Here is a 72,089-nt window from a genome sequence, read left to right on the forward strand (position 1 = left end):
GGTGCGAGGACCGGATCCTCCAAATGAGCTCAATATATGATTGAAGATTTTGGGAAATACCCTAGTGCGAGGACTAGGTTGTAAAGATGAGCTAAATTTGGAAAGTAAAATACGAGAAATTCTGAATTCAATGGACCATCACATCCTAACTGCATGGCGGTCTATTTTCAGGATTTATCTCCTTATCCTGAACTAGGAAGGAAGGAAATAAATACCTCGTTATCAGGAGGCATCAAGTTTATCCCTTAACCTGATGGATTTTCAATGCGAGGATTGGATTCAAAAGGAAGTCCTGTTCGGAACTCAGAACTTCGACTGAAAATAATAGATGAAAAACCCGAGCTGGAACTCGAATTTCCAAATGAAATGAAAGATTTCCAATGCGAGGATTGGATTCAAAAGGAAGTCCTGGTCGGAACTCAGAACTTCGACTGAAAATAATAGAAGAAAAACCCGAGCTGGAACTCGGATTTCCAAAGGAATGAAGGATTTCCAATGCGAGGATTGGATTCAAAAGAAAGTCCTGGTCGGAACTCAGAACTTCGAACGAAATAATAAAGGGAGAAGCCCGAGTGAAAACTCGGGTTTTTGACAAGAGATTGAGTTTTGGAAATTTGCCAGTGTGAGGACCGGACCTGGGATTGAGAATGACCATTTAGGGGACTGAATGATCTGATTGCCCCCTTATCTTGATTGGAGAGGAAATAAAATCTAAAAGAACAAATGAGAAGAGATAGAAATTGATGGGAGATTTGACGAAAGAGCAGAATCAAGGAGATTTTATGGGAATCATCTTTGTAAAAGAATTCTCACAGGTAGCATTGTCGCTCCTATGAGGGGTTTCAGGATTATCCCTTATCCTGAATGGGAAAGGAATAAAATTTAGGCAAAAAGTTGATGAAAAAGCTTTAATAAAGAATTAGAAGAATTAAAACTTAATTAAGAAATAAAACTGATAAAATTGAATGAAGAAAAAGATTTAGCTTTAAAAAGAAAAAGACATTCAGGACTATCCCTTATCCTGAAGAAAGAAGGACCTCATAGGATGAGGTTTCAGGTTTATCCCTTAACCTAAAGGGGGGATAAATAAAGAAGAAAAAAGAAATACCTCAAGGGAAAAGAGGCATCAGAAAGGGTAATTTTTGAAATAAGAATCAAGAAGAAAAATGGATGAATAATTAATATAAATAAAAAATTGATAAGACTGATAACGATGGATAAACAAAAGGTTGATAAAAATCGAGAAAAAGAGTTTGATCCGTCCTGCATGTGGGATTTTTAAAATGAGAGAAGAAGATGAGAAAATCATTTTTTTGGAAAGAAGGATTAACCACGAGAGCTAATCTTTGAAAGGGGATCATTCATGAGAGATCATCATGAGGGTTAATTTTTTTTGAAGCAATGATTTGAAAATCAATTTGTAGAAAATATGATCAACACGAGGGTTGATACTTGATTGTAATGATTTGAAATCAATTTTTAGAAAATATGATCAACACAAGGGATTGATCTTTGAAATGAAATCAAATTTTTGGAAAATGAGATCAACACAAGGGATTGATCCTTGAATGAAATGATTTGAAGTTTTTTGGAAAATGAGACCAACACAAGGGATTGATCTTTGAATGAAATGATTTGAAGTCAATTTTTTTGGAAAATATGATCAACACCAGGGATTGATCTTTGAATGTAATGATTTGAAAACCAAATTTTTAGAAAATATGATCAACACAAGGGTTGATCTTTTGAAACGTAATATTTTGAAAACCAAATTTTTAGAAAATATGATCAACATAAAGATCAATCTTTGAAATAAAATAATTCGAAATCAATATGATCAACACAAGGGTTGATCTTTGAAATGCAATGATTCAAAATCAATTTGTAGAAAAATATGATTAACACAAGGGTTGATCTTTGAAAAAGGTTGTAAAAATATTTGAACTAAGATTTTCATGGTTTTTGAAAGACCCTCATAGGTAATATCATTTCTCTCATGAATGATGTCAGGATTGTCCCGAATTTTTGAAAAAGAAATTTAATGCCCCAATATAGCGAAAAAGAAGAAAGTATTGAATATCAAAGATATAAAGAAAATCGACATTTCATTGATAAGCAAAAGTTGATAAAAAAACTGAATATTTACAAGTATTTTAACTAAAAAGAGCCACAAAGACTGGGCTGACTTGCCCCTACAAAGCGACTGACAGAAAGGGATGAAAGCGAAAAACTCTTGGTATTCTCAATTCTCTGATTTGTCTGGAAAAGGTCCAGTTGAAACTGCAGGCTGCTCTTCTCCTTCCTCTGGCACTAGGAGCTCTTTATCAATGTAGTATTGCTCAAGGTTTTGGAGGATGAAGCAGCGCTCTGTGTCATGCCCCCTTGCTTGATGAAACTTGCAGAAGCAATCTTTCCATTTTCCCATGATGACAGGAGGATCAATCTTTCTTGGGAGTTTGATCATGCCTTTTTCGAGCAAGTATTTGAGAACTTCTTTGATCGGCTGACCTAGAAGGGTAAACTGACGATCATGACCCCAACCTTCATTCTTTGCTTTCTTCGGCTTGTTTGACCTCTGCCGAGTGCTGACCTCTACCTGGTAGCTGAACTGATCTTGCATGTTTAGGAGATCTGGACGCCTTTCTTCTTCGATTTTGATAAAGAGATTCTTATCAAGGCAGTCTTGAACTATATTCTTGAAGATGAAGCAATGCTTAGTGTTATGCCCTATTGCTCGGTGGTACCCACAGAATTGGTCTATATATTTTCCCATGATTGTGGAAGGGCTGGCAGCTTTTGGGAGCCTGAGTAATCCACTGGACAACATGTATTCGAGGATTTTGTCAAGCGGTTCATCTAAAGGAGTGAAATCTCGATCCTTGCTCCAATCCTTGCGCTTTGGCTCTTCTTGCTTCTTGCCTTTTTGCTGAGGACTGCATTGAAGAGGTCTATCGCGATTTTCACAATATTTCCCAATCTGGCTTTTATGCTCTCTCAAGTCGCTGCCCTGGTTGCCTTGATTGCTGCCCCTATTGACTTTGGAATTTCCTGCACTGATATTGCCGTGTTTATTCATGGGGAAGGTGACGAGCGCCTTTCCTTCTGTGGGAGCTTTTCCGCAACTGGCTTCAGCTTGCTCGGATAATATCTCCAGCATCATCTTTTTGAATAACTGATATATTGCAGGATATATCTCACTCTTGCTGTCTTGAACTCCCTTTCTGACAGATTTTTGAGAATCCATTCCTTACTCTCTCTGCTTGTAACTGGGATGTTAGAGCAGCGTGATCTCTGAGTTTTGCCCGACTCAACTGATAGTGTTGATGCTCTCTGTGGATTATAAATGGGTCTTTTAGAAAAGATCTAGGAAGAAATTTTAATAAAGGAGGAAATTATAATCTGAAAATGAAAACATCCCATTACGAGGGATCGGGTTGTCACCAAAATTTGCGACAAACACACTGTTTTTCTGAAAAAGGATAGACACGTAAAAATATGAATAAAGATAAATTTTGAAAAGGACATATCCTGACAAAAGATGTTTTATTGTAAATGGATAGAATATAGAAAAGGAAAATTTTAAAGAATTGCAGGCAGGATAAAAAAGAATTTAGAAGAAATTAAGAGAAGAAAAGGGAAATACACCTGGGTTTTAAAAGAGGAAATTTTAAATAATATATACCCAGGGTTTTGGAAAATATAGGGGATATAAAATATCATACAATCATTGATATACAAACAAGGATGCACAAACAGCAATCCCTAGAGGCTGACTCTAAATGCAATATTTTAAAATGGCTTGTAGGACCTTAATCCTAACTCTAGGGTTCAAAAATCATCTGATTCCAATCAAGATACGCCGATATACTCAAGCTGAAGCTCGAAGTACGTGGCATAGAAATATTCCTCCGGTTCTAAGGTAATGGTTTCCCAACATCCTTGAGCACCTACCGATATACCTCGGACTATGGCCCTTAGGTACGTGGTAGGGGGGCACTAACCCAAATAAGTGGTCCAGTTGTGGGGCTCTCTCCCGAACTATGGTTTAGTGAGACAACCCAGCAACGTGAAGACCGGAACAATATAGGTGGGTATGTTTTCAAAAATATGTTCGACATGCAAGAAATCAGATGGCTCTAATGCAAGTCCTAAAGAGATAGATTAAAATGAAGAGAAGCATACACTTGCATTCATTGTTTTGCATTCAATTCCTAGAATTGAGGAGAGTTGTATTTCAGACCTAAGTCTAATGTGAGCATGGAATAATCTCCTCAATATGGTCCTACCAAACCATACTTAAATCCTATATGCAATGATGTCAGCTTAGGACAAAATCTAGGCTTCCTAAGGTTTGCATGAAGCTGACATTTGAAGAATAAAGACTTAGATAATGTCAAAGCAAAAGAAAAGGCATAGATTCGACCGGACGAAGACGAATCCCATCGCGGTCGCCAAAACTGTGATCATCGCAAAAAAAATTCTCTCATAATGTTCTCTCTCTTCCTTCTCTTTTCCTTTCCAATCTCTTATTTTCCTCCTTTTTTGAAGGGAGAAAAGATAAAAGAACGGAAAGAAAGAGAGAAGAGAAAAGAAAGAAGAGAAGAGAAGAGGGACTCTTTTGCGGGTCTCACTTGACCTTAATTTTAAAAATATTTGAAATAACTCGCCTCCGTTTTTGAAATATTTGCGGGAAAACTGGGAGACGGGATCCGCTCGTCGGTACGAGGTTCGACTGTTCCTGGCGCATTTACCAGGGGTAATCGAACCAATTGTCAAATTAATGCCTTTTGCTTTGCTAAGAAATTATCTAAGTATTTATCCTAAGTCTAAAATGCACAATGAATCATGCTTGTGCAAATGCAAAGATGTATGCGCTTTTTGAAAATGTTTTGAAGAAATTTCCAAGTGAAATTGATAAAGTGAAGAAATGATTCCTAACTTAGAACTTTAAGATTAAAGTTCTAAGTTTTTAGAATAATCAAGAGCTTGGGAAGATAAATCTGGAATTTGGAAATTAATTTTGAAGTTTTGAGATAAAAAGAGAAGGAAAAAGTCACAAATAGACTTTTAAATTTAAGAGTTTGAACTTGGATGAATATTTGGAATGGAATTGAATTCCAATTTTGAAGTTTTTGAATTTAGAAGGAAATGTGGGAAATCTAAAGGAATTGAGAGATGGGATTGGCAAAAGTTGGAATTTTCAAGATGAAATCCGAATCCAAGATCCGGATTCTGAACAGAGTTTGAGTTTTGAATTTAAGATGAGAACTTGATTTGAAATCTGGAATGAAATGGAATTGGTTTTGAAATTTAAAGTGGGATTTGGATTTGGAATTTTGAATGGAATTGGATTCAAGATTTGGAATCCAAGATGGTATTTGGATCTGAGATCCAAGATAGGGTTGGACTCTGGATCCTAAATGGAATTGGATCTGAAGTCTGAGATCCAAAGTAGAATTGGATTCTGGATCCTAGAATGGATTTTGGATCTGAATCTGAGATCCAAGGTAAAAGTCTGGATTTTGGATCTTAAATGGAATTGGATCTAAAGTCTGAGATCCAAAGTAGAATGGGGTTCTGGCTCCTAAATGGAATTTGGATCTGCAATCTGAGATCCAAAGTAGAATTGGTTTTGGATCCTAAGGTGGATTTGGATCTGAAGTCTGAGATCCAATGTAGAATTGGACTCTGGATCCTAAAGAGGAATTGGATCTGAAGTCTAAGATCCGATGTAGAATTGGGTTCTGGATCCTAAGAATTGGAATCGGGACCCGAATCTGAGATCTAATGGTAAAATGAGGATCTGGATCCTAAATGAAATTTGGATCTGTGATTGGAGATCCAAAGTGGAATAAGGATTTGGATCCTAGATGGAATTTTGGATCTGTGATGGGAGATCCAAAATGGAATAGAGTTTATACTTGAAAATCTGGATCCAAGGTGAGACTAGGATTTGTTTTTGGATTTGGGTTTTGAGAAGTCCAAATAGAACCTTTAAAATGGATCTGGATTTTAGAAACCCAATTTTAAACTTGAGGTTCAAATCAAAACCTTGATTGAAGATAAGGGGATGAACTTAGTTTTGAAATTAGAAGATAACTTCAAAGTTAAATTGAACTTTGAAATTGAGTTTTTGAATTGAACTTGGAATTTTTGATTTGAGAATTGGAAAATGAATTTCAAAGCCAAATTTGGACTTTGAATTTGGAGCTTGATCTTGGAATTAATAAATATAAAGATTGAATTTTGAAATTTCAAAGTCACATGGGACCTTGATCTTTGGAATTTAAATCTTTGAAATAAGATAGAAGAATGAATTAAACTATGGAATGAAGAAAGATATTTGGGATCACTTGGAATTTTGAAAAGGAAATTTTGAAAATATGATTTAATTCTATCCTATATGATGAATGAATTTGAATAATTTTGAAATTTGGAATTTGAAAAGCTATTTCATTCTTTAAATGAATCAAAATAAGATTGATAATATAATACATCCTTGACTATGGTCATTGAATGTATTATATGATAATCTATATTTAAATTCAAAAGAAGAATAAAATACATTTTAGTGCTTTTATAGAATTTTAAAATGAAATTAACCCTCAATATACCCTGACAATGGCCATTGGTATACATTTTGAGTTAATTTTAAGTTAAATTCTGATAAAAGAAGAAAATATTTAAAGAAAATATGATGAATTTTGAAAGTGGATCCAGTGTTATTTTGTAAAAGATAAGAATTCTAAGTTTTGTTTACGCCCCGACTATGGCTGTTGATGTAAATCGTCAACTTAGAATTAACTTACCTCTTACGAAATGGTGCACGTGCCATTCGTGTTTCACCATTGTGGAGATTTTGAGAAATCAAGGAAAAAAAATGTATGAAATAAGCAATTCATGATATTTTACAATGCTCATTCATTCTACCTAAAGCAGGAAATGTAAATTCTTATTCCAACCTAACTATTACAATTCATGAAATCAATTTTACAACTTCAAATAGTGGCTTTATCTATATTTCTTGCAAAACAACTTGGTTAGTATGAGAATGAAAGCAAGTTATACATATCATATGAATAATAATGGTAGAAAGGCTCAATATATAAAGATGTTTGTGATGGAAAGAAGAAAGATGACATATATGCTAATATGCCCACATATATATGTATTGTTTGTGAAAAACCCTTGCAGCTAAAACACTTAAGACTTCCTAAATCTGGAATTGTAGCATCCCTAAAGAAAAATTCTGTGGATAAGATCAAGAAAAGAATTCTCCAGCATACTTCTCATTAGTGTGAGGAATGATCTCAACTACACCATTGCAACAAAAAGGGGTAGTAGGTGTAAAGATACTGTAGCAGCTGAAAAAGGGGACCTGAAAACATGAAGTGCTGGTGGTTGGCTGATCTGGGTTCACTGATGCTGGTAGTAATCGGCTGGAGTGTATTTTGAGACTGCAAGCAGTTGGGTAATGGGATGGAGATTATGTTATGACAGAAAAGTGACATCAAGGTAAGCACATATAACACAGTGAAAACCAAAAAAAAAAAAGAAGATAGACATATCAACAATGTCTAGGTAGGTAGGTGCAGGGGATAGGTGCGTGGAAGGGATGAAGGAGATACATCCTACTCACTGACACATGTATGTTGAAATCAACTTAATAAACAAGGATGAATGAATATATTATGCAGTATCTGAACCTTAATCAAAACAAGCAAACGTCTTACACCCAGTTATGATAACTTAATGACCACTCAATCCCTGCAAAAAGGACTATCCAGATTGTATGATATAACAGCTATGTTCTGAATCGATGCACAACATCTCGCCCCACGATAATCCCAAACACAAGACAGTAATGAAATCTGGTTGATGAAATCATGTGGGACTGAATGGTTTCTGGCCATTCTATATCAACAAGGTTTTACTCCTGTGAATAGGTTCTAAAAGCAGACTCCACCCCACGCATAGGGTGTCACATTATTTCAGCAGCAGAGGATCAGAGATTCGGTGATGATGGGTGGTAGGCTACAATTATCTTTAGAATCGTCAGCCATAGACCATGATACAACGTGGAATATTTGGCTTTGATTTTCTTAACATCAAAAGGCGCATGTTTCTTCAAAAGCTACCAAATGACCAAATACTAATTTCTTTAAAGTACCAATGCTACTTGATGAGTGTTGATCCATAAGGGTCCATCCCCGGATCTTGCCAGAGAGAATTTCCATGATAGTTTTATCTAATTTATCATCGGCTTCCTCTGAAATGAAAGATTTCAATGCTAGCGGATGATAGAACCTCCACAACAACATAAAACTTGTCTGATCTGAAGCTATAGTACCTGTCAATTCCCTGTGTGTGCACTGAAGGTTCCTTCACTCATGCTACAGAAGGTAATTCTGGTAGCCAGAAACTTCAAGGTTTTCGCAAGTGGCAGAGATTCAAATAAAAAAAATAATATATGGGGATGATAAGGACACAAATGATGTGTATAACTGCTAGATAAGACAGGTAAAATATCTTCTAAATTACTAAACAAAATAAGATAGAAAAAAAAATTCTGCTAAGCAAGATACAGAATACTTATCATCAACATGGACTAAATCATATTTAGAGACAGCATATTTATGAACCTACAAGCATATGATGGAAGGAAGGTATCTATGCTATTATTAGTTGAGTGCTACCACATGAAGCTAGTGACCTAAGAGGCAAGGTAGAGGGACTCCACGATCATTGAGAGTGCCTTCACCATGAATCAAGTTTTTCCTTCATGGAACTTAAATCAACTGTGCCCATTTATCTTGATAGCTAGGTAGAATTGTTCTCACAACACGTTGGATTGATTATTCATATCTGTTCTTGCAGTGAACTGATCACTAATTCATGATAGGGTTGTTTACCTGTTGACTTTTAGCACAGACAATTGAGGCAAGGCTTTGATGGGCATAGATGCTTGTAAGCAAAATACAATATACCTTACAAGACACAAAAGATGGTTAGCAAAGTGAGTAATAACAGGTGGATCATTACAGAGTAAAAGCCGATCTGATATGGGATCAGATCAGATCAGATGTTTTATTTAGAACTCATTGTACCTTAAAGAAATTATTCACAGGGGGAGCACAGGGCTGAAATTCATAACGGAAAATTGGGGAGATTTTAAGGCAATCCAGATATATCGAATCTCAAAGTAAAATCAAAAGAGGAGGACATAGATACTGATTCTAAGCATATGAACACATGATATTATATTAGAGAGTAATAACAAATGAACCTAATCTATAATACCTGCAATGATGCCGTGATAAACTATTACTAACCACAGGTAATGCAGAGTAAAATATCATAGATAATCTCATGCTTGATGTAAAGGATATTAAAATAATAAAAGCAACGATGCTAGATTGAGAAAAGAAAATTCGCAGAAAAAGGGGATCAAGATCAGAAGTATTCTGTGCTATATAACCGAACTTAAACAAGAAACTAAACAAGAAAGTAATACAAAACAAAACTATTGTAACCTCAAATGCTATAAGCATAGGGGTGGCGTTGATATTGCAGTGTGCATTATCGAGGCTACATCGAGTAGGTCGATTGATACAACGTTGCTTTTGATGAAGAACAGAGGGAAATGCAACAACAACAAAAAAAAGGAAAAATCCAAGAAGGATTTAAGAAAATATGACAACGGATAATACAAGAGGAAAGGGTGAGTGGTTCACCTGATTACTCGTGTTGCAGGGTGAAATCGAGATCCCTCCAATTGTCCCAGAGAGGCACCAGAGAAGAGAAAAAGGGTATAGAAGTTGAGATTTTCTTCCTTTACGGTAGTGGTCTCCTGAGTATTACTTTCAGATGATCGATCCCAAGGGTAATCGATGAACGTTTGCAGATGATGGACTTCAGAGAGAAATGGATGGTGTCGATAATGGATTTTAGAGAAAAAAAGAAAATACTGGATATCAGAGACTGGGGTGAAGACGATAGGTGTTAAAGGAGAGTTGCTACGTGAAAGTTGATGGAGGAAAGAAAAAATGGATCTCCTCCCCTTTCTGGCTGGCCCTTCTTTATAGGGAAAAGGAGAAAACTCGAGGGACCACCCTTCCATTGTAGATCAATGGTGGGAGCCAGAGGCCAGCGATCGGAGGGTGGAGGGCTCAATAGAGGCTTCCAGAATGGGGTTGGTTGAAGATTGAGGGCGGAGGGGAGAGGAGTTCGTTCAGGATGGACGATGATGAGAAGAGAGGAAGGAAGCGCTGGAGCAGGTTGTTGTAGCTTTTCTCCTTTTCCAAAAAGAAGACTCCTTTAAAAATTTTTTTGTAAAAATGGTTGGGGAATGAGTTTTTCGGCAAAATGGCTCCAGAAGGCTTAAAATCCTTTGTCTTTCTTGTAACTTTTCCCAATTTTTTGGTTTTTCATGTTATTTTTCTATTTTTTTGTATTTTTAAGTAAAAGTCCTAAGATTTGAGAAAATAAAAGATTAAAACTAATTTTTTGTGTTTTTGCAAAAATATTTACAAAAGAGACTTTTTCTGAGAAATTAAAAGCTATTTTGAGAAAATTTCCTCAGAAATGGGTTTTTGATCCGGATTTTGAGGAAATATGGATTTAAAGTACTGGATTCGGATCCAGAGTTGATTTTGAATATATCAATATGGAATTCAATCAAGAAAATTTGAAGAATGACTGAATTTTAGCTTTGATTTTCTCAGAAGATGGAGTCAGGGGCAAAAAGGGTCATTTTTGGATTTTTTTGGAAAATTTGGGGTGTTCACAGATGCCCCTCTTTGCTACTAAGCCGGTTTGAAAGCTGAGCTTAGTGGCAAAGATAACACTCCAAATTTTGAAAATGCCCCAGTCAGCAGGTCTGAACTGGGTGTGGAAGAATTATTTTGAAAGTATGATTTTTCAGGCTTTGAAACATGATCCTGAATGGTTTTGGGGAAGACGAAATCCTCGAAAACGATATGATTGAGTAAAAAGTGAGGAAATCGTAATGGGACTTTTGGGTGGAAATTCCGAAATGGTGGGAAATGAGAATTTTGATCAGGTCTCATGGGTGAGACAAGATACTCTTATTGGAATGATTCAGGTTTAGCCCTTAACCTGGATGGGACAAAGATATATCAAAATGAATTTGAAATGAGGAAAGGAATACATGAGAATCTTGATGGGACATTTTTGGAGAATGCCTCGTGAGACGAAGTTCAAGTAGGAATCCTATCCTGGATGGATATATAAAGCATGGATTCCTTGATGGGAAGAGCCATAATGAGACTGGGAGAAATCATCTCGTTAAAACGAGGAACTTTGTAGGAACAAGACTCAGGTTTAACCCAAACCTGCAAGGAAGATACCTCGCGAAGCGAGGTTCCGAGTCAACTCTTAACCTGGACAGGAAATCTACCATATGGGTTTCTCAAACGGAGAAACCATAATGGGACCTTCGGAACTTGGACGAACAAAATCCGAAAGGGATTTTGCGAAAGGAGAAATATAGGGTTCTTAAAGTTGGAAAAAAGAATGATTTTGGGTGTCTCATTTGCTGAGACTGAAATAGCTTTTTGAAATCAAATGGCCTCTCGCAGAAAATTCAGGTTTTGACCCTTAACCTGAGTTGGAACACCATACGGAATCCTTGACTGAAGAAACCGTGATGGGACAGGAAGAGATACTTCAACTGGATGAGGCAACTCTTCTGGAAGATATAAACAACGCTAGGTTGCATCAGAATAGATATCAAATGTTTATTTCACTTTTGGAATAGCTAGAAAATTTTGCCAATAAGATAAAAATTATAGCTGATTCAAATGCTTGAAAATGTGCACGTATGTGCAAAAGATATTTCCTCTTTTACCTGGGGTATTTCCTCCAATGAGGTTAACTCCTTAGTTCTAAGAGTCAAATTCAAAATTTTAGCACTGATGACCTTCTTCAAGGAAGCTATCAATTTCCCTGATATGAGAATAGAAGAAATATTCTCAATTTCATAATAGCAAGTAATGAAAAGATATTGATAAAAGAATTTTGCATGAGAAAAGATGACTTTTGGCAACTTCGGCAGTTTGATATCTGGGTGTTTTCCCATGATGATCTTTTTGCACTCTTTTTGAGTCATTGGGCTTTCTCGGGTTTTTCTCATCATCCTTCATTTGGATGTCCTGACTTTTTCCTCTTTTCAGGGAAGGGTACGTCACAAACTCCTTCATCTCGGAGATGCTCCGACCCTTTTTTCTCTCAAGGATTATATATGATATTGGCTCAAAAGGTCTTTAGATGATAGCTGGAATCAAATATCTTTTAGGGTTTGTCGGTTGACCCATCACATCTGCCTTCATCTTGACAGTGATCCGAACTTTTCCCTGGAAGGATCCGTCACAAACTCCGTCATCTTGGAGATGTTTCAAATCTTCTTTGGCCCCGGGGGTCTACTCGCTTAATTCGCCTTCATCTTGACGACAATTGAGAGATCCCTTTTGTGGATATTTGATTGCAGCTTAGGAAATAAGAAGATATGGATTAAGTTGATTCTTTTTATAGCTCGAGATATTTCCACTGCCTGATTGCCAGAAAGTCATTTTAAAACACGCGCCATAGCCAGGATCAATATCAATTCGCTTCTGGCTTTTCAACATCATTGAAGATTTCTTTCATGGATCATATCGAGGACATTTCTTTCATCCTTTTGGTTGATCAACAGGAAAAAGATTTGAATTTTACCTCTTTTTCGCAAAGAGTTTCACCCCTTTTGGAAGGAAATACTGGAGGTAATCTAAAAAAAAAATTCTTTTTGTACAGTAAGAATATTTAGAATCAACAAAATGTTTTTAGCAAATTGGCAAAGTTTTCACGAATTCTTTGTGAAATAATCACTCAATATAGATTTTGACGAGACCTTGAGTTGCAGTCTTTGATTTTGGAAATACATGACCAGCAAAAGCTGGGACCTTTGAAATACATGACCAGCGAAAGCTGGGACCTTTGAAATACATGACCAGCGAAAGCTGGGACCTTTGGAAATACATGACCAGCGAAAGCTGGAACCTTTTGAAATACATGACCAGCAGAAGCTGGAGCCTTCTTGAAATGCATGACCAGCGAAAGCTGGAACTTTTGAAACATATGACAAATGGGTTTTTGAAATCTTTTGAAATGTAATTGGGAGATTATAACCCGAGGGTTGAAAAAAATGATGAAATTTTGAAAGACGTTGTACCCAGAGGTTTGGAGAATTGATAGAATTGAGAGATTTAGATATATGAAGATTTTGGAATTGATAGGTTTTGAGAGATTGAAACTACGGGTTTTGTAATGAGAGAATGGAGAAATCGCACCCTGAAGGTTTGATCTATGGAAATAGGTTGATTTGGGAGCTTGACAGTTTGAGCTGGGATTTTTTTGAAATATATGACCAAAAGCTGAGTGCTTTTTGGGAATGCATGACCAGCAAAGCTGGAACGTTTGAAATGCGTGACCAGCGAAAAGCTGGAACGTTTGGAATACATGACCAACGAGTGTTGGATCTTTTCTTGGAAATACCTGATCAGCGAAAGCTGGAACGTTTGAAATACATGACCAGCGAAATGTTGGGACGTTTGGAATACATGCCCAACGAGTGTTGGATCTTTTGAAATACCTGACCAGAAAAGCTGGGACGTTTGAAATACCTGACAAGCGAGAGGCTGGAACGTTTGAAATATATAACCAACGAGTGTTGGATCTGACCAGCAAAAAGCTGGAACGTTTGAAATACCTGACCAGCAAGAAGCTGGAACGTTTGAAATACATGCCCAACGAGTGTTGGACCTTTTGAAATACCTGACCAGCAGAAGCTGGGACATTTGAAATACCTGACCAGCGAGAGGCTGGAACATTTGAAATATATAACTAACGAGTGTTGGGATCTGACCAGCAAAAAGCTGGAACGTTTGAAATACCTGACCAGCAAGAAGCTGGAACGTTTGAAATACATGCCCAACAGCTGTTGGATCTTTTGAAATACCTGACCAGCAGAAGCTGGCACATTTGAGATACCTGACCAGCGAGAGGCTGGAACGTTTGAAATATATAACCAACGAGTGTTGGATCTGACCAGCAAAAAGCTGGAACGTTTGAAATACCTGACCAGCAAGAAGCTGGAACGTTTGAAATACATGCCCAACGGGTGTTGGATCTTTTGAAATACCTGACCAGCGAAAGCTGGGATGTTTGAAATACCTGACCAGCGAGAAGCTGGAACGTTTGAAATACATGACCATGGAGTGTTGGATATTTTGGAAATACCTGACCAGCAAAAGCTGGAACGTTTGAAATACCTGACCAGCAAGAAGCTGGAACGTTTGAGATACATGTCCAACGAGTGTTGGATCTTTTGAAATACCTGACCAGCAAAAGCTGGGACGTTTGAAATACCTGACCAGCGAGAAGCTGAAACGTTTGAAATATATGACCAACAAGTTGTTGGATCTTTTCGGAAATACCTGACCAGTAAAACTGGGACGTTTGAAATACCTGACCAGTAAAAACTGGGACGTTTGAGATGCATCAGCTTTTGGGAGATTTTAAATCAGAACTTGAATTTTGGTAGAAGAAAGGATTTTGATCAAAAGATTGAATGTAGAAAGTTATTGGTGCGAGGACCGGATCCTCCAAATGAGCTCAATATATGATTGAAGATTTTGGGAAATACCCTAGTGCGAGGACTAGGTTGTAAAGATGAGCTAAATTTGGAAAGTAAAATACGAGAAATTCTGAATTCAATGGACCATCACATCCTAACTGCATGGCGGTCTATTTTCAGGATTTATCTCCTTATCCTGAACTAGGAAGGAAGGAAATAAATACCTCGTTATCAGGAGGCATCAGGTTTATCCCTTAACCTGATGGATTTTCAATGCGAGGATTGGATTCAAAAGGAAGTCCTGTTCGGAACTCAGAACTTCGACTGAAAATAATAGATGAAAAACCCGAGCTGGAACTCGAATTTCCAAATGAAATGAAAGATTTCCAATGCGAGGATTGGATTCAAAAGGAAGTCCTGGTCGGAACTCAGAACTTCGACTGAAAATAATAGAAGAAAAACCCGAGCTGGAACTCGGATTTCCAAAGGAATGAAGGATTTCCAATGCGAGGATTGGATTCAAAAGAAAGTCCTGGTCGGAACTCAGAACTTCGAACGAAATAATAAAGGGAGAAGCCCGAGTGAAAACTCGGGTTTTTGACAAGAGATTGAGTTTTGGAAATTTGCCAGTGTGAGGACCGGACCTGGGATTGAGAATGACCATTTAGGGGACTGAATGATCTGATTGCCCCCTTATCTTGATTGGAGAGGAAATAAAATCTAAAAGAACAAATGAGAAGAGATAGAAATTGATGGGAGATTTGACGAAAGAGCAGAATCAAGGAGATTTTATGGGAATCATCTTTGTAAAAGAATTCTCACAGGTAGCATTGTCGCTCCTATGAGGGGTTTCGGGATTATCCCTTATCCTGAATGGGAAAGGAATAAAATTTAGGCAAAAAGTTGATGAAAAAGCTTTAATAAAGAATTAGAAGAATTAAAACTTAATTAAGAAATAAAACTGATAAAATTGAATGAAGAAAAAGATTTAGCTTTAAAAAGAAAAAGACATTCAGGACTATCCCTTATCCTGAAGAAAGAATGACCTCATAGGATGAGGTTTCAGGTTTATCCCTTAACCTAAAGGGGGGATAAATAAAGAAGAAAAAAGAAATACCTCAAGGGAAAAGAGGCATCAGAAAGGGTAATTTTTGAAATAAGAATCAAGAAGAAAAATGGATGAATAATTAATATAAATAAAAAATTGATAAGACTGATAACGATGGATAAACAAAAGGTTGATAAAAATCGAGAAAAAGAGTTTGATCCGTCCTGCATGTGGGATTTTTAAAATGAGAGAAGAAGATGAGAAAATCATTTTTTTGGAAAGAAGGATTAACCACGAGAGCTAATCTTTGAAAGGGGATCATTCATGAGAGATCATCATGAGGGTTAATTTTTTTTGAAGCAATGATTTGAAAATCAATTTGTAGAAAATATGATCAACACGAGGGTTGATACTTGATTGTAATGATTTGAAATCAATTTTTAGAAAATATGATCAACACAAGGGATTGATCTTTGAAATGAAATCAAATTTTTGGAAAATGAGATCAACACAAGGGATTGATCCTTGAATGAAATGATTTGAAGTTTTTTGGAAAATGAGACCAACACAAGGGATTGATCTTTGAATGAAATGATTTGAAGTCAATTTTTTTGGAAAATATGATCAACACCAGGGATTGATCTTTGAATGTAATGATTTGAAAACCAAATTTTTAGAAAATATGATCAACACAAGGGTTGATCTTTTGAAACGTAATATTTTGAAAACCAAATTTTTAGAAAATATGATCAACATAAAGATCAATCTTTGAAATAAAATAATTCGAAATCAATATGATCAACACAAGGGTTGATCTTTGAAATGCAATGATTCAAAATCAATTTGTAGAAAAATATGATTAACACAAGGGTTGATCTTTGAAAAAGGTTGTAAAAATATTTGAACTAAGATTTTCATGGTTTTTGAAAGACCCTCATAGGTAATATCATTTCTCTCATGAATGATGTCAGGATTGTCCCGAATTTTTGAAAAAGAAATTTAATGCCCCAATATAGCGAAAAAGAAGAAAGTATTGAATATCAAAGATATAAAGAAAATCGACATTTCATTGATAAGCAAAAGTTGATAAAAAAACTGAATATTTACAAGTATTTTAACTAAAAAGAGCCACAAAGACTGGACTGACTTGCCCCTACAAAGCGACTGACAGAAAGGGATGAAAGCGAAAAACTCTTGGTATTCTCAATTCTCTGATTTGTCTGGAAAAGGTCCAGTTGAAACTGCAGGCTGCTCTTCTCCTTCCTCTGGCACTAGGAGCTCTTTATCAATGTAGTATTGCTCAAGGTTTTGGAGGATGAAGCAGCGCTCTGTGTCATGCCCCCTTGCTTGATGAAACTTGCAGAAGCAATCTTTCCATTTTCCCATGATGACAGGAGGATCAATCTTTCTTGGGAGTTTGATCATGCCTTTTTCGAGCAAGTATTTGAGAACTTCTTTGATCGGCTGACCTAGAAGGGTAAACTGACGATCATGACCCCAACCTTCATTCTTTGCTTTCTTCGGCTTGTTTGACCTCTGCCGAGTGCTGACCTCTACCTGGTAGCTGAACTGATCTTGCATGTTTAGGAGATCTGGACGCCTTTCTTCTTCGATTTTGATAAAGAGATTCTTATCAAGGCAGTCTTGAACTATATTCTTGAAGATGAAGCAATGCTTAGTGTTATGCCCTATTGCTCGGTGGTACCCACAGAATTGGTCTATATATTTTCCCATGATTGTGGAAGGGCTGGCAGCTTTTGGGAGCCTGAGTAATCCACTGGACAACATGTATTCGAGGATTTTGTCAAGCGGTTCATCTAAAGGAGTGAAATCTCGATCCTTGCTCCAATCCTTGCGCTTTGGCTCTTCTTGCTTCTTGCCTTTTTGCTGAGGACTGCATTGAAGAGGTCTATCGCGATTTTCACAATATTTCCCAATCTGGCTTTTATGCTCTCTCAAGTCGCTGCCCTGGTTGCCTTGATTGCTGCCCCTATTGACTTTGGAATTTCCTGCACTGATATTGCCGTGTTTATTCATGGGGAAGGTGACGAGCGCCTTTCCTTCTGTGGGAGCTTTTCCGCAACTGGCTTCAGCTTGCTCGGATAATATCTCCAGCATCATCTTTTTGAATAACTGATATATTGCAGGATATATCTCACTCTTGCTGTCTTGAACTCCCTTTCTGACAGATTTTTGAGAATCCATTCCTTACTCTCTCTGCTTGTAACTGGGATGTTAGAGCAGCGTGATCTCTGAGTTTTGCCCGACTCAACTGATAGTGTTGATGCTCTCTGTGGATTATAAATGGGTCTTTTAGAAAAGATCTAGGAAGAAATTTTAATAAAGGAGGAAATTATAATCTGAAAATGAAAACATCCCATTACGAGGGATCGGGTTGTCACCAAAATTTGCGACAAACACACTGTTTTTCTGAAAAAGGATAGACACGTAAAAATATGAATAAAGATAAATTTTGAAAAGGACATATCCTGACAAAAGATGTTTTATTGTAAATGGATAGAATATAGAAAAGGAAAATTTTAAAGAATTGCAGGCAGGATAAAAAAGAATTTAGAAGAAATTAAGAGAAGAAAAGGGAAATACACCTGGGTTTTAAAAGAGGAAATTTTAAATAATATATACCCAGGGTTTTGGAAAATATAGGGGATATAAAATATCATACAATCATTGATATACAAACAAGGATGCACAAACAGCAATCCCTAGAGGCTGACTCTAAATGCAATATTTTAAAATGGCTTGTAGGACCTTAATCCTAACTCTAGGGTTCAAAAATCATCTGATTCCAATCAAGATACGCCGATATACTCAAGCTGAAGCTCGAAGTACGTGGCATAGAAATATTCCTCCGGTTCTAAGGTAATGGTTTCCCAACATCCTTGAGCACCTACCGATATACCTCGGACTATGGCCCTTAGGTACGTGGTAGGGGGGCACTAACCCAAATAAGTGGTCCAGTTGTGGGGCTCTCTCCCGAACTATGGTTTAGTGAGACAACCCAGCAACGTGAAGACCGGAACAATATAGGTGGGTATGTTTTCAAAAATATGTTCGACATGCAAGAAATCAGATGGCTCTAATGCAAGTCCTAAAGAGATAGATTAAAATGAAGAGAAGCATACACTTGCATTCATTGTTTTGCATTCAATTCCTAGAATTGAGGAGAGTTGTATTTCAGACCTAAGTCTAATGTGAGCATGGAATAATCTCCTCAATATGGTCCTACCAAACCATACTTAAATCCTATATGCAATGATGTCAGCTTAGGACAAAATCTAGGCTTCCTAAGGTTTGCATGAAGCTGACATTTGAAGAATAAAGACTTAGATAATGTCAAAGCAAAAGAAAAGGCATAGATTCGACCGGACGAAGACGAATCCCATCGCGGTCGCCAAAACTGTGATCATCGCAAAAAAAATTCTCTCATAATGTTCTCTCTCTTCCTTCTCTTTTCCTTTCCAATCTCTTATTTTCCTCCTTTTTTGAAGGGAGAAAAGATAAAAGAACGGAAAGAAAGAGAGAAGAGAAAAGAAAGAAGAGAAGAGAAGAGGGACTCTTTTGCGGGTCTCACTTGACCTTAATTTTAAAAATATTTGAAATAACTCGCCTCCGTTTTTGAAATATTTGCGGGAAAACTGGGAGACGGGATCCGCTCGTCGGTACGAGGTTCGACTGTTCCTGGCGCATTTACCAGGGGTAATCGAACCAATTGTCAAATTAATGCCTTTTGCTTTGCTAAGAAATTATCTAAGTATTTATCCTAAGTCTAAAATGCACAATGAATCATGCTTGTGCAAATGCAAAGATGTATGCGCTTTTTGAAAATGTTTTGAAGAAATTTCCAAGTGAAATTGATAAAGTGAAGAAATGATTCCTAACTTAGAACTTTAAGATTAAAGTTCTAAGTTTTTAGAATAATCAAGAGCTTGGGAAGATAAATCTGGAATTTGGAAATTAATTTTGAAGTTTTGAGATAAAAAGAGAAGGAAAAAGTCACAAATAGACTTTTAAATTTAAGAGTTTGAACTTGGATGAATATTTGGAATGGAATTGAATTCCAATTTTGAAGTTTTTGAATTTAGAAGGAAATGTGGGAAATCTAAAGGAATTGAGAGATGGGATTGGCAAAAGTTGGAATTTTCAAGATGAAATCCGAATCCAAGATCCGGATTCTGAACAGAGTTTGAGTTTTGAATTTAAGATGAGAACTTGATTTGAAATCTGGAATGAAATGGAATTGGTTTTGAAATTTAAAGTGGGATTTGGATTTGGAATTTTGAATGGAATTGGATTCAAGATTTGGAATCCAAGATGGTATTTGGATCTGAGATCCAAGATAGGGTTGGACTCTGGATCCTAAATGGAATTGGATCTGAAGTCTGAGATCCAAAGTAGAATTGGATTCTGGATCCTAGAATGGATTTTGGATCTGAATCTGAGATCCAAGGTAAAAGTCTGGATTTTGGATCTTAAATGGAATTGGATCTAAAGTCTGAGATCCAAAGTAGAATGGGGTTCTGGCTCCTAAATGGAATTTGGATCTGCAATCTGAGATCCAAAGTAGAATTGGTTTTGGATCCTAAGGTGGATTTGGATCTGAAGTCTGAGATCCAATGTAGAATTGGACTCTGGATCCTAAAGAGGAATTGGATCTGAAGTCTAAGATCCGATGTAGAATTGGGTTCTGGATCCTAAGAATTGGAATCCGGACCCGAATCTGAGATCTAATGGTAAAATGAGGATCTGGATCCTAAATGAAATTTGGATCTGTGATTGGAGATCCAAAGTGGAATAAGGATTTGGATCCTAGATGGAATTTTGGATCTGTGATGGGAGATCCAAAATGGAATAGAGTTTATACTTGAAAATCTGGATCCAAGGTGAGACTAGGATTTGTTTTTGGATTTGGGTTTTGAGAAGTCCAAATAGAACCTTTAAAATGGATCTGGATTTTAGAAACCCAATTTTAAACTTGAGGTTCAAATCAAAACCTTGATTGAAGATAAGGGGATGAACTTAGTTTTGAAATTAGAAGATAACTTCAAAGTTAAATTGAACTTTGAAATTGAGTTTTTGAATTGAACTTGGAATTTTTGATTTGAGAATTGGAAAATGAATTTCAAAGCCAAATTTGGACTTTGAATTTGGAGCTTGATCTTGGAATTAATAAATATAAAGATTGAATTTTGAAATTTCAAAGTCACATGGGACCTTGATCTTTGGAATTTAAATCTTTGAAATAAGATAGAAGAATGAATTAAACTATGGAATGAAGAAAGATATTTGGGATCACTTGGAATTTTGAAAAGGAAATTTTGAAAATATGATTTAATTCTATCCTATATGATGAATGAATTTGAATAATTTTGAAATTTGGAATTTGAAAAGCTATTTCATTCTTTAAATGAATCAAAATAAGATTGATAATATAATACATCCTTGACTATGGTCATTGAATGTATTATATGATAATCTATATTTAAATTCAAAAGAAGAATAAAATACATTTTAGTGCTTTTATAGAATTTTAAAATGAAATTAACCCTCAATATACCCTGACAATGGCCATTGGTATACATTTTGAGTTAATTTTAAGTTAAATTCTGATAAAAGAAGAAAATATTTAAAGAAAATATGATGAATTTTGAAAGTGGATCCAGTGTTATTTTGTAAAAGATAAGAATTCTAAGTTTTGTTTACGCCCCGACTATGGCTGTTGATGTAAATCGTCAACTTAGAATTAACTTACCTCTTACGAAATGGTGCACGTGCCATTCGTGTTTCACCATTGTGGAGATTTTGAGAAATCAAGGAAAAAAAATGTATGAAATAAGCAATTCATGATATTTTACAATGCTCATTCATTCTACCTAAAGCAGGAAATGTAAATTCTTATTCCAACCTAACTATTACAATTCATGAAATCAATTTTACAACTTCAAATAGTGACTTTATCTATATTTCTTGCAAAACAACTTGGTTAGTATGAGAATGAAAGCAAGTTATACATATCATATGAATAATAATGGTAGAAAGGCTCAATATATAAAGATGTTTGTGATGGAAAGAAGAAAGATGACATATATGCTAATATGCCCACATATATATGTATTGTTTGTGAAAAACCCTTGCAGCTAAAACACTTAAGACTTCCTAAATCTGGAATTGTAGCATCCCTAAAGAAAAATTCTGTGGATAAGATCAAGAAAAGAATTCTCCAGCATACTTCTCATTAGTGTGAGGAATGATCTCAACTACACCATTGCAACAAAAAGGGGCAGTAGGTGTAAAGATACTGTAGCAGCTGAAAAAGGGGACCTGAAAACATGAAGTGCTGGTGGTTGGCTGATCTGGGTTCACTGATGCTGGTAGTAATCGGCTGGAGTGTATTTTGAGACTGCAAGCAGTTGGGTAATGGGATGGAGATTATGTTATGACAGAAAAGTGACATCAAGGTAAGCACATATAACACAGTGAAAACCAAAAAAAAAAAAAGAAGATAGACATATCAACAATGTCTAGGTAGGTAGGTGCGTGGAAGGGATGAAGGAGATACATCCTACTCACTGACACATGTATGTTGAAATCAACTTAATAAACAAGGATGAATGAATATATTATGCAGTATCTGAACCTTAATCAAAACAAGCAAACGTCTTACACCCAGTTATGATAACTTAATGACCACTCAATCCCTGCAAAAAGGACTATCCAGATTGTATGATATAACAACTATGTTCTGAATCGATGCACATCTCGCCCCAAGATAATCCCAAACAAAAGACAGTAATGAAATCTGGTTGATGAAATCATGTGGGACTGAATGGTTTCTGGCCATTCTATATCAGCAAGGTTTTACTCCTGTGAATAGGTTCTAAAAGCAGACTCCACCCCACGCATAGGGTGTCACATTATTTCAGCAGCAGAGGATCAGAGATTCGGTGATGATGGGTGGTAGGCTACAATTATCTTTAGATTCGTCAGCCATAGACCATGATACAACGTGGAATATTTGGCTTTGATTTTCTTAACATCAAAAGGCGCATGTTTCTTCAAAAGCTACCAAATGACCAAATACTAATTTCTTTAAAGTACCAATGCTACTTGATGAGTGTTGATCCATAAGGGTCCATACCCGGATCTTGCCAGAGAGAATTTCCATGATAGTTTTATCTAATTTATCATCGGCTTCCTCTGAAATGAAAGATTTCAATGCTAGTGGATGATAGAACCTCCACAACAACATAAAACTTGTCTGATCTGAAGCTATAGTACCTGTCAATTCCCTGTGTGTGCACCGAAGGTTCCTTCCCTCATGCTACAGAAGGTAATTCTGGTAGCCAGAAACTTCAAGGTTTTCGCAAGTGGCAGAGATTCAAATAAAAAAAATAATATATGGGGATGATAAGGACACAAATGATGTGTATAACTGCTAGATAAGACAGGTAAAATATCTTCTAAATTACTAAACAAAATAAGATAGAAAAAAAATTTCTGCTAAGCAAGATACATAATACTTATCATCAACATGAACTAAATCATATTTAGAGACAGCATATTTATGAACCTACAAGCATATGATGGAAGGAAGGTATCTATGCTATTATTAGTTGAGTGCTACCACATGAAGCTAGTGACCTAAGAGGCAAGGTAGAGGGACTCCACGATCATTGAGAGTGCCTTCACCATGAATCAAGTTTTTCCTTCATGGAACTTAAATCAGCTATGCCCATTTATCTTGATAGCTAGGCAAAATTGTTCTCACAACACGTTGGATTGATTATTCATATATGTTCTTGCAGTGAACTGATCACTAATTCATGATAGGGTTGTTTACCGGTTGACTTTTAGCACAGACAATTGAGGCAAGGCTTTGATGGGCATAGATGCTTGTAAGCAAAATACAATATACCTTACAAGACACAAAAGATGGTTAGCAAAGTGAGTAATTAAGGCTGGCCCATTCTACATAGGCCAAAGAAGGATGATGTCACCACTGTGGATCCCACATCATCCCACTCCCTAGTGAGTTCCACCAGACTGCTGTACCCATCATCTTCAGCTCACTCATCTGCTGCACAGTTATACAGTCTCCACCAAGCCTATTGGCCCAAGGCAATCCTGATGTACAACACAATGCATACAGTCCAGTCGGAGAGCCAGATTATATTCTTGATAAAGAAGCAGAGCCAACAGAATTTGTATCCTGAATACATCCTGAAGAAGCTCACCAATAACAGCATTTCCCAGCAAAGTGGAGTCTCACAGATTTGATCTCAGCAGGAACCAACTCATAGCTGGTAGTTCATATTGAAGCATTTGCTGTTTTATCATTATTTTATACTGCCTACATATTGTATATATAAGTCACGTGTCATCTTCCTCAATCGCTATGATTCCCTTGTATAGTCACCTTGCCATACTGCCATTGCCTCCACTTGCCTGCTGTAATAATGCATTAATCACCCCTGTATCTCAACATCGTCACTGCTACAGCAGAGCACTTGAGGTAAGTTTCCTGCAGAAGGTATTTTGTTAAGTATTTTTATGTTGCAAATGTATTCTTCAAGGCATACTTTGTCAGCATTTCACCTTCCTGTTGCAATCCCAGCACAGTCCCTATCTTCCCTTAGCATCTTCCACGTCTACACTTGTATAACCCCCAATTCCCTGCACATTTTCTTGTACCCATCCCACCTTCTTCACAGCATATACTTTCCATTTCAGTTACCCAGTAGGGCCTGATGTGGTAATTATTTCTGGTTTTCCTTTGTAAGTCTCAAAGGGTATAAACCACAACTCTAGTTGGAAAGAGAGGTAGTGGAGAGTCAAGTAGTCAGTTTGGTGGAAAGATGTTATGATCCTCAAACTGGTAAGGTTTCATGTAGATGGAGTTAATTTGAAGAAAACTTCAGCTCGAGTGGATCAAGAGTCTGTTCTGTTTGTAACAACTCTAAAAGAAAATATTATATATGGAAAATCTGGTGCAACACTAGAAGAAATCAAATGGTTGCCGAGCTTGCAAAAATTTCAAACTGTCTTAGAGTCTTCATACAATGGTTGGTGAAAATGTGTGTGAAATTTCCTCATATCCTGGAAACTAATGACAATGCTCCAGTTTCCAGACACATGTGATTTTGGTGCAAGAGTTGGTCATGAATGCCCGGCCTACTGGAACAGATATACCTACAGATCAGTTGGGTGTCAAGGATCAAGAGGGATAAAATTCTCTTTGAAATTATCTAGGCTTCCAGCCTTGAGAATGTTGTTTTATATGTCTGCCCTTACATCATAACATGTCACACATACTACATATGAATATATATATATTTCTCATTTTGACATACATACCATGCTTAGATATGTGTATATACCTATGTGCTCTTTTCACTAGCCTAGAGTGTATGCTTTTCTTCATGTCACATGTGCATTCCAATGAATATTTTCTTATCAGTACATGCATTTTTAACCTCAATTTAGTCCTTTAGATTCTTCTTTATATTTGGTATTTTGCTAAACTTGAAATTTTTGCAGGAATTAGGTAGAAAATGTTATTTTTCTTTCTAGCTTAAAAATTGTAATTTCAATTTCAATCTCAATATTATGATGGATGGATATTCTTTACATTGTTAATATAGATTAGAATGTACAAACATGTATATCTTAGAAATTGCTTGTTTCATCTTATTTTACCTTTGATCTCTCAAATTCTCACAAATGGCAACACGAATGGCACGTGCACCATTTCGTAAGAGGTAAATTAATCTTAAGTTGATGATTCACATCAATGGCCATAGTCAGGGTGTGGACAAAACTTAGTATTTTTATCCTTTACGAAATAACACCGGATCCACACTGGATCCATTTTCAAAATTAATCATATTTCCTTAAATATTTTCTCCTTTTATTAGAATTTAACTTAAAATTGACCCAAAATATATACCAATGGCCATAGTCAGGGTATATTGAGAGTTAATTTCATTTTAAATTCTATAAAAGCACCAAATGTATTTTATTCTTTTCTTGAATTCAAATATAGATTATTATATAATACATTCAATGACCATAGTCAATGATGTATTATATCTTCAATCTTATTTTAAATTCATTTAAAGGATGAAATAGCTGTTCAAAATCCAAATTCAAAAATTTAAATTCATCCATCATTTAGATAGAATTGCATCATATTTCTAAATTCTTTTTCATAAAATCCAAGTAATTCTTTCCTTCATTTCTCAGATCAAATCCTATTTATAAATTCAAATTCAATTCTATTTCTTAAAAGGATTCAAGAAATCAATTTCAAAGTCCCATTTGACTTTGAAACTTCAGAATCATCTTGTATTTCAAATTCCAAATTCTATCTTAAAAAAAAAAATCCAATTTAACTTTGAAATTCATTTGTATTCAAGATTCAATTTCTAAAATTCATTTTCCAAGTTCAAATTAAACTTGGAAGTTCTTGATTCATCTTCTGAATTTAACTCTAAATCCTCTTTAGGATCTAGGATTCAACACTCATATTGGATCTCAGACTTCAGATCCAATCCCTCTTTAGGATCCAGAGTCCAATTCCACTTTTGGATCTCAGACTTCAGATCCAATTCTCCTTTAGGATCTAGACTCCAATTCCACTTTTGGATCTCAGTCTTCAGATTCAAATCCATGTTAGGATCCAGAATCCAACTCTATATTGGATCTCAGACTTCAGATCCAAATTCATTTTAGGATCCAAGACCCAATTTTACATTTGGATCTCAGATTTCAGATCCAATTTCCCTTTAGGATCCAGAATCTAATTTCACATTGGATCTCAGACTTCAGATCCAAATCCATCTTAGGATCCAGAACCCAATTCTATATTTGGATCTCAGACTTCAGATCCAAATCCATCTTAGGATCCATAGTCCAACTCTACATTGGATCTCAGACTTCAGATCCAAATTTATTTTAGGATCCAGAACTCAATTTCACTTTTGGATCTCGAATTTCAGATCCAATTCCATTTTAGGATCCAGAATCCAATTTCACTTTGGATCTCAGATTCCAAAATCCAAATTCATTCTTAAAGATCCACTTCCATTCCCAATTCTAGATTTCAAACCCAAGGCCCTTTTGAGATCTCATTTGAACTTCCTAAATCCCTTTCTATTCTTAAATACCATTTAATTTTCTTAGATCCATTCTAAATTTCAAAACTTCAAAATCTAAATTCAATTTCATCTCAAATATTCATTTTCTTTCCTAAATTCAAATTCAAAATTCAAAGTCCATTTCTGACTTTGAAACTTTATTCCCTTTCGTTTCAAAGCTTCAAAATCATTCTTTCTCAAAATCAAGATTTAGTCTTCCAACTCTGATCAACTTCAAAGACTTAGAATTTCTTTGATCTATCTCAAGTTCTAAAGTTAGATTCAAATCATTTTCTTCACTTCCTTACCAAGTTCATCTCAGAATACTTGGAGATTTTCAAAACATTCTTTTCAAAAGAAGCATACATCCTTGCATTGCACAAGCATGATTCTTTGTGCATTTAGAGTTAGAATAAAATTCTTAGATTATATTTAGGCAAAGCAAAAGGCATAGATTTGATCCTTGGTTCGATTACCCCTGGTAAAGGCGCCAGGAACGGTCGAACCTCGTACCGACGAGCGGATCCTGTCTCTCCATTTTCCCGCAACATTTTCAAACGGAGGCGAGTAATTTTCTAAATATTTTCAAATAAAGGTCAAGTGAAAACCCGCAAAAGAGTTCCTCCTCTCTCTTTCTCTCTTTTCTCTTCTCTCTCTCTTTTCTTTCTTTTATTTTTCTCCCTTCAAAAAGGAGGAAAATAGAGGTTGGAAAAGGGAAAGAGAAGGAAGAGAGAGAAGCCAATAAGAGAAAGGAAAAATTTTGCGATGATCACAGTTTTGGCGACCGTGATGGGACATTTGTCTTCGTCCGGTTGGATCTATGCCTTTGCTTTGCTTTTATATAATCTAAGTCTTTATTCTAACATATGTCAGCAACATTTTCCATGCAAACCTTAGGAGCCTAGACTCTGTCCTAAGCTGACATTATTTTCATATAGGATCTAAGTATGGTTTGGTAGGACCATATTGAGGAGATTATCCATGTTCACATTAGATTTAGGACTTAAATACAACTCTCCTCAATTTTAGGGATTGAATGCAGACAATGTATGCAAGTGTATGCTTCTTTTCATTTAAATCTATCTCTTTAGGACTTGCATTAGAGCCTTCTGATTTTATTGCATGATTGATCATATTTTGAAAACATCCCTACCTATATTGTCCCGGTCTTCACTTTGCTGGGCTGTCTCACTGAACCATAGTTCGGGAGAGAGCCTCACAACTGGACCACTTATTTGGGTTCGCGCCCCCCTACCACGTACCTAAGGGCCATAGTCCGAGGTATATCGGTAGGTGCTCAAGGATGTTGGGAAGCCTTTACCTTAGAACCGGAGAGATATCTTATATGCCACGTACTTCGAGCTTTGGCTTGAGTATATCGGCGTACCTTGATTGAAATCAGATGATCTAAATCTTAGAGTTAGGATTAAGGTCCTATTTGCCATTTCAAATATTGCATATAGAGTCAGCTTTAGGGATTGCTATTTGTGCATCCTTTGCTTGTATATTTGTGATTGAATGATATTACATGTATATGTATCTTCCTTATATTTTCCAAAACCCTGGGTATATATTATTCAAAATTTCCTCTTTTAAAAACCCAGGTGTATTGCCTCTTCTTTCTGATTCCTTCAAAATCTTTTTTCCTGCCTGCTATTTTTCAAAAATTTTAAATCCTTGTCATCTATTTTTCAAAAATTTGTTTTCCTCCATCATGAGAGAAATGATATTGCCTATGAGGATTTTCAAAATCATAAAATTTCTACAAAATTTTTCAAAAATTTAAATATTTTGATCTAAATCCCTTTTTAAATAAACTAACATGCTGATTTTCCTTTTCCAAATTAGGTTTTGAAAACCATTTGTCTTCAAAATCATCACCTCATGCTTGTTTTCTTTTTCAAAAATTGATTTTTAAACCACTATTTTCGAAATCAAACCTCATGATGATCTCTCATGATGATTCCCCTTCTTAAAGGATCAGATCTCGCACTGATCATTCTTCTTGCAGTGGATTTTCTTTCCAAAAATGAATTTTCACCTATCTTTTAAATAAATCTTTTCTTTTCAAAGTCCCATATGCAGGCAGGATCAGAAAAACTCCTTTTCTTCAAATCTTATAAATCTTCAGTCAATTTTTGATGTCTTTATCTGTTTCATTCATTTTATTCATATTTTTATCAAGTTTACATCAATTTTATCCAGTTTTATCAAGTTTAGCAATATTTCTTCAATTCTATTAAAAATTCTATTCTCTACCCTTTCAGGTTAAGGGATAAACCTGACCCTCGTTGACCGAGGTGCTCCCATTCAGGATAAGGGATAATCCTGAGACCCCTCGTAGGAGCAATAACGCTACCTATGAGGATTCTTTTGTAAATACAAGTTTTGCAAATCTTTATTGATCTTCTAGATTTATATCAATCTCCCTTTATTAAATCTCTTTAAATTCTATTCTTTCTCCCATTCAGGATAAGGGATAATCCTGAAACCCCTCGTAGGAGCAACAACGCTACCTATGAGGATTCTTTTGTAAATACAAGTTTCGTCAACCTTCATTGATTTTCTAAATTTCTATCAATTTCCTTTTTCCTTAAATTCTTTTTTCCATTCAGGATAAGGGAAAATCCTGAAACCCCTCGTAGGAGCAATAACGCTACCTATGAGGATTCTTTTGTAAATACAAGTTTTGTCAATCTTTGTTGATTTTCTAGATTTATATCAATTCCCCTTCATTAAATCTCTTTAAATTCTATTCTTTTTCCCATTCAGGATAAGGGAAAATCCTGAAACACATCGTAGGAGCAATAATGCTACCTACGAGAATTCTTTTGTAAATACAAGTGTTGTCAACCTTTATTGATTTTCTAAATTTATATCAATTTCTCTTCACCTTCTTAAATTTTATTCTTTTTCCCATTCAGAATAAGGGATAATCCTGAAACCCCTCATAGGAGCGATAACGCTACCTATGAGGATTCTTTTTACAAGTTTTGTCAATTTTTGTTGACTTTCTAGATTTATATCAATTTCCCTACATTAAATCTCTTTAAATTCTATTCTTTTTCCCATTCAGGATAAGGGATAATCCTGAGATCACTCATAGGGGCAATCATGCTACCTGTGAGAATTCCTTTTACAAAAATAAATCAATTTCCTCAAATGTTCTACATTTTTTTGAAAGTTCTATATCCTTTTGTCTTCTCAAAGTTTATTCTTTTTATATTCCCCGTCACATACCTGGTCCATCTAAATCATAGATTATAAATTCTAAATCTTGTCATACCCCTTCTAAATTCAAGTCTCAGGTTATCTCTTCATAAAATCTTCTATTTCCCCTTTAGGATAAGGGATAATCCTGAAACCCCGGCCATTCTTCTTGCTTCGATCTCTAAATATTTTAAATAGGCCGATCTCCTTCCCGACTCTTAGTTGGAAAACCTAGTGCTCGCACTGGATATTTTGCCAAAGTTTTTAAATCTAAAGATCAAGTTCAGTTCTCGTAATGGTTGTCTTTTAAAAGTCTCAATCTTAAATCAGGTCGATTAAATGAAATGTCTCAGCTACTTCGCTGGTCGTTAAATGATTAAATGAAATGTCCCAGCTACTTCGCTGGTCGTTAAATAATTAAATGAAATGCCCCAGCTACTTCGCTGGTCGTTAAATGATTAAATGAAATGTCCCAGCTACTTCGTTGGTCGCTAAATGATTAAATGAAATGTCCCAGCTACTTCGCTGGTCGTTAAATGATTAAATGAAATGTCCCAGCTACTTCGCTGGTCGATAAATGATTAAATGAAATGTCCCAGCTACTTCGCTGGTCGCTAAATAAAATGTTCCAGCTACTTCGCTGGTCGCTAAATGAAATGTCCCAGCTACTTCGTTGGTCGTTAAATGAAATGTCCCAGCTACTTCGTTGGTCGCTAAATGAAATGTCCCAGCTACTTTGCTGGTCGCTAAATGAAATGTCCCAGCTACTTCGCTGGTCGCTAAATGAAATGTCCCAGCTACTTCGCTGGTCGCTAAATGAAATGTCCCAGCTACTTCGCTGGTCGCTAAATGAAATGTTCCAGCTACTTCGCTGGTGTGATCATCGCAAAATTTTTACTTTTGCGAATCAAACTGACCTTTGAAAAAGTTTTTGAAAATAACTCGCCTCCGTTTTTAAAATGCGGGAAAATTCCGAAGAATGGGACTCGCCTGTCGGTACGAGGTTCAACCGTTCCTGCCACCTTTAACAGGGGTAATTGAACCAAGGATCAATCTTATGCTCTACTCTATTCAACTTGTCTAAACCATATTCTAATTTCTGAATGCACATAGAATCAGGCATGTGCTATGAATTTTCAGAAAATGCACATTTTGAAAACATGATGTTTGCTTTGAATGATTGAAATATTTAGAAAATGTAAATCTTGGAAATGATATCACATGAGAAATCGTGAAATGGGATTTGAAATGTACTTCTGAGAGAAGTAAAAATCGATTTTGAGAAATCCTTAACATTTAGTGAAAATCGATTCTGAGACTTGGTTTCTCTGAATTCAAACTTTGAAATTGAAATTCTAACTTAGAAAATTTGAATTTGGAACTTGGGAAATACTTGAAATATCCTTTGAAATTCAATGTCTTTGGGAAAATCGATTTTGCTATAAGACTTAGGAAAATTTGAAGAATTTGATTTCTTTGACTTGGAATTGGAATTGGCAAATGCATGAAATGAATGAATATAGATTTGAGGAATTGAGAAATACTTTTTGTATTTTTGAGAAATGCAGTGCATTTTGAAGTCAGCCTAAGAGTGTAGGCTGAATGTGGCTAATGTGAAGATCATAAATCTAGATATCCTTCATATTCTGACTATGGCCATAAATACGAATTCCAACAAGTTTATAAACTTCATAAAAGCTAGTGCATGTGCCATTCGTGTAGACCATAGTGAATTCATAAAAATATGCATGAATCATCATCCATCACACATTAACATTATAAAAATAAACTATATGCAATGCAACCTAAGCTAAGCAGGAAATGTAAATTCTTATTCCAAAGTTTAATTACAAATTACATCACTATTGAAATTTAAATACATGAAAAATAAAGTCTTCAATGTACCTGCAAAACTAGAAAACTTGGTTAATGAAAATATGTTGGCTTTTCTAGATTTATCCAACAATATCAGGAAATTGTTGGATTTTGCCAGATATAAGCCTTTTCCTTGATTCCCTTAAATCAAAATGATAAAGTATGAAATAAAATTGAAAAAATAAGGAAGATAAAATATGAAATTTCGAAATTGGGGTCCAAATGACCAAAATACCCCTAATAACAAGACTATGGCCTTGAAATTAGGGTTTTTAGAAAGATATTTTGATAAAATGCAAGTTTTGAAATTTGAATGGAATAAACTAAGCTAAATATGATATGACATGCTTAAATATGTAAAAATTAGGGTTAGGGATTTCGAAATTTAGGTCAAATGACCAAATTACCCCCGATAGCAAGACTATGGCCTTGAAATCAAGGTTTTTAGAAATAGATTTTGGTAAAAACTTAGGTTTTATGCACTAAATGAAATCAAATGAGCACAAAATTAAACCTAAAGCATCCTAATATGATTATGAACATGATTAAACCCTAAAAATATATGCCTATGCACGAAAATCCAACAATATCACAAAAACTGTGATTTTAGCAGTGTTTTTGGATCTTTCAGGAACCCGGTTTTGCAATTTGCTCAATTCAGCCATCAAATGGATTCAAAAATCCATAAAAATTGGTACCTGCACTTGTTATAACCCTAATGTCGAATTGGAATTATAAAAATAATTTTTTGACATTAAATTAATCCGAAAATTGCATTAAACCCTAAAATATGTTATTTTTGACCTAATTCACCAACCAGTCTCAATCCAAGACCTGAACCAGGGGACAAATCTCCATGGAAATTTATGAAATTTTACAGAGACTAACCAGAAAAAAAAACAGAGATTTCCCAATTTACAGATCGGAAAAATCATCTACGGTTAGGGAGAAACCCATCCGGCAATCTGAGCTAAAATATATCACTCTTAATAGGGATTAAAACAGCTATTCCAGATTGAAAATACATACATAAATAGCAATTCTAAACAAAAATCTCTGAAATTTTAGTGGTGAACAGTAGACAGAAAAATAACAATACTCACTTTTTACAGATCTAAAATCGGATCTGTGGTTTGGGATTTATGACTAACACAAGTCTGATTAGGGTTTTGGTAAACCCTAACGAGTTTTAAATTTAAAAACAGATTCTCTGAAAAAGGAAAAACACTAAACAGTGATAAAAAAATCTGAAAATTTCACAGAAGATAGATCTACTCAATGTGAATCCATAGCACTTTACAGATCTAAAATCAGATATAAGATGAGAGAAATATCATCACAGCAAGTTACCTTCTTGATTTTAACCACGATTTTAAAGCTTTAAAAACTCGATTTGATGTCTGATTTTTTTGACAGGGTTCCCGAAATCCAAAACCTCTGATTTTTCTACAGTAACTCAATAACTCATGCATGCATCACATATAAAAAAATAAAAAATAAACAATGAGTGATTCAATCCGAAATAACATCATCTTTACTGTTCTAAACCTAGAACACACAGAAATTTAAGAAACTTGAAAAACCATGCATTAACTAATGTAAATAAATAAAATAAATCATAAAACAGTAAAAAAAACTTATTTATATTCTATAGAACGTAAAACAAACATGAATAAACCATGAAAATAAATTAAAAATTGGGAATCAATGGCTGGAATTTGATATCACCTTTAAAACATAGATTTAACCCATTAAAAAAGGTAAATCATATATTTTATTGGTTAATAATGCAAAGAATCATGTTAGAATCAATTCTAATGGATTAAAATCTCTGTAAATCATCCAAAATAGGGTTAGATCACCTTCTTGGATCGTTCTTGCTGATTCTTGATGGTTCTTGAGGTCAAATCCATGGTTTAATCCATGAAGATGATGGTGCCAATGGCTAAATCATGCTTAAAACAATGAAAAACATTAAATAAAAACTAAAAATTAAAGAAAAACATTACCTTGAGGCTGCTGCAATGGAGGAAGGGCTGGAGAAGAGAGAGAAGCTCCAAGAACTCAATAGGAGAGAGATTGGGAAAATCGACCCCCTTATGGCCTCTATTTATAAAAAAAATTTAGGTTAAAAATCAAATGTTTTAAAAAAATTGGACTCTTCTAAGGGGGGCGATTTTTGGGTGGAAAGACCTAACTACCCCTAGCCTAAATTATCTAAACTAATGCCTAATTAACTCCTAGACTTTCCTAAAAAATCCCCAAATGTAATGCCACTTGGCATTTTCTACATTTGGCTTTTTAAAACACCTTTAAAAACCTTTAAAAACACTAGTTTTAAAAACTAACTTTCAAAATGAGTTTTTCAAAATGGTTTTGACTCTTCTAAACCTCTAACACTAACCAAGACATCAACTAACCCTAGTCTAGCCCTGACTTACTCGAATATGGCGCCACCCCGAGTGGGCCCTACTTTGAGTTTTTCAAAAAGTGATTTTAAAACTTGAAATTGAAGGAGTTTTCAAAAGGATTTTCAAAAGCAATTTTAAAATTAGAATTTTTGAAATGGCATAGGGTTCTAACTGAATTAGAATTCCTCTGGATATGGTGCCAACTGAGTAGGCCCACATCGAGTTTTGGAAATTTTGAAATAAACACTGAAAATGGCTTTGAAAAAGGGTTAAAATCGACATTTGAAATTCAAGATTTTTGAAAATAGGGTCTCATGCGAACTGGAACTCCGGGTTAGAGTCCTGAACTCTTAGGACTCTGAAATTTTAAATTTTAACAGCCAAATGAAAGAATTTTCAAAAGATTTTATCAAGAAATGATGAAATAAGTCAGAAAACACAGTCAGGGTTAGACTCCTAACTCGACCGAACTCTAAAATAGAGTCCTGAACTACCTGGACTCTGTAAAATGACCTAAATTTTGAAAATAATCGAAAAAGACTGAAAATGGAAGTAAAACAGACTAAAAAACAGACTCCTGACTGGATTAGGACTCTGAGACAGAGTCCTGATCAGACGGAAACTTTCAAAAATTTGAGAAATTTGATGAATAGAGGAATTCAGAAGCGACACCACCTCAATGGGTCTCATCTGTGAATTGAAATCGACTAAAATTTGAATTTGAAATGAATCCAGATTGTTTCCTTGAGAAAATATTTCGAAATATAAAGTCCTGGGGTTGGAAAATGACAGAGTATTGAATAAAAACCCAGGTTTTGAAATTGATTTTGAAATAAAGCTTTAAAATTCAAATATGGATTGAATGTTTTGAAATAGGAGTGCTGGATCTCGAAAATGAGATGCAATGTCATACAATGTTATGCATATTGCGTGCAATGACATGCAATGATCTGTGATGACTTATGAAATGGACAAACACTGGATGAAGGTAAAAATTTGGTGTGTTTACAGATGCCCCTCTTTGCTGCTAAGCCGGTTGAAAGCCGAGCTTAGTGGCAAAGAAAACATACCAAATTTGGACTATAAAAATGCCCCAGTTAGATGAATCTGACTGGGTATGAAAGAATTAGTTCAAGGATGATGATAGATATGAAATGAAGAATAAGGAGAAAATTTTACTTCGAAAAGAAGTGAGATTCAGGTTTTGCCCTTAACCTGGATGGGACAGGAAATACCTCGTATGGAACGAGGCTCAGGCTTAACCCTTAACCTGAAAGGGGACGATACCTCATGGAAAAACGAGGCTCAGGCTTAACCCTTAACCTGAAAGGGGACGATACCTCGTGGAAAAACGAGGCTCAGGCTTAACCCTTAACCTGAAAGGGGACGATACCTCGTGGAAAAACGAGGCTCAGGCTTAACCCTTAACCTGAAAGGGGACGATACCTCATGGAAAAACGAGGCTCAGGCTTAACCCTTAACCTGAAAGGGGACGATATACGGAATCCTCAAATAAAGAAACCATGATGGGACCTTCGAATTCTGCACAATAAATCCGAGAGGGGTTTGCAAAAGGAAGAAAGGGGGTTCCCTAAAGCTTGAAAAGGGATTGATCTTGGACGTCTCATTGCTAAGACTGAATGGCTTTTAAGACAGATGACCTTTTGCGGAAAATTCAGGTTTAACCCTTAACCTGAACGGGAACTGTCTATGGTGGGACAGTGGGGAGCACAGGGAAGTGTGCGAATCTGAGAGCCCAGGCACTTAGATCAAAACAAGAAGGGAAGGATCTTGGACAACTCCCATCATCCGATCCTAAAAGGGATAACAACAACGCCTGGATACATCAAAATAAACATCAAGTTCTCACTTCATGTCAGGATAACTTAAAAAGATTGCCAATAAGACAAAAAATTGTAGTTAATTCAAGAATGATAAGCACATATATATATATGAAAAATATTCCCTCTTTTCTACCTGAAGTATTACCTCCGACTGGGCTTAACTCCGTAGAATCAAGATTCGAATTCAAATTACTTGCAATTGACTTTCCTTCAGGAGGCTATCAATTTCATTGATATGGACGGAAAAGAATGTATTCTTGATATTGCGAGAGCTATTAGCGAAAGGATATTGATAAAAGAATTTCACAAAATTAAAGAAGATTCTTGATAGATTCGGCAGTCTGATATCCTGGGATTCTTTTCTCATGATGATCTTTCTGCACTCTTTTTTGACAGAATTGGAACTCTCTTGGATTTTTCGGGAATTACATCATCCTTCATTTTGGAGATGTCCTAGCTTTTTCTCTCTTTATTTTTTTGAAGGGTACGTCACAAACTCCTTCATCTCAGAGATGTTCCGATCCTTCTTTTCTCTCAGGGATTATATTGACGGTTATTGGCTCATTGGTGGGAAGTCTCTTGATGATAGCGGAAATTAAATACCTTTTAGGGATTGTCGAGAGGTCCATCACACTCGCCTTCATCTCGACGGTGATCTGGACTTTCCCTGGAAGGATCCGTCACAAACTCCGTCATCTTGGAGATGATCCAAATCTTCTTTGGCCCCAGGGGTCGACTCGTCTAATTCGCCTTCATCTTGACGACAGTTGAGAGATCCCTTTTGCAGATATTTAATTGCAGCTTAGGTGATTGAGGGGACATGGAGATTGAGTGGATTTTTTTGTATCACCCAGGATATTTCGACTGCTTATTTTCCAAGAATGATCTTTAAAAATATGTCATTGACTGTGATTAATATCAATCACTTCTGGCTTTGCAACAACATTGAATTTTCTTTGCTGGCCATATCGCGGATTTATTCTTCATCCTTTTGGTTGGCCAATAGAAAGATTTTGAATTTTGAATCCTTTTTCGCAAAAGCTTTGTCACTTCGGAAGTAATACTGAAGGTATTCTGAGGTACAATTTTATGCGATAAAGATTTTGAAATCAACAACTATTTTTTTATGGAAAATTGGCAAAATATTCTTGGAATCCTTGGTGAAGGAAATCATTTGAGATCTATATGACACATCCGTGGCTAGATTCTCCTCTCCTTTCCCCAAAGGAGAGACTCAGACTTAACCCTTACCTGAACGAGTAACAAAAGATACTCCTCTCTTCCCTGAAGAGGAGGTGTTTGCAAAATGAACTTTCGAAGAGAAATAGAGTTTTCGTCAAAACTCCCTATTTCTAGGCTTCTCTTATGGAAAGGGGGCCGCTAACAGAGATTGAAAGGATATCATAGAGGAATGAGTCCATCACACTCTCCCTGGAAAAAGGGTCATCGAGGACGGGGGTGGCCTAACAAAAGACATTTAGGGTTACAAGGAGGACGAGCTTCCGTCGAAACTCTCCCTAGAAAAAGGGTTCCTTGTGTGACAATAAAGATTATTTTGCAAACTGTTCGTGAATCACGAGTCCCTTCAAACTCTTCCTAGAAAAAGGGGTTCAACGAACGAACAATAAAGACATGCGAAAAGAAACGATCTCCCTCGAACTCTCCCTGGAAAAAGGGTCCCTCGCAAGAGAGATACTTGGCGATTGATTTTGATAGCTTTTGATAACTCAAAGAACTGCTTGATAACACGAATGACTAGAGGTCTTGACAAAATCGGCAACCTGAATGTCAGATTAACAGAATGGAACGACCCAAGAGTCTGATACAGATTGTTTGGTTCGCAGGTCTAAAGATTGAGCCTGAACCTCAATGTGAGAGTTATGTTGCGACCAGTATGAAGACCGAACTTTTGCAAAGTACCAATACGAGCACTGTATTTTAAAAGATTACCAGTACGAGCACTGGATTTTTTTAAAGGATACCAGTACGAGCACTGGACTTTAAAAGGCTACCAGTACGAGCACTGGATTTTAAAAAGTTATCAGTACGAGCACTGAATTTTAAAAGACTACCAGTACGAGCACTAGATTTTCAAAGGATACCAGTACGAGCACTGGACTGTAAAAGGTTACCAGTACGAGCACTAGATTTTAAAAGGTTATCAGTACGAGCACTGAATTTTAAAAGATTACCAGTACGAGCACTGGGTTTTCAAAAGATGTGGTTTTTAAAAGATTACCAGTACGAGCACTGGGTTTTCAAAAGATTACCAGTATGAGCACTGGTTTTTAAAAGATTACCAGTACGAGCACTGGGTTTTGAAGGGTCATCAATTGGCGATGACTTGGACGACTTGCCGGGGTCTCAGGATTTATCCCTTATCCTGAATGGGAAATTCAATGCAAATTAATGCAGATGAATGCGTGCAAATGCAAATGGATGCAACTGAGTGCACATGCGTGCAAAATGAGAGATTTATTAGATCCTGCCTGCACACAAATTGTTTTGGATAAAAGGCAACTTTAACAAGAATGCCCCAGTATATTCTGAGGAAGAGGGGTATTTTGACCAAAGAATAATTGATCATTTATTGAGGAGAATTTTTGAAGAATACAAAAGATAGAATAGAGATTTTCTAGGTATAGAATTTCTTCAGATGTCGAGCATTAATGGGGTCGGATAGTTCTACCCCGTCTGCATTAATCAGACGATATGAATTACGAGGCAACGCTTCTTTCACCACGTAGGGACCTTCCCAGTTTGGTGACCATTTGCCACGTGGACGATGCTTGAGATGAGCCGTTGATCTAAGGACCAAGTCATTAACTTGGAATCTCCTTTCGATGACTGACTTGGCATATTGCCTTGCTATCCTCTGACGATAAGACTGAGCGTGTTCTGCCGCTTTGAGTCTTTTTTCATCGAGTAAATCTAACTGTACCAATCTCTGTTGCTGATACTGATCGAGTGGTAGCTCTAAAAGAGATGCGAACTTAAGGGCGGGTTTCTGAACATGAAGAGGTAACACCACCTCAGTCCCATAAACAAGTTCTGAAGGAGTCGCATTGGTTGGGGTTCGAATGGTAGTTCGATATGCCCAAAGTGCATCATGAATTTTCTCGTGCCAATCACGACCTGTCTCAACGGTTCTTTCCAAGATGCGGATCAAACTTTTGTTGGTTGCTTCTGCCTGACCATTTCCTTGTGGATAATAAGGAGCTGAAAAATGATGATGAATTCTGAATTTTGAACAAAAGATCTTCATTCTCTCATTCTTGAAATGAGTACCATTATCTGACACGATGTCGTGCAGTATACCGAAACGACAAAGAATGTTCTTATGAATGAACGAGACTACATGTCGACCCTCCACTGTACGCAGAGTGACAGCTTCAACCCATTTGGTGAAATACTCTGTTGCGGCAAGGAAATATTTATGACCATTAGAAGCTGAAGGAGAGATGGGTCCTACGACGTCGAAGGCCCACATAGAAAATGGCCATGGAGACACCACTGATTGCAAGTACGTGGCTGGCGCATGAATGGAAGGTGCGTGTATCTGACACTGAACGCACTTCTTCACAAAACGATAGCAGTCTTGCTGCATGGTTCTCCAATAGTATCCTGCCCGAATGATTTGTTTAACAAGAGTTTGGTAGCCGACATGACCACCGCAAATACCTTTATGCGCTTCTCGTATGATTTCTTTGGCTTCTTCTTCGTCTAAGCACCTGGAATACTCAGAACTGAACCCACGACGATAAAGAACATTGGCAAGGATAAAATAGCGGGCGGACATATGCTGAATTGCTTTTTGCTCCTTCTTTGATAGTTCTGGTGGCATCTCACCAGTTTCAATAAAGTTTTTGATATCTTGATACCAAGGCTTCTTTTTCTGTTCTGCCTGGTTGACTTGCATTACCGGAACGAAGGCAGGTTGGTCAAGTCTACCGATTTCAAAGGAGCGACAGGATTCTCCATTTCTGAAAGACATAATGGAGCCCAGGCTGGCCAAACCATCAGCTATTTGATTAAACTCTCTTTTGATATAGAAAAGCTGAAATTCATCGAAATTATTGATAAGGGATAAAACGATCTTTTGGTAAGGGAGCAACTTCTGATCTTTTACCTGCCATTCAGCTTTGACTTGGCTGACGACGAGCAATGAATCACCGAAAGCATGTACCCTCTGAACATTGAAGTCTTGCAAAATTCTCATACCTTGTATTAAAGCTTCATACTCGACCATATTATGGGTACACTGAAAATCCAGTTTCAGAGAAAAGGGGATCATCTCTTTCTCTGGTGTGATCAGCAAGATTCCGACTCCTATGCCGGCCATGTTCTTGGATCCGTCGAAAAACAGATTCCAAACTGGGGATTGTTGAACATTACAGATCCGCTCATCGGGAAAGCTATCCTCGATTCTAACATATTCTGCTAAAGGAAAATCTGCCAATTGGTCTGCAATTGCTTGACCTTTGATAGATTGCTGAGAAACATACCCCAGATCATACTGCATTAACATGACTTGCCACTTAGCAATCCGTCCACTAAGAAATGGTTGTTCGAGAATATACTTGAGAGGATTAAGTTTTGAGAGAATCTTGACTTCTGATGCTAACAAGTAATGTCTCAGCTTCTGACACATCCATACCAGTGCTAGGCATGTCTTCTCTATTTGAGAATATTTCTTCTCATAGTCAATGAAAGTCTTGCTTACATAGTAAATGTCATGTTCAACCAAACTGCCTTCTTCATATTGTGCCAAGAATCCGCCACATGCGGCTTGGTTAACTGAAACGTATAGCAAGAGAGGCTTTCCCAATTCTGGTGGCTTTAGAACGGGCGGATTAAGAAGATATTTCTTGATACGCTCAAACGATTGCTGACACTCTGGTCCCCATTCAAATTTCACTCCTTTTCTGAGTAGATGATTGAAAGGTTCACATCTCATGGCAAGGTTGGATATGAATCTCCGAATTGATTGCATACGTCCCTGAAGACTACGCAATTCCTTAAGAGTAGTTGGAGGTGGCATGTCAATGATGGCCTTTGCTTTAGCGGGATCCATTTCTATCCCCTTTTTGCTGACCAAGAAGCCTAGCAATTTGCCTGATTCAACTCCGAAGACACACTTCTGAGGGTTGAGTCTTAGCTTATAAAGAATAAGCCGCTTAAAGACTTGACTTAAGGCATCGATATGGTCTCCTTCCTCCTTGGATTTGACCAAGATGTCATCAACGTATGCATCCATGGTCTTGTGCATCTGATCATGGAAAGTGGCAGCCATTGCACGCTGATAAGTTGCCCCAGCATTTTTGAGCCCAAACGGCATGACCGTATAACAGAAAGTGCCCCATGGCGTAGTGAAGGATGTTTTGGATTGGTCACGAGCGGCTAACTTGATCTGATTATATCCGGAGTATCCGTCCATGAAGGAAAACATGGCATGCCCAGCCGTGCTATCAACTAGGAAGTCAATATTTGGGAGGGGATAGTCATCCTTCGGAGTAGCTTTATTGAGATCGCGAAAGTCGATACAAATTCGCACTTTGCCATTTTTCTTGGGAACTGCAACGATATTCGCCAACCAGTCCGGATAATCTATTGCTCGAATGAATCCTGCTTTAAGCAAGTCCTCAAGTCCTTCCTTGACCTGTTGCTCGATTCGAGGATCCATTTTCCTTAACTTCTGTTTAATAGGTTTCGCATCAGGCTTCAGAACGAGTCGATGTTCCACCAATTTAGGATCTAAACCGGGCATATCTTCATAAGTCCATGCGAATACTTCTTGGTGCTGCTTGAGAAAGTCAATGAGCCTTTCCTTCTCATCTGTACTTAGGCTGGTGCCGATCTTGAGAATTTTCGGACTATCTTCTGAACCAATATTGATGTACTCAGTCGGATCCTGGACTAGGGTCGATGGTTCATCTTGTTTCTGAATCGCTGCAAATTCTGGCAACTCTGGAAGCGACAAATCGAATTCTGCCATTTCTTCTGACTGCTTTGTGACCTTACTGTCCCCTACTCTTGCTCGGACCCGATATATCTTTGCCGGTTTCAATAGGATTGAAGGATTAATGACTAACCTTTTTATCGGTTGAGAAGACATTCTGAAATTTTGAAAAGGAATAGCTTTTAGAGATAGTTCCTTTACTATGACATAAATTGCATGGGAAAAAAAGATAAGAACAAAATGAATTTTGAAGACAAATTGTAGAGGAATAAGAGAAAGATGACATCCAGATAGACGAGAAACTTGATAACTTTATTGAAGACTTGAAATAAGGACATTTAAAATGAACTGAAATGGGACATTGTCCCTACAAACTGCAAAAATCAAATGAATGGAATAGAAAAGACAGATGGTAGAAAATTTTTAATGGATCCCTTTAATGAAGACAGTATTTTTGTGGGATCTTTTGCCCGTGAATCCTAGTCCTGCCCTGCGCGGATGATGATCAGGGATCACTGGCTCTAGCCGGCCATCTCCGTTCTTGCCCAATCCTTTGAAAGGCTGATAACCACGCTTCAGTAACAGGTCAAATCCTTTCTTGGTGCTAACAAACTGCAGGAAAAGAGGATGGTCCTTGAAAGTACTGTAATCGAGACGACCCCCAATCTTAAAGAAATGTGGTCCTTGCCATTGGACCATCGCTGCTGTGTGATTTGTCTCTGATGTTGCTCCTAACTTTAGCATTTCAAGGCTTTCACTGAGAACAATTTCTTCACTTTCCCTAATGCTAGGGATATCATCAGTATAAGTTGGCCTAGGGATCATAGGCTGAGGTAGCCTCTCTTCAGGATCTTCCCCCAAAACAGTAGTTATCATGTCACCTTTAGACCACTTGATGCACTGATGCAGAGTGGATGGCACGGCATTGGCATTATGAATCCATGTTCTTCCCAGTAGAAGATTATACGTTGGTGGCACGTTGATGACATGGAAAAGCACTGTATGAACAGAGTAGTTGATAAATATTTCCAAGAAGATCTTTCCCTTTGCTGTCTGTCCATGATTATCAAACCCATAAATGGTGATCGGATCCGGTGTATACTCTTCTTCTTTTATACCCAGAGCCTTGGCAGTCATTTCAGGACAAATGTTGAGGCTACTGCCTCCATCTACAAGCACGTGGGGTACAGTCATTCCCCGGGTTCGCACCACAATGTACAAGGCATTGTTATGAAATGCGTGAGGTTTTGGCAGATCCTCATCTGAGAAGGTTATGGGAGCATTGGTCATGGCCTGATTAACGATCTGAGCCATGTCTTCAGGTGTGGTGTCTGGCTTGACTTTGATCTTTCGCAGTAAATCGTCTAGAACTTGATGATGCTTAGGAGAGGCACGTGCCAACTCAAGGATAGGGATATTGGAGAGGGCAGTGATTGGTCTTTACACCGTGTCAACCTTTTCTTCTGGTTTTCTCCCTTTTTTCGAAGTAGATTTGACAAGGTTCTTGGGTAACCATGGCATTCTTTTGGCTACCTCTGGAGATATTCTAGCGGGTTCTCTTGAAACTTTCAGCTTGCTGAATGCTGAAACGAGGTCCATCTTTTGAGAACCGGACTGGGCCTTATACAACACTAATACCTGATGCTGCACCTTGATATCACTGCTAGGGCATGGTCGGATATGATCTTGTGGCTGAAAGGGATGATCATATATCATTGTTGTTGAGTGCTGCAAGAAAGGTTGTTTTAGAATCTCCATTTTCTCATCTTCAGCCCCTTCTACTAACAGATTTTTGTCAATATAATCTTGTATGATGTTTTTGAGAACGAAACAGTTCTCGGTATCATGTCCCACAGTTCGGTGGAACTTGCAGAATCTGTCCTTCATTTTTCCCATAACCACTGGCGAGTCAGCTACCCTTGGAAGCTTAATCATATCACTGCCGAGCATATATTCTAATACTGTCCCGAGGGACTGGTCTAGAGGAATAAACTTGCGGTTATAACTCCATCCTTCCCGCTTCAGCTTTTCTTGTGGTCTTGATCTTTGTTCGAGGGTCAGCTGTGGCTGCTTATCATATTGAATAATCGACTTGCCTTTCTAATCACTTTTGTTGGGATTTGATCCTCCCGAAGCATAACTATGATTTTTTCCATTTCCTTTGTTCTGATTCTTACTGTTACTGGCAGAGTAGGTAAAATGGGCTTTTTTCTTTGATTCTTGTTGACTGTTATTCTTTGTAAACATAAAACCTTCATAAGACCCATTCTCCATACTCAACTCGAGCCATTCGGCTCGTTCTGTTAGTTCTATGAAGCTCTTCGATGGAGATGTAGAAATTAGTCCCCTCAGGGGTTGCGAGAAGTTGCTCAGGATCAAAGATAGTGCGTGTCTTTCTGCTATTGGCTCGCACATCTTATTGCAAGCGGATCTCCATCTATGAATAAAATCCCTGGCCTTCTCGTTTTCCTTCTGCCTCAGACTGCAGAGATGACTGAGAGTCAGGAGTGCTTCAGCATTGAATAGAAAGCGCTCAATAAATAAATTGACCACTTTGTCGAATTCTTTCAGTTCTATCGGATTAATGTGCTCTGAGTACCACTTTGCTGCGACACCTTCCAAACTGCGAGGGAAGCAGAGAAATAAGGCACGATTGTTCCTCTTGAACCTGGAACATTCTGCGAAGAATAGGGCGAGATGTGCTTTTGGGTCACCCGAACCATCAAACTTGATAAATTTCTTGGGGAGATTATCAAGATCATCATCCCCATTCAGTCCATCATAGAAGTCTTCACTTGTAAAGACTCTTTTACCCTTGTCACGCGCTTGAAGATCTTTAACCATCTTCACCACATCTTTCAGTTGTGACTGCGTAGGGTCGTCAACAGACTGATTCTTGGATTTGTAGGCCGATCCCTGCCCCTGAGTCGACCTTTTAAATTCTTGCTTGTTTTCATACTCTTTGTCAGTATCATCTGTTGATTCTGACTCATCAGACATTTCTTCATGACAATTCTGCTTTTTATTGGTCTTCACATTCTTGGTTGCATGACCCTTTTCTTTCTGTTTGGTCTGAATTTGCTCAGTACTGGCCTCAGCTTGCTCTGCCAGCATCTTGGTCATCATCTTTTTGAACATGGCGTACATTTGGGGATCGATGCCATCATCCGCCTCCTGACCCTGACTCTGGATTGATCGAGGTGAGTCCATCTCTTCTTCTGAAGCTACTGAGTACGCGACGCCTTCAACTGATGCGGCTTTCTTTCTGGATCTTGTATCAACCATCGGGTATCGCAAATGTTCTCTTGGATATTACTGATGCTCTCTGCAGGGCAGAACTGATGGTTAGGCTTCTGAAGGAAATTTGGTTTGGAGGAAAATATTTGTTGAGAATTTTGGTAGACAATTGAAATAATATCCCATTACTAGGGATTGAGTCGTCACTGGGATTGCGACAATTGTGTTGCTATTCTTTGCAGGATAAACAACTGAAAATATGCCTTGTTACCTAGGCGAGGTCGTCAAACCAAAGTGAAATGTAAAATAAAGGAATTTTATTGAGAGGAAAGACATGATTTTATCAATAATACACTTGACAGAGGGGAGGGGGACAGACAATTTTCCACCACTCCAGATAATCAGAAGATACACGAGGACCAGGAAAAATAGTAAGACTGACAAAAGAATCCCAGCCATGTCTGGCAGAATGGTATGCTCCGGACCACTGATCTGATGTGAGATCGAATTCTGGTAGAACCCCGGCTAGTGGACGAATCTCTACGCGCTTCTGCCTCTGAGAGAACTGCCTGACACACCGCTCTGGGTGATAGTATGCGCAGAAAAACGGGCCAAGTAGCCTGAATCGCTTGTCGTATGCATAAGTATATCTGGGAGGTGATTCCTGGCGATCAAAGTAGTCCCATACGACCTCTTCCTCCTGAAGGTTGTCGATCAAGAACCGGTATCGTGCAACTGGAAGGAGCTTTTCACCATTGTATCTGAAGGAACTGGCTCGGACTGGCACATGCCGGAGGAACCAAGACTGCAAGGCATAGGTGCATCCTTCGACTAGGATCGATTCTCCGAGTGCGAAACGAGTCAACCCTCGGTATAGAAAGGCGAGTGCGGCCATGGCTATTAAGAGGCGGCTGGTCTGTCGACTTCCCCATCTCCTTAGAAGCTGAACTATTCTAATATCCATGTAATTCCGTCCATCGGGAAAGAAAGCCAATCCCACCGTGCACAGAACCATCGCATGCTGAATTCTCTCTCGAGCTGTCCTAGACAACGAACTGACTTTCACAAATGTCCCATGCTGTCTGTAGATTTCGAGCAGATCCACATATTCATTTCCATCTTCTTCAATCAGAGGCCAAGACTTGCGTCCTGTCATGCGAGCTAAGGCATCCTTTGGGTCCAGACCCTTAACATTAATCAGAAACTGTTTCTCCAATGGATCTCCAGGCTGATCGGCTGGCTCGGGCAATACCATGATCTCTGAAAATTCATCCATCAGCACTGTCATCTCGCCCCACGGGAACCAGAAGGTAGAAGTGCTCGGATTCCACCGCTCTGCTAGTGCATGGATCAAGTTGCCGTTGACTGTCTGCTTTCCCACTGCGGACGCCAGTTTCAATCCACACTCGTCCAGATGGTCCGGAAACATACGAGAGAAGTTCTTGAACCATGAATAATACCACCTGGGAAAGAAGGATCCGGTGCTGAGGACTCGATGTTCGGGAAGACGTTGTCGCACCTCGTAGGATATGTGACCGTCAGGGAAGACTGAATCAAGCTGACTGGATGCCATCGGACTGGAAAACATGGAAATTGGAATAAGATTTGAAAAAAATACAGGAATTTTGAGAAAAATGCAGGCAGGATAAAAATAAAGCAGGAAATTCGAGATCCAGAAGACAGGAAAGATGGGAAATCACCTGGAGTTTTGAAGGAAATTAAGGGAAATTTGGAAAATCGTCCAGGGTTTGATGAAATATAAATGGAAAATGAAGTATTTGGAAAATCGTCCAAGGTTTAAAACATGGACAGTACATGGACATAGATTGGGGAATTTTGAGAAAATCGTCCAGTATTTTTAGAAAATTGGGAAAATATGGAAAATAAAAGGAAATGACTATAACATATTCAATCACATTCTGCACAAACAAGTATGCACATACAACACTCCCTAAAAGCTGACTTTAGATGCACAAATTTTGAAATGGCTGTGGGACCTTAATCCTAACTCTAAGGTTCAGATCATCTGTATCCAATCCAGTTATGCCTATATACTCGAGCCAAGGCTCAATGTACATGGCATAAAATCAATTTCTCCGGTTCTAGGTTCAAGTTTTTCAACATCCTAGAGCACCTGCCAATATACGTTGGACTATGGCTCTTGGTACGTGGCAGGGGGGGTTTCACCCAAATAAGTGGCCCAGTTGTGAGGCTCTGTCCCGAACTATGGTTCTGGAAGAGAGCCCAGCAACGTGAAGACCGGGACAATATAGGTGGGGTGATTTTTGAAAAACATGAGCACATGCAATCAAACAGAAGGCTCTAAGTCCTAAAGAGATAGATTTTTGAAATATTTGAAGAAGCAAGCATTGTTTTCATACAATTCCTAAATTGAGGAGTGTTGTTTTAGACCTAAGTCTATGTGAGCATGAATAATTCTCCTCAATATGGTCCTACCAAACCATACCTAGTCTATATGCATTCCATGTCAGCTGGGCTCAAGTCTAGGCTCCTAGGTTCACATGATATCATAAAGCAAAGCTGACATTCCATGAAAATCGATTTTGACAATTTGAACTAAGTAGAGCATTAGATTGATCAGGCGAAGACAGGTCCCATCTCGGTCGCCAAACCTGTTATCATCGCAAAATTTTTACTTTTGCGAATCAAACTAACCTTTGAAAAAGTTTTTGAAAATAACTCGCCTCCGTTTTTAAAATGCGGGAAAATTCCGAAGAATGGGACTCGCCTGTCGATACGAGGTTCAACCGTTCCTGCCACCTTTAACAGGGGTAATTAAACCAAGGATCAATCTTATGCTCTACTCTATTCAACTTGTCTAAACCATATTCTAATTTCTGAATGCACATAGAATCAGGCATGTGCTATGAATTTTCAGAAAATGCACATTTTGAAAACATGATGTTTGCTTTGAATGATTGAAATATTTAGAAAATGTAAATCTTGGAAATGATATCACATGAGAAATCGTGAAATGGGATTTGAAATGTACTTCTGAGAGAAGTAAAAATCGATTTTGAGAAATCCTTAACATTTAGTGAAAATCGATTCTGAGACTTGGTTTCTCTGAATTCAAACTTTGAAATTGAAATTCTAACTTAGAAAATTTGAATTTGGAACTTGGGAAATACTTGAAATATCCTTTGAAATTCAATGTCTTTGGGAAAATCGATTTTGCTATAAGACTTAGGAAAATTTGAAGAATTTGATTTCTTTGACTTGGAATTGGAATTGGCAAATGCATGAAATGAATGAATATAGATTTGAGGAATTGAGAAATACTTTTTGTATTTTTGAGAAATGCAGTGCATTTTGAAGTCAGCCTAAGAGTGTAGGCTGAATGTGGCTAATGTGAAGATCATAAATCTAGATATCCTTCATATTCTAACTATGGCCATAAATACGAATTCCACCAAGTTTATAAACTTCATAAAAGCTAGTGCATGTGCCATTCGTGTAGACCATAGTGAATTCATAAAAATATGCATGAATCATCATCCATCACACATTAACATTATAAAAATAAACTATATGCAATGCAACCTAAGCTAAGCAGGAAATGTAAATTCTTATTCCAAAGTTTAATTACAAATTACATCACTATTGAAATTTAAATACATGAAAAATAAAGTCTTCAATGTACCTGCAAAACTAGAAAACTTGGTTAATGAAAATATGTTGGCTTTTCTAGATTTATCCAACAATATCAGGAAATTGTTGGATTTTGCCAGATATAAGCCTTTTCCTTGATTCCCTTAAATCAAAATGATAAAGTATGAAATAAAATTGAATAAATAAGGAAGATAAAATATGAAATTTCGAAATTGGGGTCCAAATGACCAAAATACCCCTAATAACAAGACTATGGCCTTGAAATTAGGGTTTTTAGAAAGATATTTTGATAAAATGCAAGTTTTGAAATTTGAATGGAATAAACTAAGCTAAATATGATATGACATGCTTAAATATGTAAAAATTAGGGTTAGGGATTTCGAAATTTAGGTCAAATGACCAAATTACCCCCGATAGCAAGACTATGGCCTTGAAATCAAGGTTTTTAGAAATAGATTTTGGTAAAAACTTAGGTTTTATGCACTAAATGAAATCAAATGAGCACAAAATTAAACCTAAAGCATCCTAATATGATTATGAACATGATTAAACCCTAAAAATATATGCCTATGCACGAAAATCCAACAATATCACAAAAACTGTGATTTTAGCAGTGTTTTTGGATCTTTCAGGAACCCGGTTTTGCAATTTGCTCAATTCAGCCATCAAATGGATTCAAAAATCCATAAAAATTGGTACCTGCACTTGTTATAACCCTAATGTCGAATTGGAATTATAAAAATAATTTTTTGACATTAAATTAATCCGAAAATTGCATTAAACCCTAAAATATGTTATTTTTGACCTAATTCACCAACCAGTCTCAATCCAAGACCTGAACCAGGGGACAAATCTCCATGGAAATTTATGAAATTTTACAGAGACTAACTAGAAAAAAAAACAGAGATTTCCCAATTTACAGATCATAAAAATCATCTACGGTTAGGGAGAAACTCTTCCGGCAATCTGAGCTAAAATATATCACTCTTAACAGGGATTAAAACAGCTATTCCAGATTGAAAATACAGACATAAGTAGAAATTCTAAACAAAAATCTCTGAAATTTTAGTGGTGAACATTATACAGAAAAATAACAATACTCACTTTTTATAGATCTAAAATCGGATCTGTGGTTTGGGATTTATGACTAACACAATTCTGATTAGGGTTTTGGTAAACCCTAACGAGTTTTAAATTTAAAAACAGATTCTCTGAAAGAGGAAAAATACTAAACAGTGATAAAAAAATGTGAAAATTTCACAGAAGATAGATCTACTTAATGTGAATCCATATCACTTTACATATCTAAAATCGGATATAAGATGAGAGAAATATCATCACAGCAAGTTACCTTCTTGATTTTAACCACGATTTTAAAGCTTTAAAAACTCGATTTGATATCTGATTTTTTTGACAGAGTTCCCGAGATCCAAAACCTCTGATTTTTCTACAGTAACTCAATAACTCATGCATGCATCACATATAAAAAAATCAGAAATAAACAATGAGTGCTTCAATCCGAAATAACATCATCTTTACTGTTCTAAACCTAGAACACACAGAAATTTAAGAAACTTGAAAAACCATGCATTAACTAATGTAAATAAATAAAATAAACCATAAAACAGTAAAAAAAACTTATTTCTATGCTATAGAACGTAAAACAAACATGAATAAACCATGAAAATAAATTAAAAATAGGGAATCAATGGCTGGAATTTGATATCACCTTTAAAACATAGATTTAACCCATTAAAAAAGGTAAATCATATATTTTATTGGTTAATAATGCAAAGAATCATGTTAGAATCAATTCTAATGGATTAAAATCTCTGTAAATCATCCAAAATAGGGTTAGATCACCTTCTTGGATCGTTCTTGCTGATTCTTGATGGTTCTTGAGGTCAAATCCATGGTTTAATCCATGAAGATGATGGTACCAATGGCTAAATCATGCTTAAAACAATGAAAAACATTAAATAAAAACTAAAAATTAAAGAAAAACATTACCTTGAGGCTGCTGCAATGGAGGAAGGGCTGGAGAAGAGAGAGAAGCTCCAAGAACTCAATAGGAGAGAGATTGGGAAAATCGACTCCCTTATGGCCTCTATTTATAAAAAAAATTTAGGTTAAAAATCAAATGTTTTAAAAAAATTGGACTCTTCTAAGGGGGGCGATTTTTGGGTGGAAAGACCTAACTACCCCTAGCCTAAATTATCTAAACTAATGCCTAATTAACCCCTAGACTTTCCTAAAAAATCCCCAAATGTAATGCCACTTGGCATTTTCTACATTTGGCTTTTTAAAACACCTTTAAAAACCTTTAAAAACACTAGTTTTAAAAACTAACTTTCAAAATGAGTTTTTCAAAATGGTTTTGACTCTTCTAAACCTCTAACACTAACCAAGACATCAACTAACCCTAGTCTAGCCCTGACTTACTTGAATATGGCGCCACCCCGAGTGGGCCCTACTTTGAGTTTTTCAAAAAGTGATTTTAAAACTTGAAATTGAAGGAGTTTTCAAAAGGATTTTCAAAAGCAATTTTAAAATTAGAATTTTTGAAATGGCATAGGGTTCTAACTGAATTAGAATTCCTCTGGATATGGTGCCAACTGAGTAGGCCCACATCGAGTTTTGGAAATTTTGAAATAAACACTGAAAATGGCTTTGAAAAAGGGTTAAAATCGACATTTGAAATTCAAGATTTTTGAAAATAGGGTCTCATGCGAACTGGAACTCCGGGTTAGAGTCCTGAACTCTTAGGACTCTGAAATTTTAAATTTTAACAGCCAAATGAAAGAATTTTCAAAAGATTTTATCAAGAAATGATGAAATAAGTCAGAAAACACAGTCAAGGTTAGACTCCTAACTCGACCGAACTCTAAAATAGAGTCCTGAACTACCTGGACTCTGTAAAATGACCTAAATTTTGAAAATAATCGAAAAAGACTGAAAATAGAAGTAAAACAGACTTAAAAACAGACTCCTGACTGGATTAGGACTCTGAGACAGAGTCCTGATCGGACTGAAACTTTCAAAAATTTGAGAAATTTGATGAATAGAGGAATTCAGAAGCGACACCACCTCAATGGGTCTCATCTGTGAATTGAAATCGACTAAAATTTGAATTTGAAATGAATCCAGATTGTTTCCTTGAGAAAATATTTCGAAATATAAAGTCCTGGGGTTGGAAAATGACAGAGTATTGAATAAAAACCCATGTTTTGAAATTGATTTTGAAATAAAGCTTTAAAATTCAAATCTGGATTGAATGTTTTGAAATAGGAGTGCTGGATCTCGAAAATGAGATGCAATGTCATACAATGCTATGCAGAATGTGTGCAATGACATGCAATGATCTGTGATGACTTATGAAATGGACAAACACTGGATGAAGGTAAAAATTTGGTGTGTTTACAGCTGGTCGCTAAATGAAATGTCCCAGCTACTTCGCTGGTCGCTAAATGAAATGTCCCAGCTACTTCGTTGGTCGCTAAATGAAATGTCCCAGCTACTTCGCTGGTCGCTAAATGAAATGTCCCAGCTACTTCGCTGGTCGCTAAATAAAATGTCCCAGCTACTTCGCTGGTCGCTAAATGAAATGTTCCAGCTACTTCGCTGGTCGCTAAATGAAATGTTCCAACTCCTTCGTTGGTCGTTAAATGAAATGTCCCAGATTTTTCTGGTCATTAAATGAAATGTCCCAGCTACTTTGCTGGTCGTTAAATAAAATGTCCCGGCTACTTCGCTGGTCATTAAATGAAAGGTTCTAGCTCCTTCGCTAGTCGTTAAATGAAATATCTCAGTTTACTGGTCAGAACGTCCAAAATCATAAATTACAACTCAAGGTCGCATCAAAATCTATATTGAGTAAATATTTCACATAGAAGTCATGAAAACTTTGCCAATTTACTAAAAATATTTGTTGATTCCCCAATAAATCTTACTACACAAAAGAATTACCTCAGATTACCTCTAGTATTTTCTTCATAAAAGGTGAAACTCTTTGCGAAAAAGAGGTAAATTCGAATCTTTTTCCTGTTGATCAACCAAAAGGATGAAAGAAATATCCTCGGTATGATTAGTGAAAAAATATTCGATGACATTGAAAAGCCGGAAGCGAATTGATATTGATCATAGCTATGACGCATGTTTAAAGATGATTTTCTGGCAATTAGACAGTGGAAATATCCTGAGCCATAAAAGAATCCACTTAATCCATATCTCCTTATTTAGTTTAAAGCTGCAATCAAATATCTGCAAAAGGGATCTCTCAATTGTCGTCAAGATGAAGGGGAATTAAGCGAGTAGACCCCCGGGGCCAAAGAAGATTTGAAACATCTCCAAGATGACGGAGTTTGTGACGGATCCTTCTAGGGAAAGTTCAGATCACCGTCGAGATGAAGGCGAGTGTGATGGACCTACCGACAAACCCTAAATGATATTTGATTTCTGCTATCATCTAAAGACCTTTTACCATCATATATAGTCCCTGAGAAAATGAAGGATCGGAACATCTCCAAGATGAAGGAGTTTGTGAGGTACCCTTCCCTGAAAAAGAGAGAAAAGTCAGGACCCATCCAAATGAAGGATGATGTAAAAGCCCAATGACTCAAAAAGAGTGCAAGAAGATAACCATGAGAAAACACTCAGATATCAAACTGCCTAAATTGCCAGAAATCATCTTTTCTTATGCAAAATATCTTTTATCAATGTCTTTTCACTACTTGCTTTTATGAAATTGAGAATATTTCTTCTTCTCTCATATCAAGGAAATGGATAACTTCCTTGAAGAAAATAATCAGCGCTAAAATTTTGAATTTGACTCTTAAAACCGAGGAGTTAACCTCGTTGGAGAAATACTCTAGGTAAAAGAGGGAATATCTTTGCACACATATGCACATTTTCAAGCGTTGAAGTCAACTATAAATTTATCTTATTGGCAAAATTTTCTAGATATTCTAAGAATGAAATAAGTAGTCAATATCCATTTTGATGCAACCTAGCGTTGTTCATATCTTTCAGGAGAGTTACCCCATTCAGTCGAAGTATCTCTCCTGTCCCATCACGGTTTCGAGAAATCCGTATGTTTGTTCTCACTCAGGTTAAGGGTCAAAACCTATACTTCCTGCGAGAGGTCATTAAATTCAAAAGCTGATTCAGTCTCAGCAATGAGACGTCCAAGTTCACCCCTTTTTCAAAACTTTAGGGAACCCCATTTCCTTCCTCCTTTCGCAAACCCCTTTCGGATTTGTTCGTCCAAACTCCGAAGGTCCCATCATGGTCTCTTCACTCGAGGATTCCATATGGTCGTCCCCTTCAGGTTAAGGGTTAAGCCTAAACCTCGTGCATCAAGGTATCTTCCTTTTCAGGTTTGGGTTAAACCTGAGTCTCGTTCTAACGAGGTTTCTCGTTTTGACGAGGTGTTTCCTTCCAAGTCCCATCATGGTTCTTCCCATCGAGGAATCCATGCTTTGTATATCCATCCGGAATAAAATCCTACTTGAGCTTCATCTCACAAGGCCTTCTCTCATAAATGTCCCATCAAAGTCCTCATATATTCCTTTCCCCATTCAGGTTATTTTTATATATCTTCGCTCCATCCAGGTTAAGGGCCAAACCTGAGTCATTTCAAAAGATTGATCTTGTCTCGCCCATGAGACTTGATTTAAATTCTTATCTTTTATCTTTTCGGGATCTTCACCCAAAGTCCCATCACGATTTCCTCCTCTCTATTACTCAATCATATCATTTTTGAGGATTTCATCCCCCCCAAAGCCATTCAGGACAAGGCTTTAAGCCTGAAAAGCCATAATTCTTCCACACCCAGTTCAGATCTACTAACTGGGGCATTTTTCAAAATTTGGAGTGTTTTCTTTGCCACTAAGCTCAGCTTTCAACCGGCTTAGTAGCAAAGTGGGGCATCTGTGAACACCCCAAAATTTTCAAAATCTTTTAAATATTCCTTTCTTGCCCCCTAAATTCATTTTCTGAGCAAATGGGTCATTTCAAATCTAAATTCCAATTCATTTCTCTAGTTTTATTGAAATTAAATTCATTTCGTATGTTTAAATTGATTTTGGATCTGGATACCAAAAATAGCCCTTAAATAGCTCGGATAATCCATCCGATATCCGTTCGGATCCATCACGTTGTATTTCTCGAGTCGAGTTTCAAAAACTCGAACATTTTCTCATAACTTGGGTCCAAACGCATTTTCTGAAGAAATTTCCCCAAAAATAACTTTAAATTCTCAGAAAAACTGTCTTTTGTAAATATTTTATAAAAACACCAAAAAAATTAGTTTAACCTTTAATTTCTTGTGAAACTTTAGGATTTTATCCTAAAAATACAAAAAAAAAATGAATGAAAAATAAACTAAAACCAAAAAAAAAAAAATTGGGAAAAATTACAAGAAAAACGAAAGATTTTAAGCCTTGTGAAACCATTTTGCTGAAAACCTAATTTTCCTAACCATTTTTACAAAAATTTCTTAAAAGGGGTCCTCTTATTGGAAAATGAGAAAAGCTTCAACGGACTCCTCCCGTTCACACCCTCCATCGTCTCTCTCCCGTGGGATGACCCTCCATCTTCAACCAATTCCCTCTCTCGTTGCCTATATAAGCAGGCCTCCACTGCAGTGAAAGAGGAGACGGATTCCAGCCAGGATCAAGGCACGAAGCATCGATCAATTTCCCTGTCTCCTAGCTCCCCACCAACCTTCCCATTCTCTACTGGTTCTGAGAAGAATTCCTCAATCGGATTCCCCTTTCATCCAAAACCCCTGCGAGCAGGTAAGTAACCCTCTCCTTCTTCTTTTAATCCCCTGTGAAGTTTTCCTCTCCTGCTTTGCTTAATCCCTTCATTTTGATCACATTCTTCTCGTTTATCTGTATTTTTTTTTTCTCTTAAGGCACCCACAGTGGAGTCGACCTGCATGTAGCAGGATCGATCCACCTGCTGCTACAGTAATGGAATGCAACGATTCCAACATCTTTTTCTTCTCCCCTTTTGCTAAATCCCTTTAACTTTTGCAAGTTCTTGAGCATCTGCTTACATTTGATTTTCGGTCTTTACTTTAACTGATTGTTATCTACAATTTCCTGTTTCTATTTCTGAAATCACATGCTCATTCTGACTATCGATTGATGTTTTGATCCTCCGTTTTGTCTCATGCTTTGCATTATACATAGTTGATTAGTATTAGCATTTGGCGCCCCCATTAATTCCTCCACTAATGTTATTTGTTCGCCCGACATTCCTTTCAATCGTGTGATTGTATCATTCCCATTTGCTCTGCATCATCTGGAATTTTGAATATAGACGATGAATTAGAAATATGGTTAATTGTGCATTCTAATCCATACCGCTCGCTATGGTTGATTGACTAAACACTGAACCTGAAGCTCTCTAGCTTCAGATCAGTGTTAATCATTCACCATTTTTCATTCCTAAAGGGGTTGATGCATCCAGAAAATTGAGAACCTCACCTGAAGTATCCCTTCTTGGCATTATCAAAATGCCAAGATTCAAATATCACCCAAATCGATTATGTGTGGGTTTAGGCTCTATAACTGCAAGCATGGCTTAGTGACATGACCTTGAGATAAAGATACTGGAGCGGTCAATGAGACATCGAAGGTAAAAAGATGTAATGCCAATTTGTAATTTGGGGAAACAGTCACCTGTTTGAAGAGCGATTGGGCTCAGACCAATTTGGGGTCATCGGATCCTATTCAGATAAGTTGACAAAGGGAGATGCTGGTATGCAAATCCATTGCAAAGAATGAGTTGGTCATATTAGAAGATGTGTGTAGTGTTAGAGATGGAAACCGTGGCTCGATTATCATATCACCCGAATGTTGATATCAAAACAAGCATTTCCATTCGTGATGGAGAATTTGATTGGTGATTTGGGATTAAATGTTAAAAAAAAAAAATCAATCAATCAAGGGCAAGAACGATAAAATTTAGCAGATCAAGTATTATTGTGGACAATCCCTTGAGAAGTGTCCAGATCTGATGAGTAAACTCTTGGCAAGTATTAGATGAATGATCCCATCAGGTATGGCTTTTCTGTTTTCTGTCTTTTCTTTTCTTTTTCTTTTTCTTTTTCTTTTTTTTCTTTTTTTCTTTCTTTTTCTTGGTAGTCAGGAAGGACAAGAATGGGATGAGCATATTCTCCATATTATGGTGAAAAGATGCCAAGCTATCAACTCTCATGTTTTTTTTATTTTTATGGTGATCAGGGGATAAAGCATTTTTCAGGTGGCTGCCAAGATTGAAGACATGCCTCTTTCTTGGAGTAACGCCTTTTTCTGACGATCAGCTATGAGAACGCATCCCATCTTCCTCGCCACTGCACCTGCTTTGGTAAGAGTTCTACAAATGGTGCTAAGAAAGACAAACCAAGATAAGTCCTGAAACCCATGATATTCAATCTTCTTTGCAGTTCTCGCCATTTTTTTTTTCCTATCATTATTTGCTCTGTTCCGTTTCTGATTTTTTTTTTCTTTCTTTTCATATAATATCCCTAGATTATAGACAACCTACAGCAATTCCATTTCATTGTTTACAGCTCCATTACATACTCCATCTGAAATTCAACAAAAAAAAAATTCTTTTTGATCTAGTAAAGGGTTTTAGAAAGAAGTCTGAGGATGATTCATTATTCAAACTTTCAAGAATTCCTGACAAGAGTGACACAGAGGTATGGCATGTACAGACATTCCACTCAATTGACTCCAATTCTATCAAAGGATTTCCATAGGATCCGAAAATGGCAATAAGCAAATTTTTTTTTTTTTACATGAGCGTACATACAGCATATGTTAAGGTGCTAACAACCTAATACCCATGGAAATAGCACTGAAAATTGCAAATAAGATCAGAGCAAATGAAAGATTGTCTGCTTATATTATAACCCCAAGATGGCCTGAAGGTCTTCCAACCACTACTACTACCCAGCGTATTCTCTTTTGACAAGAAACTGGGGCAATCTATATTCATCACCTTGGACTGTGATGCTGGACATTACAAATTGTGCATAAAGAAGATTATCACAATCTATCTCTTCCAGCAGGTGTGACTTCCCCAAGAGAGCCATGGCATGACTTGCACTGCAAAATTGATGGTCCTGCTGCCTATGATGTTTTAACCAACTTTGAGGAGAGGTGGTCCAAAGCTTCAACGCACCATGGAGATTGAAAAACTCAAGACAGCTGAGGATTGTTATAGAATTTGGCATCCCTAGCAGAAGACACGTTAAAGTTTATCTGTAATTAAGGCTGGCCCATTCTACATAGGCCAAAGAAGGATGATGTCACCACTGTGGCATCCCACATCATCCCACTCCCTAGTGAGTTCCACCAGACTGTTGTACCCATCATCTTCAGCTCACTCATCTGCTGCACAGTTATACAGTCTCCACCAAGCCTATTGGCCCACGGCAGTCCTGATGTACAACACAATGCATCCAGTCCAGTCGGAGAGCCAGATTATATTCTTGATAAAGAAGCAGAGCCGACAGAATTTGTATCCTGAATACATCCTGAAGAAGCTCACCAATAACAGCATTTCCCAGCAAAGTGGAGTCTCACAGATTTGATCTCAGCAGGAACCAACTCATAGCTGGTAGTTCATATTGAAGCATTTGCTGTTTTATCATTATTTTATACTGCCTACATATTGTATATATAAGTCACGTGTCATCTTCCTCAATCGCTATGATTCCCTTGTATAGTCACCTTGCCATACTGCCATTGCCTCCACTTGCTTGCTGTAATAATGCATTAATCACCCCTGTATCTCAACATCGTCACTGCTACAGCAGAGCACTTGAGGTAAGTTTCCTGCAGAAGGTATTTTGTTAAGTATTTTTATGTTGCAAATGTATTCTTCAAGGCATACTTTGTCAGCATTTCACCTTCCTGTTGCAATCCCAGCACAGTCCCTATCTTCCCTTACTTAGCATCTTCCACGTCTACACTTGTATAACCCCCAATTCCCTGCACATTTTCTTGTACCCATCCCACCTTCTTCACAGCATATACTTTCCATTTCAGTTACCCAGCAGGGCCTGATGTGGTAATTATTTCTGGTTTTCCTTTGTAAGTCTCAAAGGGTATAAACCACAACTCTGGTTGGAGAGAGAGGTAGTGGAGAGTCAAGTAGTCAGTTTGGTGGAAAGATGTTATGATCCTCAAACTGGTAAGGTTTCATGTAGATGGAGTTAATTTGAAGAAAACTTCAGCTCGGGTGGATCAAGAGTCTGTTCTGTTTGTAACAACTCTAAAAGAAAATATTATATATGGAAAATCTGGTGCAACACTAGAAGAAATCAAATGGTTGCCGAGCTTGCAAAAATTTCAAACTGTCTTAGAGTCTTCATACAATGGTTGGTGAAAATGTGTGTGAAATTTCCTCATATCCTGGAAACTAATGACAATGCTCCAGTTTCCAAACACATGTGATTTTGGTGCAAGAGTTGGTCATGAATGCCCGACCTACTGGAACAGATATACCTACAGATCAGTTGGGTGTCAAGGATCAAGAGGGATAAAATTCTCTTTGAAATTATCTAGGCTTCCAGCCTTGAGAATGTTGTTTTATATGTCTGCCCTTACATCATAACATGTCACGCATACTACATATGAATATATATATTTCTCATTTTGACATACATACCATGCTTAGATATGTGTATATACCTATGTGCTCTTTTCACTAGCCTAGAGTGTATGCTTTTCTTCATGTCACATGTGCATTCCAATGAATATTTTCTTATCAGTACATGCATTTTTAACCTCAATTTAGTCCTTTAGATTCTTCTCTATATTTGGTATTTTGCTAAACTTGAAATTTTTGCAGGAATTACGTAGAAAATGTTATTTTTCTTTCTAGCTTAAAAATTGTAATTTCAATTTCAATCTCAATATTATGATGGATGGATATTCTTTACATTGTTAATATAGATTAGAATGTACAAACATGTATATCTTAGAAATTGCTTGTTTCATCTTATTTTACCTTTGATCTCTCAAATTCTCACAAATGGCAACACGAATGGCACGTGCACCATTTCGTAAGAGGTAAATTAATGCTAAGTTGATGATTCACATCAATGACCATAGTCAGGGTGTGGACAAAACTTAGTATTTTTATCCTTTACGAAATAACACTGGATCCACACTGGATCCATTTTCAAAATTAATCATATTTCCTTAAATATTTTCTCCTTTTATTAGAATTTAACTTAAAATTGACCCAAAATATATACCAATGGCCATAGTCAGGGTATATTGAGAGTTAATTTCATTTTAAATTCTATAAAAGCACCAAATGTATTTTATTCTTTTCTTGAATTCAAATATAGATTATTATATAATACATTCAATGACCATAGTCAAGGATGTATTATATCTTCAATCTTATTTTAAATTCATTTAAAGGATGAAATAGCTTTTCAAAATCCAAATTCAAAAATTTAAATTCATCCATCATTTAGATAGAATTGCATCATATTTCTAAATTCTTTTTCATAAAATCCAAGTAATTCTTTCCTTCATTTCTCAGATCAAATCCTATTTATAAATTCAAATTCAATTCTATTTCTTAAAAGGATTCAAGAAATCAATTTCAAAGTCCCATTTGACTTTGGAACTTCAGAATCATCTTGTATTTCAAATTCCAAATTCTATCTTAAAAAAAAAAATCCAATTTAACTTTGAAATTCATTTGTATTCAAGATTCAATTTCTAAAATTCATTTTTCAAGTTCAAATTAAACTTGGAAGTTCTTGATTCATCTTCTGAATTTAACTCTAAATCCTCTTTAGGATCTAGGATTCAACACTCATATTGGATCTCAGACTTCAGATCCAATCCCTCTTTAGGATCCAGAGTCCAATTCCACTTTTGGATCTCAGACTTCAGATTCAATTCTCCTTTAGGATCCAGACTCCAATTCCACTTTTGGATCTCAGTCTTCAGATCCAAATCCATGTTAGGATCCAGAATCCAACTCTATATTGGATCTCAGACTTCAGATCCAAATCCATTTTAGGATCCAAGACCCAATTTTACATTTGGATCTCAGATTTCAGATCCAATTTCCCTTTAGGATCCAGAATCTAATTTCACATTGGATCTCAGACTTCAGATCCAAATCCATCTTAGGATCCAAAACCCAATTATATATTTGGATCTCAGACTTCAGATCCAAATCCATCTTAGGATCCAGATTCCAACTCTACATAGGATCTCAAACTTCAGATCCAAATTTATTTTAGGATCCAGAACTCAATTTCACTTTTGGATCTCAGATTTCAGATCCAATTCCATTTTAGGATCCAGAATCCAATTTCACTTTGGATCTCAGATTCCAAAATCCAAATTCATTCTTAAAGATCCACTTCCATTCCCAATTCTAGATTTCAAACCCAAGGCCCTTTTCAGATCTCATTTGAACTTCATAAATCCCTTTCTATTCTTAAATACCATTTAATTTTCTCAGATCCATTCTAAATTTCAAAACTTCAAAATCTAAATTCAATTTCATCTCAAATATTCATTTTCTTTCCTAAATTCAAATTCAAAATTCAAAGTCCATTTCTGACTTTGAAACTTTATTCCCTTTCGTTTCAAAGCTTCAAAATCATTCTTTCTCAAAATCAAGATTTAGTCTTCCAACTCTGATCTACTTCAAAGACTTAGAATTTCTTTGATCTATCTCAAGTTCTAAAGTTAGATTCAAATCATTTTCTTCACTTCCTTACCAAGTTCATCTCAGAATACTTGGAGATTTTCAAAACATTCTTTTCAAAAGAAGCATACATCCTTGTATTGCACAAGCATGATTCTTTGTGCATTTAGAGTTAGAATTAAATTCTTAGATTATATTTAGGCAAAGCAAAAGGCATAGATTCGATCCTTGGTTCGATTACCCCTGGTAAAGGCGCCAGGAACGGTCGAACCTCGTACCGACGAGCGGATCCTGTCTCTCCATTTTCCCGCAACATTTTCAAAACGGAGGCGAGTAATTTTCTAAATATTTTCAAATAAAGGTCAAGTGAAAACCCGCAAAAGAGTTCCTCCTCTATCTTTCTCTCTTTTCTCTTCTCTTTCTCTTTTCTTTCTTTTATTTTTCTCCCTTCAAAAAGGAGGAAAATAGAAGTTGGAAAAGGGAAAGAGAAGGAAGAGAGAGAAGCCAATAAGAGAAAGGAAAAATTTTGCGATGATCACAGCAGCGTGAGGGGGGAGGCGGAGCAGATGAGAGAGAAGGGGCTAGGGGTTCTGCCCCTCGCCCGAGACACCTGCGTCTTTTTAAAAGACGCAGGTTCTCGAGAGTTCGAGAACCCAGGTCCGGGTTCAGGCTCGGGTCTGGTACGGACCCAGATCCGGGCCCGACAAAGCTGCCCAGACCCCCGACACGTGTCTGACACATGCAGGGCACGTGTCTGACACGATTTTTTTTTTCACGGTTGTTACAGTGAGAGAATATTCTTTTTGGCTTGTAAAAGAAGAGTCGAGAATTTTTGCTAAGTCAAAGATTTTATTTTAAAAAAACTTTAGAGAGATTTTTATATTACTCAAAGATGGTAGGATCTTAACATTAGTTCAATGGGAGGTTTGTCTAGTTTTCTCTAAGAGGTTGGTGTGATGATTAGGAAATGAATCTACAGTGTTACTTGGGTCTTGGTATGTGGAAGATTGGTTGCACTCAGCTAGAACCAACTTTTCTTCTTTGAGCTTTTTTCAGTGTCCTGGTGAGCGATGAAACTTGAAGAATTTTGCTTTCTTTTGCCTAGTTTCATGTAGATGATTAATTATTGAAAATGCTTCTACATTACATCATATCCTATCCAGGAATACATTGATCAATTCTTTAAAAGTCCTTTAAAGGTCCAGTGTGGGGAACCATACTAAGGCATCACCTTCTAAACTTCGTGGGAACCATCTGATCATTAGTCAATCATTTTCATAATATTTAGAGTAGTTATTGTTGAATATTTCCATATGTATATAGGGGTTTCCGGTTCCATTGAATTTAGCCAAATTCTTTGAAGTTTCTATTGGCTCATCCTCTCCTTGAAGCAGGAAATATTTTGAATCAAACTCTTTTTTGACATCCCATTTCATGATTTGGAGAGTCAATTGTGTCAATGAAAGATGTATCAGTAACAAGTTGAGGTACTTGTTGACACTTGATCGACCCATAATTTTGTGCGGGAAGATCTTGTGTTGATCCTTGGATGCTCTGTCAAGTAGCAGCCCATGTTTAGTGTGATGGTTGGGGATGACAATCACCTCAAGTGCACGAGTGTCCACCCTGACATGGATTTGGATCTCCAAGGATCCAAATTTTAGGTGGATTTCTATGTACTACTCATCCAAGGCAAGGACGTGGTGCTAGGGATAAGTTGGCTTTGATCCCTAGGAAAAGTCTATTAGATTTTTGACAAAATAAAGATAAGCTATGAGAAAGATGGGGAAATAACATGCCTAATTAAGGGCCCATAGGCCAAAGGGAAGCAATATCGTAGGCCTTGAGGATACTCTACCAAAATTTAAAGCTAGTCAAGAGGTCATCCCCTATGGATAACAAACAAAAGGTCAAAAGGATGCCGACGAGGAAGCAAGATTGAATGTGTTCTTCATAGTAACTTGTGACCTATGAAGTAAGGCATGTCAAATTCAAGGGAATGACAAAAAAATTCATAAATTGAAAAAGACCTTAGAGGATGATCCGAGTGGCCACCCACACCACCAAGTGAAGGGTGAAACAATTTTCTGCAAGGGAAGGTTCTTAGATCCCAAAGATGTCGAGATCATCTCCAACCTCTTCCATCATTACCACTCATCCCCCTTGAGTGGTCATGAAGGGGTCTTCATGACGCAATAGCGGATCAAAGTTGAATTGTATTAACCAAAGATGAAAGATGATGTAATAAAGTTTATTAGAGAGTTCCTCGCATGCCAAGCCAACAAAACGAGGCAATCAAGCCTGCTTGCTACCTCCACCCCTTGCCCATACCAGACCGCACTTGGTTAGATATCTCTATGAACTTCATTGAAGATCTTCCTCCCTCCAACAAAAAAGAAGTCATCTATATTGGTAGTTGATAGGTTTACCAAGTTTTCTCATTTGATGGCCCTGCCCTGCAAGTACTTTAGTCAAACCGTAGTGAACCAAAATATAGGCAAATTCTACGGGATGCCCAAGTCCATTGTTTGTGATGAAATTCCTTATTCACTAGCTGATTTTGGAATGAGTACTTCAACCTCTTAGGAACCAAGATGAAATACAACACAACCTATCACCCCCAAATTAATGGCCATACTGAAGTAGTTAATTGAACCGTTGAGACCTACCTTCATTGTTTTGCTAGTGAAAAACCAAGTCATGAACCGGCTACCTTTTTTGGACTGAATGATCCTATAACACCTCCTTTCAGTCCTCAATTCAAATGACCCTCTATAAAGCCCTGTATGGTTAGCCTGTTATCATCAGAAAATTTTTACTTTTGCAAGTCAAACTGACCTTTGAAAAAGATTTTGAAAATAACTCGCCTCCGTTTTAAAATGCGAGATAATTCCGAAGAATGGGACTCGCATGTCGGTACGAGGTTCAATCGTTCCTTGCACCTTTACCAGGGGTAATTGAACCAAGGATCAAAAGTGTGCTTAGCTTTGCTCAACTTGTCTAAATCGTGTTCTATTTCCTAAATGCACAAAGAATCAGGCTTGTGCTATGAATTTCCTGAAAAATGCATATTTGAAAACATGATGTTTGATTTTGAATATTGGAAAATATTTGGAAATTCTTGAAAAAGATAACACTTGGAAAATCGTGAGCTTAGTGAGAGAATATTTCTGAGGAAAGTGAAAATCGATTTCTGAAGAATTCAAGTGTTTTAGGAAAATCAATTTTTGAGAAATTTCTAACTTTGTAAAAACTTGATTTCTTTGAATTCAAACTTTGAAATTGAATACATAACTTGGAAAATCGAATTTTGAACTTGGGAAAATACTTGAAATACCATTTGAAAGTTCAGAGTTTTGAGAAAATCGATTTTAGAATAAGACTCAGAGATTTTGAGAAAATTGATTTCTCTGAATTGAAATTGGAATTTGTAAATGAATGAAATGAATGAATATGGATTTGAAAGACTTGATTTTGAAGAATTGAGGAAATCCTATTCGTATTTTTGAGAAATGCAGTGCATTTTTTAAGTTAGCCTAAGAGTGTAGGTTGAATGTGGCTAATACGAAGATTACAAATCTGGGTATCATTCATATTCTGACTATGGCCATAAATACAAATTCCACCAAGTTTGTCAACTCTATAAGAGCTAGTGCACGTGCCATTCGTGTAGACCATGGTGAATTTGTAAATATATGCATGAATGACAAACATAGCAATTATATATCAAAGTTGAAACTATATGCAATGCAGCCCTATTCTAAGCAGAAATTGAAATTCTTATTCCAAAATTTACATTTAATTTACATCACTAATTGAATTTAAATTACTGAAAATAAAGTCTTAAATGTCTCTGCAAAACTAGAAAACTGGTTAGTGAAGATCTGTTGGCTTTTCTAGATTTATTGAGTAATATCTAGAAATTACTGGATTTTGCTAGATATAAGCCATTTTCCATATGATTCCCTTATATAAACTTAATAAAATATGAAATAAGATGGAATAAATATGAAAATGGAATTTGAAATTTCGAAATTGGGGTCAAAATGACCAAAATACCCCTGATAACAAGACTATGGCCTTGAAATCAGGGTTTTCAGAAAGATATTTTGTAAAATACAACTTTTGAAATACAAATAATGATAAATTAACTCAAATATGATATGACATGATTAAAAATGTGAAAATTAGGGTTTAGAATTTCGAAATTGAGATCAAATGACCAAATTTCCCCCGATAGCAAGACTATGGCCGTGAAATCAAGGTTTTCTGAAATAGATTTTGATAAAAACTTGAGATTTATGATTGAAATAAACATAAAATCAAACATGAAACACCCTAATATGATTCTAGATATGAATAAACCCTAAAAACACACACTTATGTATGAAAATCAAGAAATATCACAAAAATTGTGATTTTGGCAGTGTTTGGGGATCTTGCGGGTGCCCTGTTTTGCAATATGATTAATTCAGACATCAAACGGATTCAGAAATTCATAAAAATTGGTACCTTCACTTTTTATGACCCTAAAATAATATTTGAATCATAAAAATAAATTTTTTGACATTATTTTAATCCGAAAATTGCATTAAAACCCTAAAATATGCTATTTTTAATCTAGGTCACAAACCAGTTTCAGAGTTAGACCCAAATCAGGGGTCAATCCTCCATGAAAATTTTTGAATTTTTACAGAGGCAAACTAGACATAAAAACATAGGTTTTCCTTTTTACAGATTGGAAAAATATTTTAAGACGAGGGAGATCCCTTTCCGGCAATCTGGACTTACATATTGTGAATCAAACATGAGTTAGAACAGACACTTCTGATTGAAAATTTATGAATAAATAGCAGTATTTATTTACAATATCTGATATTTTAGCAGTGAACAGTGATCAGAAAAATAACAAGACTCTCTTTTTAAAGATCATGAATCGGATTTGTGGTTTGGGATCTATGAGCAACACAAGTCTGATTAGGGTTTTGGTAAACCCTAACGAGTTTTAAATTTGAAATCTGATTCTCTGACAAGGGAAAAATACTAAAAAGAAACCAAAAATTATCACAATTTCACAGTAAATATATCTCATTAACACAAATCCATAGCATTTTATGGATCATGAATCAGACATCGGATGAGAATACCCACACAACTGCAAGTTACTCTTTTGATTTTAACAACGATTTTAAAGATTGAAAATCCCGATTTGATGTCTGATTTTTCTGATAGGGTTCCCGAATTCCAAAACCTTTGATTTTTTTACAATAGTTCATTTACACATCCATTTATCACATATAAAAAAAAATTAACAGTGAATATTTTAATCCGAAATAGCATGCTCTTTGCTGTTCTAAGCTTAAAACACACAGAAATCTAATAAAATCTAATAAAGCATGCATTAACTAATGAAAACAATAATAAAAAATAGTAAACAGTAAAAAGAAATTGATTTCTATGTTAAAACACATGTAATAAACATAACTAAGTAAAAAATAAATAAAAACAGGGAATCCATGTCTGAAATTTGATTTTACCTTTAAAATCAAGGATTTAACCCATTAAAAGGGTAAATCACATGTTTTATTGGTTAATAATATGAAGATTGATGCTATAATCGATTCTAACGGATTAGAATCACTGTAAAAACAGTGAAACCATGTTAGATCATCTTCTTGGACCGTTCTTGATCGTTCTTGGGGTTGAATCATGGTTGAATCCACATAAGGAGGGGCGCCCAAGGCTAAATCCATGCTTAAATCAATAAAACATTAACTAAAACTAAGAAAAATCAAAGAACTAATTACCTTGGAGTTGAAGCAATGGAGGAGGATATGCAGAGAAGAGAGAAGCTCCAAGAATCCAAAGGAGAGAGAGTTGGGAAAATCGACCTCCCTTATGCCTCTTTTTATAATAAATTTTTAGGTTAAAAATCAACAATTTTGAAAACTTTGGACTCTTTAAGGGGGGGGGGGGATTTTTGAGTGGAGTTACCTAACTACCCCTAGCCTATATTATCCTAATTAAGTCCTAATTATCCCCTAGCTAAACCTAAAAAATCCCCAAATGTGGTGCCACTTGGCGTTTTCCCACATTTGGTTTTTAAAGTTTTAAAAACCTTTAAAAACAATGGTTTAAAATCAAGTTTTAAAATAGGTTTTCAACATGGATTTTGACTCTTCTAAACTTCTAACACTAACCAAGACATTAACTAACCTAGTCTAACCCTGACTTTCTCAAATGTGGCGCCACCTCGAGTGGACCCCACTTGAATTTTCAAAAACGATTTTAAAACTTGAAATTGAGAGAATTTTCAAAAGATTTTCAAAAGTAAACTTGAAATTAAAAGTTTTGAAATGGCATAGGGTTCCAACTGGGTCAGAACTCCTCTAGATATGGCACCAACTGAGTGGGCCCACATCAGGTTTTAAAAAATTCGAAATAAACTTTGAAAATAGCCTTGAAAAGGGGTTAAAATCAATAATTGAAATTTAGAATTTTGAAAGTAGAGTCTCAAGCAAACTGGAACTCCGGGTTAGAGTCCTGGATTTTTAGGACTCTGTGATTTTGGGTTTTAAAAGCCAAATGAAGGAGTTTTTGAAAAGATTTTATAAAAAAAATGGTGAAATAAATCAGAAAATACAGTTAGGGTTAGACTCCTAACTCGATCAGAACTCTGAAATAGAGTCCTGGATTAACTGGACTCTACAAAATGACCTATTTTTTAAAAACAAATAGAAAAGAACAAAAGACGGAAGTAACAACAGACTTCAAAACAGACTCCTGACTGGACTAGGACTCCAGGACAGAGTCTTGATCAGACTGAAATTCTAGATTTTTTTTGGTATTTTCTGAAAAACAGTTGAAAGAACTTGTGAAAACAGTGAAAACAATAACAAATATTGAAATAAAACAGAGTTCTGATTCAACTCAGACTCTGGGGACAAAGTTCTAATTAAACTAGGACTCTCAGATTTTTGGATTTTCTGAGAAAACAAATAAGAGAATTTTGAAAAACAGTTAAAAACAGGATGAAATGGAAGGAGATCTTCAGAAGCCGAAGATTTCTTTTCATGCTATGAAGATTGGGATTATCTAGGTCCCGGTCCGGCTATCACATGCTCTGCCCAGATAGTGAAAGTGCACTAGGATCTAGGCAACGAGCACTAGAGGGGGGGTGAATAGTGCTTTTAAAAATTGTCTGCGAAATATTTAATGATTTTGCAAATCTCAAAGCAAACACACAAAGAACACTAGATTTTATCCTGGTTCGGTCTAACCCGACCTACATCCAGTCCCCAAGCAAAACCCGCTTGAGATTTTCACTATCAACCTTGTAAACTACAAGATCACACAGACCATAACTGGTCCCACTTTCAGTAACAACCCTACTGAAAGCAAACAACTCCTTTACACCAAGGAGTCCCTTTTTTTTTTTTACAGAAAATAAGTAACTTACAAAACAACCTATGAGCCTTCCTTTTGAATGCAAATGAGATGCAATTGGCTTTTGAGGTTGTTGAAATACTCTACTCACGAATTCACTATCTCTCAAAGTGATTTGAGTAAAAAACTGAAGTGAAAATATCACGTGAGTGAGAAAACAAATACTTGAATGAATAGGAGTGAAAAGCAATAAGTAAATGATTCAAATCGATTGAATTCTTGTTGTTTTGAGTATAAAATGCACTCATATTTATAGTTAAAGTTTTCCATACGTTGAGGGTATGAAAGGGTATCAAAACTGTCCATTTCGAACGATCAAAACGTTTGAAAAATGAAAAGATACGCCTTTTTGAAGTTTCAGGAAAACAACAAAATTAGTCGACTGAAACATCAGTTAGTCAACTAATAGTTAGTTATTAGTAGACTGACAGTTATCTTCGGTCGACTGATCTGTTAATCGAGCGGTTTGAAAATCTGAACTTTTGAAACTTAGTCGACTTGAGAAAAGTTAGTCGACTGCTGCTAAAATCTTCTGAAAAACAAATATTCTGTTCGGTCGACTGATAAAAAGCATTAGTCGACTGTTGGTAAATTTTCAGAAAACACATGTTCTGTTCAGTCGACTGATAAAACCATTAGTCGACTGTTGCTAATTTTCCAGAAAACAGACATTCTGTCCAGTTGACTGATAAAACCTTCGGTCGACTAATTTGACAAAAATGACTTTTTAGAAAATATGGCGCGAAAGGATTAGTCGACTCATAAGTCTATTGGTCGACTAATAAACATGAAAATTTAAGAAAAGAGTTTTCTAAAAAGATTTTCAAAAGAGTTTCTTTTAGAAAAGTTTTTCTAAAGACTTTTAAGGTGAAATGCAACCTAAATATGCACTCTAAGTAAGGCTCTTACAAGAATCTAAGACTTTTAATGAATTAAACATTTGCACACTAGTCTTCAAAGATTCTTCACTGAATTCTTCAATTTCTTCATAGCCTTAGCTGAAATGCAGTTGATTCCACTTGCTCATCATCAAAACTTTGTACTTGAAGTATCATGTATGGCTTCATTGTCGTAACAATCTCCCCCTTTTTGATGATGACAAACTTAATCAAAGATGAAGCATTTAGATGCATAGATGGAGATTTTACTCCCCCTATCAATATGCTGCAAAACATTAAAAGTTAGCACATTTAAAGCACATATATCACATATTGATTGGTTTGCATTTCCATTCATCATTTCTTCATGCATTTAGAAATACATTCATTCAAAGCTTTCTTTTTCTCTTAATTTTGCATTTCTCATGCAAGATCTCCTGCAATGTAATTGCTATCATCTTTTTCTCCCCCTTTGTCAGAATAAAAAAGAGTAAGGGCAGAAATAGCATAAGCAAAATAGAGATACAAGTTTAAAATATTACAACCCGTAAAGTATGAAAGTTCAGACAACAAAGATTAGAAAAGTGAGTTGAGCAAATCCTTGATTGAAGTAATCTCTTTCTGAATCGAAGATAGTTGTTGAGTCACATCTTCACGAAAAGTATGTTGATGCAGCTCTAAAGCTTCCAGTCTCTGCATAACTTCATCATGGTCTTGACTTGTCGAAAATTTCTTTCTTTTTGTATGAGATGAAGGTGTCGCAGAAGGTGAAGGTTCAAAAATTGATGGTTCATTAGGATCAGATGGTTTAGTTTGATAACCATTTAAAGGAGGCAGATATTTAATTTTCATTCTTTTAAAAATTGTTTGATCAAAGAACTCTTTTTGCTCAATGTATTTTTTATTTGTTAAAGGAACTTTGAAATGTCTAAAAATACAGGTTAAAAGACAACCATAAGGAAGAAATGGTTTTTGTTTCCACAAATTTATAAAATACACATTGGCCCAGTTGACAGAAATATTTCCAAATAAAACATAAAGAGCCGTAAATAGATCTGTGGAATAATAATCAAAAGAACCAGTTTTGGGTAGAACATTGTGGGCAAGGATTCGTCCAGCAATGTGTGCACGAGTTTGAAGATTAGTATTTTTGAAAGGAGGGCAGTGAGGTGCTCCTGGAAGAAGAATTTGTTCAAAAACTCTTTCATCATTCAATTCAATAGTGTTGAAAAGAGTGTCTGAAGGTAGAATTTCAAGAATTTCTCCAAGTAATTTCGAATCAAACTCGATTTCAACATCACGAACAAGAGAGGACAAAACTCCAATTTCATGATCCATTTGTAAATTTGTGTAAAACAAGTGAATAAGAAAAGGATAGTGAAGGGTATCTGCACAAGCATCAAAAATATGTGAAATACCAGGAAATAATTCTCTTGTTTTGTAACGAGAAAACAAGTGAAATAGAACATTTCGGCCTGGTAAAATAGGTAGTGCAGAAATTGATCCAAAAGTATCATAGAGAAGAGGATTGCGAAGTAATCTTAGTGAAAAACCATGTCTTGAAGTAGGTGTAGGAGGAGGAGAACCTAAACCTTTTGCAGATGCAGACTTCGTACGAGGCATGGTTAAAAATAGAGTTACCAAAAACAATGACGACTTCCAAATGATTTCTGGCAGAAGTAGAACGTTGTTCGGCGATGTGAAACAGAACCAGAGGAGGATACAATGGCTGACGGTGAGTGAGAAGTCGGCCACAAGGGGATTCCGACAATGCACTGTCACACAAGAGGGTTCCGGCGTGTTTTGAAGATGCGCCAGTTACTGCAGGAGGATTTCGGCGTTTTAAGATCACGACCAGAAGACTCCGGCGTCTCCTTGTCACGGCAAGAAAAATCTCAGCAAAAATGGGATCAAACGACACTCCGAGGGTTTTTCGGAAGAGAGAGAGGAAAGAGACCAAAAGGGGTTTTCGTTTTTAAGGGTTTCGTTTTTAAGAAAAATGAAAAGATACGAAAATGAAGTGAAACGATGCTTATTTTAAAAAGAACGAGTGTTTTA

This window comes from Nuphar pumila, chromosome 12, assembly GCF_984573655.1.
Source record: "Nuphar pumila chromosome 12, dmNupPumi1.hap1.1, whole genome shotgun sequence".
NCBI lineage: Eukaryota > Viridiplantae > Streptophyta > Magnoliopsida > Nymphaeales > Nymphaeaceae > Nuphar > Nuphar pumila.